The sequence below is a fragment of the Pseudochaenichthys georgianus genome, chromosome 24, assembly GCF_902827115.2.
Source record: "Pseudochaenichthys georgianus chromosome 24, fPseGeo1.2, whole genome shotgun sequence".
Lineage (NCBI taxonomy): Eukaryota > Metazoa > Chordata > Actinopteri > Perciformes > Channichthyidae > Pseudochaenichthys > Pseudochaenichthys georgianus.
This window is the reverse complement of record NC_047526.1, coordinates 12,947,941-13,004,141: the sequence shown is the minus strand read 5'-3', so window position 1 is coordinate 13,004,141 and position 56,201 is coordinate 12,947,941. Positions and strand designations below refer to the sequence as shown.

Genomic DNA, 56,201 nt, shown 5'->3' with positions numbered 1-56,201 from the left:
CCCGTTTGAATTGTGCCACGAATTACACATATGATGTTTGTCAATTTAAAAGATAATTTTGCAAGTCAAAAAAAAAGATGTGTCGTAAAACTGTGAAGTAACACATTTGTTTGTGAAACGCTCAATGAACTACATCTCTGGTCTCGTAGAACAACACACGTCACCAAGATGGCCGTCACTATTGTCTTGTCAACAAAACGATTGACTACCCTCACTATCACCACAAGGAAACACGTCCAGAAGAATGTCATGCAAAGCTGCCTGCCTGCCTTCCTTTGATTCTCTCTGAACTGCCTGGTCTTTTGAGTGTTTAATGTTAACCATTTGTGCAGATAGCCAACCCAGTCTCATGGTATTTCGTGTTCACCAACGCGATTTCCCCCTTTTTTTCGTGTTGCACAGCACAATTTTAAAAGCAATGTATTTCTACTGGTAATGTGTTTCGTGCCTGCAGCACGTCTTTTTCTCCGGTCGGGTCGTGGAAGACCGGAAGCTGTGTGTTTCATAAAAACATGTTCTTACTCAATATCAAGCCACAATGATTGCTTTTATTTTAAATCGTATAATTTCGGACTTTTGTTGCCGTCTGTGAGGAAAATAAATGGGGCTCAGAGCCTCCGGATACTGAAATCTGTATTTTTTTTAATCTTTTTTTCCTTCTTTGTTATTCTTTTCAAAATAACACACTGTTATTTACTCACCAATAACACACAATTATCCTTGCTTTTATTTATTGGTTTAATTCCATAATCTCAAGCTTTTTTGGCGTCCGTCAGGAACTGAATTTCTAAATAAAAATAACCGGAAACAGATGTAGGCATTTCAAGCGATTACCCAAGATCCTCAGCTATGGTTTAAGCTCGCTGATTGGATGTTTTAGCCGCAATGCATGCTGGGATTTGGTATTTATTTATATTATATGAAATCCGGAAAACATTTTAAAAGAATAAAATAATACTTAATTCCGAGTGCTCTTGCTTTTCTCTTTGAAAGTCATCACATAACGGCATTGTAATACACGGTTCGGCTGCATTACATATTACAGATCTGCCGTAGTTCTTTATTTATAGAGCCCTGATGAGAAGACCTTTGGAAAAACTGAAGAAATGCCGCCGAAACTGAATACTTGACGTGTTGGATCATAAATATATCAACAATTAAACAACATCTTCAATTTCTCTTCACACAATACGTCTCCTTGCAGTATCAACACTAATTCGGCTGACTTTTATATTTGATCTAATTCATAGATAGGTTATATTTACACCATAACGGTGCACAGCTGATATAAAAGGACTTGTAGTTTTAAAAGATTTTCTTTGAATATAAGAATGTAAATACTGAGTCTGAAATAGTATAGCAATATGCTGTAAAATTATGTGAAAACATGAATAAAACTACACATCTTCAGATGATGTATACATAAGTGTGCTACACTAATAATTAGGGCTGTCAAAGTTAATGCAAAAAAAAATTAACGCCACTAATTATTTTACCGCGATTAACGCATGTGTATTTTTTTTCCTCGGCCGCCCCGTAGTTTAAAATACCATCGACAAGCTGATGCTGACAGCCCTGCTCCTGCCGCCTGCTTGCAGCAGACCACACTTCCATGCTCACCGGCAGGCACCGACTGGCCATCGGGAGGACCGGGAGGGTGTGTGTATGTGTGGCCCGAGCGAGCAAGAGAGAGACCTTACGTGCATTGTTGTTGTTAGCATCGGGTGCTAGCTAGCTGCGCTAACGGATATAGAGAGACCTTACGTGCATTGTTGTTGTTAGCATCGGGTGCTAGCTAGCTGCGCTAACGGATATAAGGAGCTGTTTAAATGAAAACAGAGGAGCGCTCTATCCACACAACTGCGCCGAGCACTTGACTTTATGCAGGAAGCCAGACAGCGGGACATTGTACGAACAGTCAGCACACTCATGATTGCAGCAACATGATTGCAGCGTCCAGGCAGCTCCCGTTCGAGCCTTGAGTTGCACATAGCTCCAACGATCCAACACACACACACACGCACACGCGCACACACACCATTTCTATTGTATGAGAGAGGTTCCAGGTTGAATTGAGGCGAATATTTGTAATGTTCAGAGGTTGTTGTGTTTAATATTCATGAGAATATTTGTCATTGTTCAAATGATAATAAACATTAGCATAAAGCATATTCATATGTTGATAAGAGTATTAAAAACTTGAAAAATATTCCTCTACGGTACATTTAAAACAGATCAAAAATGTGCGATTAATCGTGATTAACTATGGACAATCATGCGATTAATCGCGATTCAATATTTTAATCGACTGACAGCCCTACTAATAATACAAAGTTATTATGGCTGTGTGTACCTTGTGTGCACCGCCTAGTGGTTAAAGCACGTTATTGAATTATTGTTTTTATGTTATATTTGATTAAAAAAATATTAAGAGTACATACTTTCATAGGGGGAAAGTAGAAGGTTTGTGATAGAAATATAGAATATAAAAAATCAAGAAGATACTGTAAGTGATCTCTACAATAAAACAGTTTAGTGCAGGATGTACACAAATATTAATAGGAGGAGGTGCAAAACAGAAAAACGAATGAACCTTTATTTAAACATTAAATAACAGATTAAGGTCTTCTTTTAAATAAGAAAAAAACGTTGGGGGTATCTATATACAGATAAATATTAAGCCTGACAAAGTACTTAACGTCTAATATATTGCTTTCCTGCAATGTTAACTATGTTGAAGCACTTATTTTAACTGATATTATACATATGAATTATACTCTTATGTATGTAGATATAATAAGAAATGTGCAGAATATGACAGTTTAATGGTGGAGTTACACACATATTGATAGATGTCTTGTAATGCACTGTTGAGGAACCTGTGACCCAAGTTTTTCATTCATTGCATAACTACACCGTAGTTGTGTATACGATATGTCAATAAACCTTTGAAAATCTTGAAAGGGATGTGCAAAATAGCCATAATATACAGTCTTTAATTAACTATTAGTAGAGAATAATGAGTAATGCATATACTTTATTACTCGTTTCCATTCATGTCAATTGCAGATACATGTTTAGTCTTCTCAAGCACCAACTATCAAATATCTCTCCTGATTGTTGGCACTTGACAATCACCTTACCTGAATTTTACTCAGGTGTAACTAAAGTCTGATTTAAGGGTTGTTTATATTTCACATCATTAATCAGAATCTGCAAAGTAACTCAAATAAGTGTAGTGGAGTAAAAATACCAGGTTAACCTCTGAATTGTAGTGGAGTAGAATTACAAAGTAACAATGAGCTGTCATGTGGGTATTAATGCTGCGCATTATGGACACAAGCGATTTTCACCCATTTATTAATTATATGTTTTACATTTGATAACACCAATGTGTTTAATACTGGCAACTTCTAATTGTGGGAAAAACGAAAACGTTCAGTAGAGACGTCCCAAAGAACATTTTGCGAAACACAATAGCCAGCATGTGTAGTTCTGGTGGGGCGTTCGATTCCAGTTTTGGATTGTCTGGCATGGTTTCGTTCCATTTCAAACAGCTGTTTGACGCTCGGCGTAACCTTGGCGCACTGCCACTCCAACATTCAATCCCAAAGTTTGAAGATTAATCACGGGGACTGTAGTCCTAAACGATAGCTGGGGATTATGGGTAGTGTAGTGTCTTCGGCCATCCTAAACTCAGAAATGTTGACAATCGCAATGATGCTCCAAATGTCCCTTATAGGCCTACGTCTGTTTCCGGTTATTTTATTTTGAAATTCAGTTCCTGACGGACGCCAAAAAAGCCCGAGATTATGGAATTAAACCAATAAATAAAAGCAAGGATAATTGTGTGTTATTGGTGAGTAAATAACAGTGTGTTATTTTGAAAAGAATAACAAATTAGAAGGAAAAAAAGATTTAAAAATACAGATTTCAGTATTCTGAGGCTCTGAGCCCCATTTATTTTCCTCACAGACGGCAACAAAAGTCCGAAATTATACGATTTAAAATAAAAGCAATAATTGTGGCTTGATATTGAGTAAGAACATGTTTTTATGAACCACACAGCTTTCGGTCTTCCATGACCCGACCGGAGAAAAAGACATGCTGCAGGCACGAAACACATTACCAGTAGAAATACATTGCTTTTAAAATCGTGCTGTGCAACACGAAAAAAAGGGGGAAATCGTGTTGGTGAACACGAATCAATAGATTAAAAATCGTGAACACGAAATGCCATGAGACTGGGTTGAGATAGCATGCATGAAGTAGAAAAGATCGGCGATCGCCGATGCTAGTGTTAGCATTTCTCCCCCGGGCTTAAATTGTGTATTATAGAATGATCACCCGGTGACAGTACTCTTCAAAGGGTTCACGAAATATGACTACTACTCTTACTGTTTAACATTTTGGGTTACTTAATGTTACTTCATATTAAGCCTAATAAAAATGACAAGGCTGTAATGCTAACTAACGTGCTAGCTACTAGCTAGGTAGCTAACTTGATCCAGCCACTCCTGGTCCTTTCATCAGACGGCAGAACGAGAAAGACCCATTGCTGGTATGATAACAACCTGGTACTAAGCACACAGGCATATTGTTAAAGTTATCTTATCTTAGCCAGCGCCATATAGATAGATTATATCTATATGGCGCTGATCTTAACTATCTCTTAGTGGAGGAAAACAATTGTGACATCACTTACGCGACTCTGGGATTTGTAGTCTTTCTAGTTGCGTATTTTTCATCTTCTTATATTTCAACAGTTTTACGACAAACTGTGATTTTTTTTGACATGGAAATAATTTTTAAGATTGAAAAACATCATGTGTAATTCATGGCACAATTCAAACGGGATCGAAAGATACCTTTTCTCTCTCCATTGACTTCAATAGATTATTTTTCCGAAATAAGGTCCCATGGACCGGAAGTAGATGGGCGTGACTTCGCCACTCTATTAACTGCTTTCATCGCAACGCAATGTTTACAGAGAGAACAGCTGTGAGGTCCGTGCAGAAAGCAGAGCAGTGTGTATAATATAAATCACTTAGTATAAAAGGCCTACATTACTCTCTTTATTTGCTTTAGTTTATATCTACAAAGTTTCGATATATGTCTAAAACCATTTAGTGCTTCACATAATAAAATACACAATGGCTGTATCCTGATAGCCTACATGCTTTAGGAGCTGTATGTGCATGTGGTACAGTGTGTGTGCGTGCGTGCGTAGATGCAGCAGACATGTCTAAGTTGGTTTGGTGTCCTATGCTTACTTTTAATACTTGTAAATAAAACTTTTGGCCCGTAATTTCATATCCTCATTGTAGCAACCAGAGAGGGGGGGGGGGGGGGGGGGGGATATATCCAGTCTCTGATACCTAATTTACACCAACGCAACTCCGGTTCAAGCTGAGAGCTAGAGCTTTTCAGGTTCAGAACTGGTTCTTCGGTTTAGCTCCGGCTCTTTTCACACCGCCCAGAGTCCGACTGGTGCTGTGTCATTGCGTCATCGTTTGCGTCATGACGTGACCGTTTGCTTGCCTGCTTCATAAAGCCAAACTGTGCGGAAACCCCTCACAGCTCACACCGACAACAACAACAATGGCCGATTGTGCTCCAGCTTCCTCTGTACCTCTTCGGAAGACCAGATTCCCAGTAGGTAGCTGGTCTCTTCAGTGGACCACTGCGGCTTGTTAAGTTTCTCCATCGTTGTGTACAAACTGGATAAAACACCGGCTTTTTGTTGTTGTTCAGGAGTTGATCCCGCCCCTGCCCCCGCCTTGACGTTAGCGTGACGTATGTGGTGCTTTTGTTCTAGCCGGACAATTTTTTGGTGCTTGAAACTAACCGGATTCCGGAGCTAAGAGGCTGCTCCGCTGCGGTGTGAACAGGAAAACCCGGTGCTTTTCAAGCTCCAGCTCCGAACCGGCCCTGAAACACCGTTGGTGTGAATGAGGTATGATAGTGTTATGTTATTATGCTGTGAGCAGGGCCGTATCCACCATTGAGGTCACCGAGGTCCGGACCTCGGTAATTATTTCCGAGCTGCGTATAAAAAAACTTGTGAAATAACGGCACTAAACGGGGTTCTTTGTAGTACTTCCATTTACTGACAATGTGGGCGCTGCATAAGTACGTAGCCTCGATTAAAGCAAACAGAAGAAGACGACATGTATCGTATCAACAAACTACCGCAGCCCGGACTTGTATCGTAGCAGCGGAGGAGTGATGTGGTATCTAGAGATCTGAGTCCAGCGGGCTGCTTGTGTTACCTGTTCATCAGGACATCATATGACCAGCAGATCCTGTGTGAACGCTCTACGTTAGTCAGTGGACGTCCGACAACATGCACACTAACTTATGTTGCAGCTATAGGCTATACTTTGGTTTAAATTGCGTGAATAAACTAGTTAGAGAGCTAAAGTTAATTAAATTCATCCAATGTCAGAAGGATTACCTTTTAACAAACATTGTAATGCTTTTATTTCATTTCAATTTGATTACAACATTGAAGATATAACATTGTATTTTATTTTTACCCTGACTCAGATATAATGAAAAGACTACGTCAGTCGAAGCTCAGCTTTGGTAAGGAAGAGACAGGACAGGCAGAGAGAAAGAGAGAGAGAAAGTGATGGAAGTCAGGGAGGAACTCCAGGTACAGTCACACACAACAATGTAGGCTTAATAACCCCATCTATCTATCTATCTATCTATCTTCATTTACAATATAGACAATAGGCATACTTTTAACAACATACATCTATTGCAGTTATCATGTCATAATAACATACAATTGTATAAAACACAATTTGCTTACATCTTTGTTCTCTTTTGTGAATCAAACAAAACAGATTTTTATTTAAAAAATAATGCAAACAAGTGAAATGAACTAAATTGCTGAATTGCTTTTAATTCACTGGCAGGAGCGACAAGTGAAGAGGAGCAAAAAGTGAACAACGAGGGAGAGATTGAACAAAGAGAAAGAGTAGGACAGAGAGAGTAATGAACAGGATGAAGACAGAGAGACTCAAGAAGATGGAAGAGAGGCTGCAGGTTATGGAAAGGAGAGAGACATGGGAAATGAATGTTGACAATGTTTTGTGATCATTTTAGCCTCTTCTGCATGTCCAGATCATTAATAGTAACAATCAACTGATTGTTGTGCATTACACTTTCAAAAATAATGTATGCTGCAGCCCACTGACATGGTTTGAAATCAATATATCATCCAATTTGTGACCCCCCGGAACTTAAAAAGCACCTAACTAGATCATGAAAATCCCAAAAATCACTACCCCCGAACCCCCCTAGCATGTTTGGACCTCGGTATTTAGCAAATCCTGGATACGGCCCTGTGAGTGCTCTCATACTTGTTTGATTCTGAAATTGTATATATTTATAGGCTATAAATATATATATATATGTGTGTGTATGTCCGCATCTGTAGCCTGTTATTGTCTCACTACCGCACTGTGAATGAATTACAAAGTAAATATATAAGTCATCATGAACACAGTTCTGTCCATCAGACAGAGGGCTGTGCCTCCTGTCATGGACGTCTCTTTAAAATCACCGCTCAGAGAGGATTTCTCATTTCTCTAACCGCCTGCTGCTTCCCCTCTTCTATCCTCGGCTCGCATCTCCTGTGAGCGGGACTAAGACACGAGGATAGGAGTCGAGGAGGGGAAATTAGTGAAATGAGAAAGGCCCATGATGGTTTTGAAGCGAAACTACGGGACGAACCAGTTCCCGCCCGCAGCTCACGCCTCTCTGGTTCGGCTCCTCCTGACGTGGCGAGCCGCTAGAGGACCGCCGGTCCCTCCGTGGGCTGCTGCGATTGGACAAACTACTTGTTTGGCAATATTGACGATAAATGTAAATACACGCAGGTGGTAACAACAGCATGGGCGAGAGCTTATGTAAATAAAGGAGAACTGAAAGTCTGTCACTGTTTCAAGGCGCAAACAGCCTCTCTTTGACGCAATGTGTGGCAGATAGGCTTGTTGGAGAAAAGACTGGATTTGTATTCAAGGTAGGCGTGATAACTGCTCTTATCAGCAACTTTTGAAAAGTACTTGCATTTCCTCGAGGTTTCTGCAATGCCATATCTTGTTTATGGAGGTTTCACTGTAGCCTATTCGAAATTGAACCAAATGCCCGCCAATTACAAACACACAGAACATATCTGTTACAGTATAGAAACGTTTTTGGTGTGTTTTCTGTTAAATACATGGCTTACACGTCAACTTTGGACTGATTTGGGGTCCAATAGCCTACGTGCCACATCCACCTGACTCGCGTTTCCGTGTACAGGCGGTGACACCCAGCTGCGCAGCCATGCCTCAGCTCACGCGCCCGGCGGTGCTGCAGCTCGTGCTGCTGCTCTCCGCTGTGCCCGCGCAGTACCTCATCTCGCGCTGGAGCGGCACCACGGTGACGCAGCGCTACCACGCGAGCGCACGGTAGGATCCATCCAAGACTGCGTCAGTGTTCCAGGGTGTTATCAACTTTGTATTGGGCAGAAAAAGTATGTGGTGTTGGGAAATTAAACAAAGCTTGCTTATATGTAAAGTATAGTCACTAGTAATAAATATGGTAAGATTACTGCATCCAAATATTACCTTTTCAGTGTTTGTGTCTATAATAATCATGTTGTTTCAGGTTGTTTAGAATTTGGAAAGATTTGAGAACATCTTACCTCAATGGCACGGCATGGATGGACTGGGCAGACCAGCAGATGTCCAGTGCCAAGTGAGTATGGGATATTTTGGAATCAAAAAGGACTGTGATTGTAATAATCATAGACTTTATTTATAAAACACCTTTCAAACAGACTAAGGCATTGCTTTAATATAAAAACATAACATGTCATACACATAAGAGAATGCAATGTGAACTAAAAGCTTTTGACAAATTGACACATACAACAAAGATAAACACATTCACAAAGCCAATTTCTTTTAAACAATTTGATTGAGACTAAGACATGCTATGACAAGTGATGTTCAATTGCATTATCTAAAGTTACATCTTTGTTGCAATAGAGGAACAAATGAGCAGGATACTCTTGTTAATGTGCTACTGACAATATATTTTGCTTCCTGAAGGTCTTTACTCGGATTGAAAGAGGAAGAGTTGAAAGACTCACGCCCCATAGAGACCATGCTTTTAGACAATGACCTGGAATTCTTTGGAGGTTTGTGTCTACTTTATATTTTGAAGGCTTTAATCAGTGCATATATTCAGATATTTTTTTTAAGGTAAATCATCTGGAGCCTGTTGCAAGCAAATGAGTAGATTGATGTTTGTGCTTCACTGTTCAGGGAAAAGTTACTGTGAAAAAAGTGAAATGTGCTAAAACTGCATCACAGGATTTTCTTCTTGTTCTTTAACTGCAGCCTCCAAGAAAGTTCGCAGCCCTCGTCCTCCGTATGTGTTCCTGCGTGTTGGAGACGTGGTGATGGAGAGTAAGGGCCACATGGTGGGGGTGGTGGTGAGCTGGGACTCTGAGCTGCGAGCCCCTCAAGAATGGGTGGACAAAGTGTATTCAAACTCTGAGGTTAGCAGCTCGTTGAAAATCCTTTCCTTCCTTATAAATTCTGGACTTATTTATATAATTGTTGGAAAGTATAATTGTCACCATTTGTATATATGTGCATGCAGGTCCCCAAAGCAGAGAATACGCCTCATTATAAAGTGCTGTTCAGCGGGCCTGGATCCTCCTCTCTGTTGGTAGCATACTTGCCTCAAACACAGCTGATGCGCTTCACTGGGACAAGGGTATGTACTGGAAAAGCACAGCACATTAACACCCACAATCACACACTTTTACATACGTGTTGTTGACTCACTCTCGGATGTTTCTAGCCGGAGATTCCCACCTTGGAAAACTACTTCTCACATTTTGACGGGCAGCGGTTCGTCATGCAGCCCTGGCTCAGCGAGATGTTTCCAGAGGACGAGAAGGAGGACAAATGACTACTCAACTGCATGTGGGATCAAAGAGGTGACAATGTTAGCAATGCTAAAAAAAACAGAGGATTGGTGGCTATCGCTTCCTAGCCACGGTTTAATGCTAGCTACACTACCGGTTTGTACCAAGGTGTTTGGGAAACCTCTCTATCAGTTCTCAAGTTCTTTTTTCTCTCCAAGAGATCTACTTGAGTCAGTCAATCGTTGCTGACGTAAGTGCAACGTTTGAGCAAAATGAGGATCATTTTAGAATCCCTCCTTGCCTGATCTTGATATGAGGGTGTCTTTTGAAATGTAATTGACCTTTTTATTTCTTTGAGATGTGCAAATACAAAGTGTTTTAATTTGAAGTGTCAAAACAAATGATTACCAACATTTCATTTAATGTTCAACTGATTTTAAATTACAGCAAATGCATAAAAGGATGGTCAACAACAAAAAAAGATGTTTACAAGACCGTGTTGGCTGAGGAAGGAAAAACAACCTTGAAAAATTGTACTTTAGCAATAAAAAATACTTCAAACTGTGACGATCCTCTCTTTGGTTTCATGGTCAGGTGTGTTGTGTTTAGAGTTTTTTCCTGCTCCTGTCTCTGAGGCTGAAGGAGACAGACACCCGTGAGGAGGCTCTGATATTGGGAATGTGAGGAAGGGGTGCAGAATCCTGGCATTTGCCTCCATCTTCCTCATCCTCACTCCTCCACTCCCTTGTCTCCTCCTCCCTGACCTGAAGGGGGGGTCCCAGAGTTTGCCCCAGGAGCTGACTGACCTCGCAGGCCTTCTGCTGAGCATTTTCAACCGCTGACACACACGCTCGCCGCCTATAGAGAACAGACAAACACACCACTTACAAATAGTCTGTAAAGATATTAAACTGCTGATAAAATGTGTGTGTTCTATACCTCATTTGACTCAGGCTTTCAGCACTGTGGAAGAAATGTGGCGTTCCCACACAAACACTCTTATCCAGCTTCTCCAGCAGGACGCTACACACTCGCTCCATCTTATCAAAATCAGAGAAAGTGACCTTGACCTGTGGGAACAAAACACATGTAGAGTCAGTGACAGTTTAAGCAACATTTGGATCATTAGTGTTTATCTGAATACTCCACCTCTGCTTCCATGTGATACTGTTCTGCCTCCCGGTGAAGAAACCTCCTCACTGAGGTGTCTCTTTCACTGACACCATGTTGTCTAAGCAGAAGGAATTAAGGACAACTGATTATATTCACTGCAATATAGGTTATGGTGAAATTAGCTAAAGTACAATCACATCTACATTTTAACAGCATACACGAATTAGAAATACTATATGAACTGCAAGCTTCTTGCCTTACCAACGCTTGTAGTTGTACTGTGGAAAAACTAGTAATAAATAGATAATACTCCCCGACTTAATTCTCTGCCAATTTATACTTATTTTTCGACACATTCTGGAGAGAAATCGATACTTTTAGCCACATTTTGCTACGTCTCCTACTCAACAACTTTGTTTATTAGTCCGCTGAAGTTGTTATTAAAAGAGTTACAGCCATACGTTAGCTACCAGCTAGCGTACGGTTTGCTGTTTAAATTGAATAGTGTATAATGTGTATGTTCTTACCTGACACTTTGTAAAATGTACTCAAGTCTCCGTGTTATGCTGTTGGTCACCTCGTTGACGGACTCTTTGCTGTTTGCCACACTGACCCGCAAAGACACTCGGTCTGCTGGGCAACAGACCTCCGCTATTCCCGTGACCTGAACCTCCCGAGCCTGGTTAACGTTGCCTGTGTTTTGGCTATTAACTACTCGCATTTCGAAGCCATGCTCCTTTTCCTTAACGGCGAATTCCCGAGCAGCAGCCGGAAGAATCTCAGCGAAAACTCGGCTCTGATTCTCCATGACGGACACACAAACCAACTTCCCGCTGCTATGGTAATAGACGCAATGCACCTTGGGATTTGTAGGCCATACACTTGTGTTACACTGTCCTTAGTTAATAAACGTTTGATCTCTCTTGGAGTAGTACGAAACTACGGAGTATGGGGGTTATTCCCTATCTTTATTCAAGAGCGTGGTATTTAAATTTGAGAACATACTTTATTGATTTCTTTCCCTCAAACCCTGTCCTCGCACTCAAATAGTGCCTGCTTGCATTTAGATTTGCTCTGCTTCTGCTCAAACTGTACGCTTGCACTCAGATATATTTCTGTTTACAGATTTGTTCTGCTCTCAGATTTATTCTGTGCGCACTCGAAACTTTTGTGCAACAATCCTGTCAAAATCCCTCAACCAATAGGTTGAATCAGAGAAAATAGGGAATAATCCCTATATCATAATAATAATCCCTAGGGAATAATCCCTATCCTCTGGATAGGGAATAACCCCCATAACGGAGCCCCCTAGAGCAGAGGTTCTCAATTGTTTTTCAGCCAAGGACCCCTTACAAGATAGAGAATACACCAAGGACCCCCTCATTCTGATTTGTGATTTTGAGCTATATAAATAAAAATTGACTTGATTTGACATGTATGTCCCTTGGAATAATCTGACGTAGTCTATTTTTTTAAACTTTTATAGTCTTAGTTATGTGAAACTCTGTGAGTTGGGGGAACATGTCTGTAATGCCATTTTGCACCTGCCTTCTCCAGATCGCTGTTTTGGCACGGAATGCCTGGATTTTGTCGCTTACCTCCAGGATAGAGGCATATCTGCCAATAAATTTCAATAAACACATCTGCGAGGTAGGCGAGCTGTGCGATCCATTCGGGGTCCGAGAAGAGTGCTGCAGTAGTTGGCTTGTCATACTGGATGAACTCACACAGCTCTGAGCGCAGTTCGTACACCCGCTGTAGCACTTTTCCACGGGAGAGCCAAAGCACCTCTGAATGGAACAGCAGGGTGTCCTGTCCTGCGCCCATCTCCCTGCAGAGCTGGCCGAATAAACGGGACTGTGGCTTACACTTGATGTGGTTGACCACAGATACCACCGTGCTGAGAACGGACTGTAGCTCAGGACTCAACGATTTTGACGCCAGAGCCTGCCTGTGCAGCATGCAGTGGGTAACTATTAGGGGTGTAACGGTTCACAAACATTTCGGTTCGGTACGTACCTCGGTTTTTTAGGTCACGGTTCGGTTCGGTACGTTTTCGGTACAGCAGAAAAAAATTATCACAAAACATAACATATTGTTTTTTAATTAGGGCCTGAGCACGTAGTGCAAAGACCTATTGAAATCGTCAGTATTATTATTCTTCTGTTACCGGTTCTGCACTTTCAACCTGTTTTTGAGGGGGTTACGACACTATTCATGTAGCGACATTTGGCAACGCCGCCAGGACCGGTGAAAATGTTAACATTCTGGATTCGATGGGAGAACATTTTTCAACTTGCTCTCTAGCGCCACCTGTGTAAGTTCAGTGTTTCGAAACATTTACAAAGTCGCAGCGTAAGTCTGAGGGACCTGAAATTTTGCACACTTATCCGGGTGGAGCAGCTCTACATATTATCCTCTCATATCCCGAAGCTCCGCCTACTTTGATTTTTTTTAAATTAGCATAATGTGAAAAAACATTGAAATATTAACTTAAATTCCAATTTCTTGATTTTCCAAACCAAACTTAGTGCACAGCATCAATGGAGGGGCAGACACATTAACATACAAAATGAGCACGAGGTGTGGAAAAATGTGGCCGACATCAATCAAAACGTATTAGCAAAAGGGTGTGGCCTACACATAAATGCTCACAATTCATCCAAAATGTATCCAAATATCACAGATTTCGGTGGATAGGTTCAGTGTGTCTTGGGGAATAGGCACAACAAACACTGTTTATTTCGAACAATAGGGGGCGCCAAAAACACAACTAATTTATATCTCAAGAACCGATGGACTAAAAAAATATATATTGTCATAGACATACTGTGTTATGGAAATCTGGCTCCCAAACACGGCTCTGGAGAGTACAAGTCAAATGATAAAACAAATAAATGGTGAATCAAGCAAAGCTGTCTTTTGGTTATTTATTTGAAGCTTCAAATACACGACATAATAATATATTGTCACCGGTCGGGCAGAGTATGGAAAGTCTGCCCGAGAGTGCGCAGAACAATGGAAAAGCAAAGGTTATATAGAAAAAGGAGTGGGAAAGAGAACAATCTGGGTTCACACAGTCAGATTGTTGATGAGACACCGTTTGGCCTTGCAGATAACGGAACTTTGTGTGACTGTGTATGAGTCTCCCAGTCTGCTGAAACAGCTGTGGCCTTGCAGAGACTGGGAAACTCATAAGAGAATATAATAGAATAATAATGGTAAAAGCACAACAAGAGGAAATAAGAAGCATTTGGTTTAAACATATGAAGACATGGGTGAGTATAAACTGAGATTTAAAGGGTCGCAACCAATGAAAAATGTGGGCGTGTCCTATTCAGTTTTTTCTTGAAATCGAAGGGTTAAAAAATGTACCGAGCCATAAGTAGGGGAGAAAATGAGTTACGGCCTTTAAATTCGGAACGCATGTCACAGCCCACAACCCATGATGTGTAACAGTGTTTTTCTGTACGTTTCAGATATATGTGAGGATGCCAAGGCTGAAGAGGCAAAAGATGAGTCACTTCACTCGAAAAGCAGTTCCTCCTCACAACACAGGTCAGTGCCATGAATCCATTCAATGCACAAGCCTAATACCTCCTGGTCAGATCACACGCAGCTCATTTACCACGACTCCAGCACGCCTGCAGGACGCCGGGACGACCGGCGACCATCCCCGACAGGCGCTCGAACGCGAAGGCCCGCCCACAACTGCGTGCACGTCTGTGACCGCAGTTTTAATTATTATTAAACTGTGAATATTCACTCAAATAAATATAAAATATAATAAAATAAACATTAAGGTGCAGCTTTTCGATGAACTGAAATAATCTGTATTTGAACTGTACTGTACTAGTACCTAAGCAGCCAGTTTGACATTATGACTTGCTTGTCATTGTATTTTCATGTTTTTTTAAAGAAAGATGAACTTGTCCACATTGCTTGCCGAAAGGGCAGATCTGCTGGCACTAATGTCTCCTGCTGTGGAGAACACCCTCTCCAGGGACAGAGGTAGTAGCAGATACAGCCAGGTAGCGCTTTGCTAACATGGCAACATAAGGATATTTGCCGTTTGTAATAGCTTTGGCTCGGTCTGAAGTTTTTGCGAGTGGTGGAGGCTTAAATGCTAGCGGGAGTTGGGGTTTGCACTTCAGTCTTTTGGTACCCTGTGATATTCACGTTCGGGTGATGCCTTTTCAAATGAGTGTGCAAGTTTGATGTATTGCCAGCCGCGTAACCAATGTTAGTTGAACAATGCCGACAAACAGCTTTGGTTCGGTCCACCTGTCTTTGTCCGTCATCCTTGTACGTAACTGCGAAACCAAAATGTTCCCAAACCGGAGACTTCAATGATGCTGGAGGATTTCGAGCTCAACTTTATCTGCGTTCGCCATTTCGACAGTTCCTCAAATTACTGACTACATTTGAACGCATCCCTCTGACCAGCTCGTCCAATGAAATGACTTGCTCGCTCTATGACGCGTTGATCACAATGGGTGCAAATTACTCTGAATGCTGCGACGCAGCACCGGAGATTACTTCCAAGAAGTTGTTCACGTTCTCAATTTTTTACGTTTAACGTTATATGCGTTCGGTACACTTCGGTACACACGTGTACCGAACCGAAGGGCCCGTACCGAATAATTTCGGTACGGGTACGTGTACCGTTACACCCCTAGTAACTATCATCATTGGATTGCGCTCCTTGGCACGAGCAACCACCCGACTATTGCGTCCGGTCATGGCAGCTGCCCCATCCGTGCAAATTGCAATGCAATTCTCCCAACTCACAGTGCCAGTCTCCATGAACATATCTATAACATTGAAAATATCCTCACCTGTTGCTCGCCCTGTCAACTTTTGACAAAATAAAAAACCTTCCTGAATCCTTCCTTCCCACGGGTAGCGAACCAGGGCGATGAGCTGCGCAGAGCCGGACACATCAGTGGACTCATCCAATTGAACCGCGAATTTAGACCCTCTCAGTCTTTCCATCAGTTGTGATTTGATATCAGCAGACATGTCGTCGTCTGATGGTGTCATTTGACAGAGGTACACCTTCCTCTCAAAAAAAGCCCGGTCTTTTTTTACATAATCTGGATGCTTGGTCTCGAGGTGCCTCTTCAATTTGGCAGGCTTCATCGCCTCATTGGCAAGACACCGCAGGCATATCAGACATTTCAGTTTCCCTTCCACTTCAATAAATCCATATTGGAGATACTCCTCATCGTATTTCCTTACTTTTGTTTTTTGTTTTTCATTTACTTCATTTGTAGCCGTAACCGGTCGTTTTAAAAAAATCTGTCCATCTTCGTAGTATGCTAGCCGTGTTATATCTCTATGATGCTTGCAGCGGCGCTCTCTGACTGACGTAACAGTTATTGTTGTTTCCACGGTAATGGGTGACGCGCTTGATTTTTAAATGTATCTATTTGTTAGATTAGAACGTAATCTATGAACTATTTTAGATTAAAAAAACTAAAATATTATTTGTTGAAAAAAATAAAAATGAGAAAAAAATGATATCATGATAATTTAAATTAATTTATCTGAAAACTTTTCACGGACCCCCTGGCAGAGTGCCACGGACCCCACTTTGAGAACCACTGCTCTATGTAGCCTATAGGATGTGTTTTATTTGTTTGTTTTTTGTAGGCTACTTTTCTTTTATACAGAATGTTATATGTGAACCGTTCCGTTGTGTGAACTCCAATGATGATAGGCTATAACGTTCTACATAGGGATGTCCCGATCACCTTTTTTTGCTCCCGATCCGATTCCGATCATTTGATTTTGACAATCTGCCGATACCGATTTTTCCCGATCCGATCTTTATGCAATGCATTAAGAGAAGAAAAAAAAGGTAACAGATAACGGCTGGTCATCCAACGCGATGAATTCAGCTATCTTGGCTGTTATTGGTGTTGGCTTTTTCTCTGTTCTGGGGCAGTTTCTCTTTCCTTTTGAAAGTCTCTGAAAGTGTTGGTTGTTTCAGTGCCGTTACCTGAGTGGCCGCTGTGTACTCGCCGTGTTGTTGTTGGTGTTTGTTTCTCAGGTAGCGTATTAGATTGGTCGTGTTGAACGTAGCTCTGTTCTTTCCACCACGCGGAACCTCTGCCTTGCAAACATTGCGTCTGGCTGTTACACTGCCTTCGCTTTCAATTTTATAATACTTCCAAACTCCTGACATTTTCTCTGTCCCGACTCCCGAGTCACCAGCTGAACGTAGCCTCTCGTTAGCTTGCTGCTACTATTAGACACTGCGCCCTGCCCACTCTGTTGCCAGATTTCAGAGAAATAAGCAACCAGGTCTGAAAACAAGCCCAAAGAAAGCAACACATACATGATGTTGTGTAATTTTAAACCAAAACTAAGTCCTCAGGATGACTTTAAGACGTGAACATGGTCATTTTGTTTTGTAACATTAAATAAAAAAATAAAAATTATAAAAAAAAAATAAAATCCCGATCCCCGATTTTTTGAAAATCACGTGATCGGCTACGATCCCCGATCACGTGATCGGATCGGGACATCTCTAGTTCTACAATTTCATTTCATTTCAAACCTTTATTTATACAGATAAAATCCCATTGAGATCATTGATCTCTTTTCCAAGGGAGACCTGTTCAAGTAGTTCCACATGAAACATAAAAGCATAAACAGAACAACAAAAGGACATCATACAGCATCATTTACATAATTATCCACATAAGCAGGTACCAATAGCTTCTGATTGACTAGCATCCAACCGAGCTTTCAAAACATTTAGTGGCACCAGATTGTTCAGTTTCCATTTAATTTGCAGACTATTCCAAGACAGAGGAGCTGCGCATCTAAAAGCTGTCTTCCCCAAGACAGTCCTAGCAGTTGGCACATTTAATAAAACCACAGCATTCGATCTCAGGCAGTAGCCACTTACAATTCTCCGTGAGATCAGGGAGCAGATATAGGATGGAAGTTTCCCTAGCATGGCTTTGTATATAAAAATGTACCAGTGACTGAGCCTCCGTACAGTTAGTGAAAGCAAACCAGCCCTTGCATACAGGGTGCAGTGATGGGTTAATGCTTTACAGTTTGTCACAAATCTCAGTGCACTGTGATACGCAGCATCTAACTTGACCAGGCAATTGGCAGGTGCATTCATATAGACCAGATCCCCATAGTCCAGCACAGGTAAAAAGGTCACAGTGACTAGCCTTTTCCTGGCCTCAAGCGAGAAACAGGACTTGTTTCTGAAAAAGAACCCTAGCCTAACCCTCAGTTTTTTTAGCAGGTTATTGACATGAAGTTTAAAAGAGAGACAATCATCAAGCCAGATACCAAGGTATTTGTAACAGGCAACAACTTCAAGTTTTGTTCCTTGCGTAGTTACAATATCTAATACAGGCTCTGGTGTCGTTTTGGCTTTAGAAAAAGCATTACCTTGGTTTTATCCACAATATACCTTCATGTTACCAAAAATACACAGCCACTTGTTTGTATTTGTCAATGATGTTTAAATCAGATGTATATTATTATACAGTTCCTACTGACCTTACTGTTTAAATCAGATGTATATTATACAGAAAGTTCCTACTGACCTATAGGCCTATACTGTTTACAAAAGATGCCTGAAAAAATAAACATTTAAAAAAGTGGCCACGATGTCTATCCCATGTCACTCTATTATGAATTTAGGGGAGGGGGCGGGGCCCCATGGTCCGACCTGCGGGGGAGCCCCGAAATATTGCGCAACGCCACTGATGAGAGGGCAAAATCCGCCACCATATTGCTGTTGGCAGCCATCCAGCTTCAGCGTTAAAGAGACAGGCACATGCAATGGATATGTGTGGAAATCCTTTCTTATGTTTAGTCTTATACACTGAGCTAAACTGTAATACAAATACATAGTATGCACATTATTTCTGATAATACAATCTTTCTAATAAAGTTAATGTTACTTGCCACACATTAACATAGTACTGTTGCCGTAACCATGAAGTCCCCTCTTTGAAAATATTGCCCATTTTAAGCAGCATTCAGTTATTATGCTCCAAATATCTGGAACAAACTCCCAGAAACCTGCAGGTCCGCTGCAACTCTTACTACTTTTAAATCCAGGCTGAAGACTTTTCTTTTTGTCGCTGCTTTTAATTGAACTATTCATATCTTAGACTGCACTGTAACTTTTATCTATGTATTTTTTCTTTTTATGTTTATTTTATTAGCTTTTATTTTTAATGACTGATTTTAAATGCCATTTTCTTAATGTCTTTCGTTTTTTTTTTTTTTTTTGTAAAGCACTTTGAATTGCCTTGTGTTGAAAAGTGCTATATAAATAGACTTGCCTTGCCTTATGTCTTCAAGTGGTGGATGCAATTTCAGTCGTTCATGATAATTTCAAAAACAAAGCCATAACTACTCAACTGTCTTTTGCATTGTGTCTATCTGTATTAATACTCGTGTTTCACGTCCACAGTGATTTGCTCATTGAAAAGGAAATGAAAAGCGTTATGTGTGTTATGTGTGTAACTTTAATTAGACCCTCCAGAAAACGCGGGCTAAAATCCTTGATTATGCGGGCTAAAATCCTTGATTATGCGATCAAACATGCGGGGTTTTATGTGATTTTATGCGGTGAAATTGCGGGAAGTTGCAAAATATGCGGAAAGTTGCGAAATATGCGGAAAAAAATCAATATTGGGCTGTTGTGGTGACCACCTATTTAACCACTGGTACATAATTCAATCATGGAACTACAGGTTGGGGGTATCGTTCCGCACGGACACTAATGCCTACTGTACCTCCGGGGCATATACTGTGTCCTCCTTCCTTTATCTCTCTCTTGTCTATTCAGACTGCAAGCCAGCAACATGTCCTTTTCTGCTCCTCATTAAAGTTCCCTTTTGCACCTTCGATGCACCGCCTCTGACTCCATATCTCTCGGCACTACACTGTCTTATTTATTCTCTCTCACACACAACCTGCCACTAACGTTAAACCCCTTTACTATTCAATTAAACACATTCAATGTTTATTTATTGTAAAAGCAATTGGGCTATTTTAATCACACACTCTCTCTCTCTCTCTCTCTCTCTCTCTCTCTCTCTCTCTCTCTCTCTCTCTCTCTCTCTCTCTCTCTCTCTCTCTCTCTCTCTCTCTCTCTCTCTCTCTCTCTCTCTCTCTCTCTCTCTCTCTCTCTCTCTCTCTCTCTCTCACACACACACACACACACACACACTTCTCCGCCTCATTCTGTTTTCATTTACTCGTTCGTTATCTGACCAGCTTCAATCTTGTAGGCTACTCACTTCGTTTCTTGTAGCCCTCGAAAGGGTTTTGGAGGCCGATGCCTCGGTGAACGTGAGTTGTTTGGATTTCTTGTCCGCAGCAGCAGAAAGCATTTTCGAATCTTTGAATGAATCAAAGTAGGTCGTCACCGTGGATTTTCTCTTATGCTCCAACACACAGTTTCACGGGGTGCAGAATAGTTTCCCCCCACTGTCATGCAAGACATCGGGGTACTGCTTTGCCCGGTCTTTAGCAGAAATGTTCGTCGGTAAATTAGATGGATTATATGTTTTCATCGTGTGAGCTCCACACGTTCACTCTACGGTGTTGTTTACCTTCTGTGATGCGCGAGCTGATGACGTCGCGCATCATCATCACTTCACGTCAAGCTGAGGTAACTTTTTTTTTCAACTTTGTGTGGAAAAATGCGGGGATTATGCGGCCTTTTGATAAATATGCGGCTTTTTAAAAATCGGCGCCATTTTGCTGATTATGCGGTAATTTCTGCGATCGCAGAATCGCGTTTTTCTGGAGGGTCTATTTAATGGGCTGAACATGAGTCCTGAAGGAAACGTCTCGTGCGTAACTAGCCCCAAATGACTGGGTCAGGTGGGCGTGTTTGAGAGAGGGTTCATAAATCCCGTCCTCTCTTCCATTCCTCCTCCGTTGTACTTGGGCAGCTAGCAGCGGCGTGGCGCAGCTTTGAACCTACAAACCTGGCAATTTAGCAAGCGCTGCATGTTCTCAAGAAACAATCCAGCAACCATGACTAGCTCCCACAAACCCGATGAGAAAACTCTGCAGGGACTGAAAGACATCGCTAACAAGCTCAGGATCAACTCCATCAAGGCGACATGCGCCTCCAACTCTGGGTAAGTCATTCAAAGTTACAGTGGCTTGTTTGTTAATATTACGTTACACATGAGAAAAGTATTCAGTTAGTAGCGTTACTGTAGTTCACTTTACCTGCGGGGTCTACACGTGCAGCGGATTATCTTCACGCGGTGCAGACCGTGCAAAGTGTGGCCAAAGCAGACCGCTAGCAAGTACTTATGCCAACTGTTTCATAAACACCTTGAGCTAAATGTGTCTAGGTCTTTAGTCAATGCTTAGGCTAGCATAAGCTAACAGTTTGTGCCATAAATGAAACCAAATGGCAGGGTCTGTATCAATAATAAGTTTGGATACAGTAGTCTTCAGTGCTATTGAGCTGATAATTCATTCTCTTTTATAACTCTGTAATGTTACTAGCAAGGTTGCTAGATGAAATATGTCGTTATAGCAACAGCCTGCTTCTAGCTAACAAGAAACTACATGATCATGCAGGGGGAATTTCGTGGTCAGTTTCACACTTTAATTTAAAGCAGCTGCGTGTTCAAATGCAAGAGATGCATATGCACACAACAGATTCCCTTCTTTCAAGGGAATCTGTCAAGTATGATAGACACACACGTCAAATGGTCACCTGTAGTTTTGACCTCCTGCAGTCCTCCTCCTCCCATTGTCACTATGGAGTGAACCTGGTAATCCGCATGCGGGAACAGTTTCCAGGGTTTCCTTATTGCAGGAGTGTAACTAACACTGAGATTATGAAGGCTGCCCTTTGCCCCATAGTATTCTGTGTTCGGCCTATTCTACACCCAGAACATTACAACTGCAATCTACTCTTTCACAATGCATCAAAACTGCCTGTAATTGACATAATGCGTTTTGGAAGACTCTCAGTTGACACTCATTAGCTGGCTGTCACATGTACCATACTATCATGTTCATCTGTTAAACCTCTGTGCAGGAAGGTTTTTAACTATAAAATTGTTGTCTTATTTAGCTTTTTACAGAAAATAAGTTTCTTTATGCAACACTTTTATAGTTGATTTCATTCGTTGTCTTGTTTATTAGCATCCAGTACACAAAAGGACAAAATGCGCCACAGTTTTCAATTGTTCTTTAAGCACCAAAGCTTTTCTTTCACCCCGTTATACAAACATACTGTTTTAAAGTCTCGCGATTTGAAGTTTATAGAATTGACAGCGTTTAAGACTGCACAACATAATGTATGTAGCATGAACCATTTGACATCCAGTTAAAACACACGTGTTCTCAAACAGAATACATGTTTGAGAACACGGCGGTTTATCATTAGAAGAAATCTTTCTATTAAATATTTAAATTTGTTAAAAGAATATTCTGTAGTTGTCTAAGTCTTTAGTTGTTTCTAATGTCTATGCCTTTTACGTTTGTTCCTAAACAAAATTGTATATTATTCACTTTACTGTATGATTACTGCTCATTTAATTAGAAAATTGATTACAAAGATTGTAAAGTTTGATAAAATTCAAATGTATCATCTGACAATCACCTGGCCATGTTCATCATATTCAGAGTTCTCCATAGTATCATTAAAAGGATTCATTGTATTTGCTCTGCATTCTCCAAAAACCCCAGAATTGTGTATTATCCCAGTAATTTACTTGTGCAACTTAAACCTTCAGAAAGGAAATGTTTGTTGGTGAACCGGTTTTTGGTACTTCCTTGTATCAACTGACAAAGAAATGGAAGAACTGTTATCTGAACGTCCAGACAATGAGGAAACTGAAGATGTGATTCTGTTTCCCTTAACAAAGATGCTTTTGACTTTTGACATCTACCACTCAACACCTGTTGTCATTATTTTATTGATATGGAACATTAAACACGAGTATCTGATTGCTTTGATAACGGCTTTTATGAATTTACTTAAGTCTATTTCTCGGCAGGTTATCACTCAACAAAAGGATATTGGGTAAACAGAGCACTGGGTTTTTGATTGTGAAATATAACAACGAACATCATTTGTGTTCGATAAAGATAACCGTGTGTTCCAGCATGAACAAAATGGCATTTGTGATTTAACCCACTTTTGAGAAATGTGGGATTTCTAAACATGTCTCTTACAATAATTGAACCACTATGCTGCAACTAACAGTTTCACAAATGTACTTTTTTTAATTGTTTTTATAATTGCACTAGAGTGTGAAAATATATAAGTGATATCATGTTAAGAGATTAACATTATATTTTCATGCGTGGTTCTAATACCAAAATATGTGAGGTTTTGAACATTTGTAAATAATTGCTTGTTAAATGTATCCGTTTGAATGCCTTTTCAGAAATTACCGTTAATGTCAAACTAAAACCAAGTGTGCGGTTTCCTGAATGTAGCAACACATGCATGTATATATGCACGATCTGGATCTAAATAATTGTATTTTTCCTGTGAGTTTTTATTTAAAGTACATATATTCTCCTCTCCCCAGGCACCCCACATCCTGCTGCAGTGCAGCAGAGCTCATGTCTGTGCTCTTCTTCAACACCATGCGTTATAAAGCCGAAGACCCTCGTAACCAGTGCAACGACCGCTTTGTGCTCTCAAAGGTTGGTTATTTTTTCTTCTTATGAGAGACTGATATTCTTAACTTGGTCAGAACAAATTATCTTTGGTATTGCTATTGTCTTCAAAGACTATCCTCTCCGTTTCTAGGGCCATGCTGCACCCATCCTGTACGCTGCCTGGGCCGAGGCCGGCTACGTGAAGGAGTCTGATCTGCTCAACCTGCGCAAGATCGACTCTGACCTGGAGGGCCACCCCACCCCAGTAAGTCACAATCTTGTTATTTTATGGTATTCATGTTCAATTGGGAAACAGAATATAGTCTAGAAGTTAATTTGATATATAAAGTATAACTTTCTCCCCCTTTACTATTTACCAGAAACTGACCTTTGTGGACGTGGCTACAGGATCTCTGGGACAAGGTCTCGGGGCTTCCTGCGGGATGGCCTACACTGGCAAATACTTTGACAAATCAAGGTATATATTTATTACCATCAAAGGATTCAACGACTTGCAATAATTCTTATCCTGCTTTTTAAACTGGTTTACAGTGATCTGAAACGGTCAGTCTTCAGCATTAGTCAAACTGCATCCTTTTTATTACCGTAAAGGTAGGGTAGGTAATTTGAGAAACCAATTCGAGTGCGCAACCGAAAAAAATCTGCCCCTTCCTTCAGACTTCTTTACAGAGCCCCTCCTCCAACACACATGAACGCGCACATGACCAATGAGGGCGTGAGATAAGAAATATTTGTATATATTTATTGTCAAAGCATTTCATTTATTCATTGCTGTCGGGATGTTAAGAGAATTCCATGGAATATAACAAAGTGTTTCTGAAGAGAATTACCTACCCTACCTTTAAGTTCGAGGTGGATGTGCAGGGGTTCTCTAGTACTTTATACTGCAACTAGACTCTTTCTGGAATTCTTTGAATGTCATACATGTGCCTAGACTTGCAGGCAGGTATCCGTTTCCTTTTTAAGTTGTGCCTGTGCTGCTCTGAAATCAGGTTAACAGAGCAAACCTGCAGTAGTGACAGGAGCCTGCAGTTAAGCCATCAGTATAATACTCTAAATTAGCAAGCATTTTACTGAGTGATTTATGTCCCTGAGATTAACGCCTTATTTATCTTATTTGCTCCAAATGTAAGGGCTCCAGTTCAATAGTTTCTTATTTGAATTCATTGGTGAAAATCAAGATTCAAGATTGTCTGGGTTTTGGTAGATAATAGGATGCAACTGTTACTTTTCAACTTTAGTGTAAAGATGGTATGAATTGCTTCTTCCATTTAAGTTTGTCTGACTTGTATCTTATGTAATATCACTCACTCAAGGCTACTTTTATTCTGAACTGGGTTAGAACTTCTGCAGCCCTGTGTTCTGGCCTTTAACTTCCCTTTGGTAATCTAACTCGACAGACCTTTTCAGTAGCTTCCGTGTTATGGTTAACTGTTACATTTGTTAAATCACACTAATATTCCGGTTTATACATTGTGTTGCAGTTACCGCGTATACTGCATGATGGGAGATGGAGAGTGCTCAGAGGGCTCAGTGTGGGAGGCCATGGCCTTCGCCTCGTACTACAAGCTGGACAACCTGGTGGCCATCATAGATGTCAACCGGCTCGGTCAGAGCGAGGCCGCTCCCCTGAAGCACGACATGGAGGTCTACCGCAAGCGCTGCGAAGCCTTCGGGTCAGTGCCAAAACTCCACTTTATCTAAGTTCAGAGGAAACATTATGATATGAAAGCCTTTATTTAAAAATGCCTCTTAATATACTATCAAATGTAACCGTTGTCATAATTGTATAGTGTATCCATCTGTGTGGAAGTTGTTTTTTTATATTGATTTGTGAAACTTCTATATCTCTGAAATTGCGTTTTCACATGCTTGCTGGATTTTCTACACCCTCCTTTGTCCTCAACGCCTCTTTTTTTTGGTCCAGTTTAAATCTCTGCTTACCAGTTAATAAGCACTCAACATGCATGTTCCAAAGTTCATACATCCCTGTTTTTTGGGTTAATAATGGCTGGGGTGATTTTAAAGCTGTGCCCTGTTTTTGCAGATGGAACACGTATGTTGTGGATGGAGCTGTGCAAAGCTTTCTGGCAGGCTAAGCAGGTCAAAGACAAACCCACCTGCATTGTTGCCAAAACATTCAAGGGCAAAGGACTCAAAAGTAAGTGTGGCTTTCATATGAGAATTATTTTAGTCTCCGACATACATTTGAGGCTTGTTCATTCCTTGGCTGTAGATATTGAGGATCTTGACAACTGGCATGGAAAGCCCATCCCCAAGGACAAGGTGGACGGCCTCCTGAAGGAGCTGAAGGCTCAGATCCAGGTCCCCAACAAGACCCTGTGCCCTGAGCTTCCCAAAGAAGACACTGAACCCGCAGACCTCAGCCCGATCGCCCTGCTTTCACCCCCGGCATACAAGAAGGGAGAAAAGGTACCTAAACACTGGTCAATTGTGTTCCCTTTTTTTATGCTGGCTAGTGTGAGCAGACTAGATTGTTTTTGAAACACCTGAAGTGCATATGGTAATGGTTTTTGTCTATCTGTCTTTCCACTAATTTCCTTCCTTCTCCGTCAGATGGCAACAAGGCGTGCATATGGCGTGGCACTTGCCAAACTGGGCGAGGCAAGCAAGAGAGTGGTGGCCCTGGATGGAGACACTTAAAAACTCCACCTTCTCAGAAACCTTCAAGAAGGCCTTCCCTGACCGCTACATTGAGTGCTTCATCGCTGAGCAGAACATGGTACTCAATGTTTACGTCTTCACGGGGGATTTTTAAAGGGGTTTTTGCATTTGCTAAGGGACCAAACGATTAACTCCAATTTATGAAAAGGGATAAATATAGTTCAGATTTAACGCTTCACTTCCATAATCTGCTAAACTAATAATCTGTTTCTATTCGTTCTCTAGCATGATAATCCCATCCTCTCACTTCCGTTATCAAGGGTAATGCTAACTGATGTCTTAACTTGCTGCTGCAGGTGGGAGTGGCCATTGGCTGCGCCACCCGGGACCGCACGGTTGCATTTGCCAGCGCGTTTGCCGCCTTCTTCTCCAGAGGCTATGACCAGATCCGTATGGGAGCCATCTCCCAGTCCAATGTGAACCTGGTCGGCTCCCACTGTGGAGTCTCCATCGGTAAGCTGAAGAGTCATTTGATTTGTCACAGGGCAAAGTGAGTGTTCCCTGTACCTGACTGATCTTCTCTGCCTTCAGGGGAGGACGGTCCTTCCCAGATGGCTCTGGAGGACTTGGCCATTTTCCGTGCTATCCCAACATGCACTGTGTTTTACCCCAGTGATGCAGTTTCCACAGAGAGAGCTGTTGAGCTCTCAGCCAACACAAAGGTGGGTAGGCCTCCTTGTGGTAGAACATGGTGTCCAATATGTTGTCTTAACATTGCTGGAGTATCATTCTTATCATCTCTCTACATTTCCAGGGTATCTGTTTCATCCGTACCAGCAGACCAGACAATGCAGTCATCTACTCTCCAGATGAGAAGTTTGAAGTGGGCATAGCCAAGGTGATGATCAATACAATTATTTTACACTCCATTATTATTATATGTAGCTTTTAGCAACAAAAAAGCAATTGGAATGGACAACAGAGCATTAATGTATGTTTAAATGTCTGCCTAACAGGTGGTGCGCCAGTCTGACAGTGATTGCGTTACTGTGATTGGAGCTGGTGTGACTCTGCATGAGGCCCTTGCTGCTGCAGACATGCTGGCCAGTGAAGGTGAACACACACTGCCCTCTGATGGATAGATGTAGACATTAAGCCTGACATTTATAAGCACCACACCTAACTGTCATGTTTATTATACTATACCAGCTAACCACACAGCTGATGACCTGCATCCCCTTAATAACAAAGTATCGATTTGCTCATGAACTTTTTAGGGAAGAACATCCGTGTGATCGACCCGTTCACCATTAAGCCTCTGGATGCCGCTACTATTGTGGCAAGTGCCAGAGCCACAAAGGGACAGATCATCACTGTGGAGGACCACTACAAGGAGGGTGGGTTGATTTCTGTTTCTATATGCCCTTTTTACATTGAAATAATTCAATATAATATGTATCAGTGGTGGTGTTTTGTGCAAAGTTATTCCTCAATCTACCAGGGTCCATTAGTAGTTGTCCCTTGTGGTGATGGTATGTCTCCTCTGTCCAGGTGGTCTTGGTGAAGCCGTTCTGTCAGCTGTGGGCGGGGAGCCCGGCATTGTTGTGACCCGGCTTGCAGTTTCCGGTGTTCCCCGCAGCGGGAAGTCCACAGAGCTGCTAGACATGTTCGGCATCAGCGCCAAGCACATTGCTAACGCTGTGCGTCAGACCTTTGCTAACTAAGGACTGCACCTCGTCTCCTGCACTGTAACCTCACAACAAAACGTATGCCTCATCTTAGTTGTATTATGTTTTCAAAACGGTGTCTTCACTGTAGCTCTGACATCACTTAATACTGTAAACTCGGTATCTTTACAGATTTAAAAACCTGATCCATTGTGAACCGTCATGGCTTCTGTTCTGTGTTACCATTTACATTCCTTACAACCCTGCATCATGTCTTTTCTTTTTTGTTTCTTAAGAAGCACTGTTACTGTTTGTCTTAAATCTAATGTTCCAGACCAGTTTTGCGGTTGTTTTCGTTGACAGCTTTTGAAGCTTAGCTGTGTTGGAGCTACACTACTTTCAGATCCAGTGTGAAATTGTTAAACATTTTTTAGTTTTGAACCGTTTGAGCATTCCTCTAAAGATTCCTGGCTTCATGGGCCCACACAAAGTTGCTGGAGTTACAGGTCACGGGTAATGTGTTGTGCTGAATAAAAAATAATTAACCCAATGCCATTGTGTTAGTATTTTTTACCGCCCTCTAGCGAAGTGGTTCAATGGGTGGCGAAGTGAAAGTCCACCACATTGGGCCAGACTCGAGTATCTATCAATCTACTATTGCAGTGCAATTTTGCACAGATATTCCATTAGTTTGGAGAATATCACTTAAATAGATCAAACAAGCGAGTACCTGTTTTTCCTGGCCAAGGACAGGTTACTTGAACACAACACGAGCGTACCGTGTCTTCACGTGGTATGTCTCGTCTGAAAGGAGTGCTGACAGAGAGCACCGGAACGCCGCTCCAGCCCTTCAAATATTGCAGTACCCATAAGGAGCCGCAGTGTTTGCGTGGCTGTGTCTTTAGTTGTAAGCACAGTGGCGATCGGTTGTTATTAGCATCTGGTTAGCTAGCTATGCTAACGAATTTAAAGAGCTTTTCTACAACCAGGTGGAAGAGAGCTCTCCTGAGAGGCTCAAATAACCTCAGTGAGGTTAAGGCACACCTTGATATGATTAGTTATTAATTAGACTAAATTAAAAAACAGGTATACAATACTATGACAGTAACCAAGAAGTTGTTAAAAACAACAAGAATAGGCCAGACGGCCAGCCAGTTGATGATTTTCAGAAGAGAGGAATTCACCGATCTCCCTTCGCAGTTCAAAAACACGATTCAGCACCGCCCCACGGGAAAGCCAGCGCACGTTGGAATGGAGCAGTAACCCTTCAAACTTTGCGACCATCTCGTTACAGAAGATGGCGAACAGTCTGTGTTTTAAGGGCCGAGCTTTTATGAAATTCACTACTTGTATAACTTCCTGTAGTATCTGATGTAGTTCATCATCCATTCGTTTAGCAAAAAGTGCCTCCCGATGGAGCATGCAGTGCGTTGCCACTACATTTGGGGACTTCTGCTTTATCAAAGCTGTCACTCCGCTTTTTTTGCCTGTCATAGCCGCTGCCCCATCTGAGCACACACCCACACAACGAGACCAGTCAAGTCCGTTTGAGATGATGTACTCATCTAACACTTGGAAAATGTCTCTTCATGTGGTCCTACCTTCCAGTGCTTTGCAAAATAATATTTCCTCAACAAAGTTGTCTTCTGAAATAAATCTGATGTATGCAAGCCAGTGGCGTAGCCAGGAATTATTGTGTGGGTGGGCCTGGAGAAATGTAGGTGGGCCAGGGGGAGACATATTAAGCGTGGGGTCTGAGCTGAAACTTCATTAATGATTTTTTTTTTAATGCACTAATAGAACATAAGCATAAATTAGCAGTGAAAACAAAAATATAGGCACGCCGGCCTCAGAATGTGTGTAAAACTGACATCCACATAGGGATGGGTATCGTTAAGGCTTTAACGGTACTACTACTTTTATAGATAGCGCTTATGCTTATGCTCCAGGTTCAGTACCAACCACATCATAAAGTACGCGGACGATACAACAGTGGTGGGACTCATCAGGGACAACAACGAACAGGCCTACATGGGAGGAGGTGAAACATCTGACAGACTGGTGTAACACCAACAACCTGATCCTGAATGTCGATAACACAAAAGAGATTATTGTCGACTTCAGGAACAAAAAGCACTGTCACCCACCACTCCACATCAACGGCACAGCAGTGAAGACTACAGCCAGCACCAAGTTCCTGGGGCTGCATATCACAAGCAGTCTGACCTGGTCCACTCACACTACATCACTATTTAAGAAGGCACAGCAGCGCCTACACTTCCTGCGCAGGTTGAGAAGAGTACAGCTCCCCCCTCCCATCCTCACCACGTTCTACAGAGGAACCATAGAGAGCGTGCTGATCAGTGGCATCTCCATCTGGTCGAGAGACTGCAACGCCAAAGACTGGAAGTCTCTGCAGAGAGTGGTCAGGACAGCAGAGAAGATCATCGGAGTTTCTCTCCCTCCCATCAGAGACACCGCTCAGAAACGCTGCCTGACAAAAGCCCAGAACATTTTTAAAGACCCCACTCATCTTCACCATGCTCTGTTCTCCCTGCTGCCCTCCAGCAAGAGGTTCCTGTTATGGAAATCTAGGACCCAAACACGGCTGGAGAGTACAAGTCAAAAGTGATCAAAACAAATAAATGGTGAATCAAGCAAAGCTGTCTTTTGGTTATTTATTTGAAGCGGGAATATTATAACTCTTGGGTTCACACGGTCAGATAGCATAACGGTTCTTGTGTGACTCCCAGTCTGCTAAAACAGCTGTGGCCTTGCAGAGCCACAAGAGAATATAATAATAGTAAGAATATATCAGGAAATAAGAAGCATTTGGTTTAAGCATATGAAAGATATAATAAGGATGATAATAACTAAAAATGTCCACTACATTCTCCCCTTTTGATCATACTTGATCAATAGAAAAAACAAATGATAGGATAGACTGATATAACACATCAATGAATACACTCCATCGCTGGTTTAAGTAAACACATCACAAATATATCATAGAAAACTGGCTGTTTTTGTGGAGGACAGACTCCAATATAATGTAAGCATAAGAGAGGAGATACACACATGATTATATTGATAAATCGGAATCAGACTCTTCTGATTCTAGCTGATCTATCTCACTGTGGCGCAAAGGATTGTCTTGTAATGGAATAGTAGTATACTGAACGAAAGCTGAGGATACCATACTGGAAACGCATTTCTTCAGTATTGGGATAATCAAACAGGTACAACTGATTAATAGGCCAAAAATGATCGCCAGGGGTGTAACTATACTAGCCAGCCATGCTTTCCACCCGCCTGATGTAAGCCAGGCCCACCAGTCCCAGCCCCCTGCGTTGGATATGTCATCAGCTTTCATGTCAGCTAACAGGTTGTTAAGATGCAGCACGGTGTCAGTGATGTTCTTGGTGGGTCGGGAATGTAAGTGCAACAGGAGTCACCGATCACATGACACAGGCCACCCTTTGAGGCGAACAAAAGGTCAAGAGCGAATTGGTGCTGCATGAGCATGTTCCTAGAGGCTATTATGAATTGGGTCAATGCCTGGAAGCCTTGCGTTGTCTCGTAAGTGAGGTTCTCTAGCCGGACGTGTAAGGTATCTATTTTATGGGCATTGTTTACTGTACCCCACCATGGGAACAGGCCACCCATGAATTTAGCTCCAGCGGACGTCATATCTCTTTTTACCTTGTGGTGGTCGGGGTGTTGGAACTCTGGGTAATGATGTGTCGTGTGCATTAAGGACGTGAGTACAGTGACTGCTGGATTCAAATCCACTAGAGTGCATGTACCTATCCAAAGGGGAGCCAGAACTTGATAGAGCTTGTTGCCGCACAACCAAACGTAATCTTCTGGCGCGCTAAACCCAGCATCACTGGGCCACGCCAGTTGGAGGGAAATATGTTTAACATCAGGGAATGCTACGTTAGAAAGGATTCTCCCAGGGGCACCAGATATGTGACAATACGAGATTTTGTAAGCACCGTCACCGCATGTGTTCCGTAGGATGCGGGTACAACCAGTAGTAGTGCCTAGGAAAAAATAAGGTGGTGTAAGAGACGTTTTGTGGTAAACTCTCTGGATGCATAGGCTGTGTTTCATCCCTCTCAAATGACTGGGGTGCACATGGCTGACGGGTTGGTACTTTGCGTATGTGGTGTCAAGCGTGGATGCACGCAAAGAGGAGTTAGACCGATTGCTGCATGGTGGGGGAAGCTGCCTAGCATAACGCCACTCGGTTACGCTGTCTTCACCCTTGATGGGCCTTGTCAGAGCCATAAACGCGCAGAGGTGTTCAACCTGGGTCAGAGAGCGCGGACGAACTGGCACGGACATTGATGAGTCCTGGGGGAAAAGGGTGCATGCATAACATGACCCATTTTGTCCTGCGGCCTGCAAGAATGATCTCAGAGTGTGCCACCAGACGTTACCGGTGATCCCATTACTGGTCTGACCCACATCAATGTTGCTATGTTCGCCTATGTATAGATTAAATGTAGATGTACCTATGGATGTCAACAGTGTTGCAACAAAGGTTGCTTACGCTTTTCCGGGGTCTGAGTTTTGGGCGCGATGTCTATGTAAAATGTGCCACACGGGTCGGCGCCGGATACATACATACAGACAACATAATAACCCCTGTCTGATATCTGGGCCACCTGTAGTTGCAACAGGATAACGGGGCTCGATGAATTGACCTTGGAGATAGACAATCTCCCTTTGATGTTTGTTTTGTCGTCCCATAAGGTATAACCCCAATCGGTGTGCGCAGTGGTCCATAAAACAAAAGTCCAGCCCCCCGAGCAGTGAGTGGGGGTGTGACTGTCACTCTCTACATAGCAAATGTAGGTGTCTGCCCCCCCCAGTTTCTTAGGGTCGGGGCAATGCATGTAGTTGCACGGGTCTAACTGCACTGCGCTATCTTCCCCATCCCTTAGAGTAATGTTACCAATCCCTGTCTTGACCAGCCCCTCGACCCATGTGGTTCGCCCTGCTTTCCCCCGCCCCTCGACCCATATGGTTCGCCCTCCTTTCCCCATGAACCTCTTAGATACCTCGATTTTGGCTGACATGCTGTATGCTGACCCTGGATACATAAAATATAGGACTAGTCCTAACACAACTATCATGGCAAGTATGCAGAGGAACCATTCTATGATTGTCCAGGCTCTCCAGTAGCATTCACATTGCTCACGGTTGCGTTGTCGTCTCTCCAGGCGAGCCCTCATCACGAGGGGGAAATGTTCCATGGGTTGTGTGAGTGTATTCTCTCGGTCGATTTCGTGACACGGACCGTCAGACTTCGCACACTGATAACACAAACGAGGAACCAGAGAGCATATGGAACCGCTCAGCTGGCACTCGCTCGTGACACCTTGTGTGTAGTGTTTTTTGGTGTATGTAGTGCAAGTGTGGTGCTGGTGGTGACTAGGACACGTCACTTGCTGTCATCTCTGTTGGTGACTCGGACACGTCACTTGTTGTCATCTGTTGTTTCTGTTGGTGACTTGGACATGTCACTTGTTGTCGTCTGTTTCTATCGTTTCTCCTTTCCTGTGACTACGACCTTGCAGTGGCTGGCGTGGACCCACGTAGCTCTCTCGGCGACCTTGACCGCTGTCTGGGTGACGAGAAGTACCTGGTAGGGACCTTGCCAACGATTGGATTTCCAGCTCTTTCTCCGGAAATCCTTGATCAGCACGAAGTCGCCGGGTTGGAGATGGTGAAGTGGACCAGTGGCAGTCGCTAAAGTGGATGATAGGTTAACACAATATGACAACATAGCATCCTCACACAAAGTTGTGGAGGGAAGAGGACATCCTGGAGCCTTGAGTCCAATCTGTGGAGGAGCCCCAAAAAGGATTTCAAATGGCCTGAGTTGACTCCGTGTTCTTTTCCGCATCCTCATGTACATCAGCACAATGGGCAGAGCTTGTGTCCATGACAGACCTGTGTCTGCACAGCATTTTGCTAGTTTGTAGAACTGGTCTACCAGAATTTTGCATAATGCAGATTAGGCATGCTTCACAGTGCTTTTGAGCTGTTACTGTGAACCCCCTTGTGAACCACTCCTGATTTATAGACTCTAACATCCCTCCTTTTGACACATGATCCCACCCATGTGTCAACTTAGCGAAATGAGGGAAAAAATGTCTGGGAAGACATGGATTGGAATTTGGGCCAACCCAGATGCTGGATTTTGGGTCAAAAACAGCCCCAGCAGCCTTCCATTGAGCCTTCTCAACTGGCGTAGCTAGCTGCTGCATGGAAGTCAGTTATGACATTTTGTCAGTGAAGGAGGAGACAGGGATTTTAACAAATGAGTGTGCGTGAGGTGCGAGAGGAGTCAGAGCAGCTGCCTTTGCGGCTGAGTCAGCAGACGCATTTCCTAGGGAAACTGGGTCTGTACTGCTTGCGTGTGCGGCACATTTACAGACTGCAACCTCAGATGGGAGCAGAATGGCGTCTAGTAAGCCTGCAACCAGTATATGGTTAAGTACTGGTTTGCAATCAGATTTCAGAAATTGTCTACACTTCCAAATAGCCCCAAAATCGTGTACTACCCCGAAAGCATAGCGTGAGTCAGTGTAAATAGTCACGGTTTTGCCTTCTGCAAACGTGCAGGCTTCAGTTAGTGCGATGAGCTCTGCTGCCTGTGCTGAGAGGTGACATGGAAGCGGTCCAGAACGGAGTACAGCAGAATCTGAAACAACAACAACAAAACCCACCCGATTAGTGCCCCCTTGGTCGCGAGAGGCAGACCCATCAACATACAAAATGAGGTCAGTGTTGGTCAGAGAAACGTCTTTTAAGTCCAAACAATAAAAACCTGTCTGTCTTTTAAGTCCGGTCTAGGTGTGCACACAATGGAAAGTACATCAACCGTCTTCAGGCAATGTTCAAACTAAATGAAGTCTCTCCTTTTGAAACATCATGTGTTGAAATAAACACCTGCAGTTCAAAAATAAAAAAAATGAATTGCCTAATATTTTTTGTTGTGGAATCAATTAATTTCTTTCTTTAAAGGCAAAAACATGAAAAAGCTAAGAGAAAAACCCTATTGAATACAATATTATTTGGAGCAACTTAATTTATAAATGGTTGTCAACTTAAAAACATGTGTTCATGTTCAACATGTGGTAATTAAGTACATACAATTTAAGATTATATTTAAATAATACGGTAAAACAAGTTGGAACTTTGGAGTAATCGACTTAAAAACTTGTGTTTATGCTACCAATTATTAAGTAAGTGGTAATTGAAAACACCTCTGATTGTAGAGGAAAAGCCTTCTCCCCTAACCCAAATAACTTTGTTGTTTTAACAACATTTCAATAGAAGTTGTCTTAACTCAATAACCATCGATGCAACCTATTGCCTTGATTTTCTTTGTTAAGCCAAGGCATTTGTTGTTAGAGTGTACGTAGACTGGGCCTCCCATATAACCTGTCTGAGCCGATATAAAAACCAATCAGCAAATAACTTTTCAATACATTATTGATTACTATTTTTTTAGGTCCTTTTAGGTTGGAAGTGAACATAAGTCATAGGTACATGGTGTACTTTTCCTTCACTACATGTATGTAATACCTTCAGTTACTTCACAGATCTGGATGAATGATGTGAAATATAATCAAGTGTTAAATCAGACTTTAGTTCCACCTGGAGCAAATCCACAAGCTACCCTGCAGTCTACAAAGCCATTCAAACTAGCTGCACCTTCACCAGCTTTGAGAACACTTTCATGATCAATCATTATAAAACATATCAGATATATTATTCTGAAATGGACCAATCTGCACAACGACTACTTTTACTGTCTTTACTTTCACTATATTTTTATAATACTTTTACTTGAAGAACATTTTGAATGCAGGACTGTTACTGTAACACTCTGGTACTTCTACTTTTACTCAAGTACAAGATCTGAGTACTTATAATTTCACTACAAGATCTGAGTACTTATTCCTTTACTCAAGTACAATATCTGAGTACTTCTAATTTCACTACAATATCTGAGTACTTATTCCACTTCTGGTAGTGTATTAGTCTGAATTGTAGCTACAAAATCACACAGAGCTGCATAAAAATAGAATAATATGTACACGTGTGTACAATGATTTGTAGGTAATTTTGACTACTCAAGACACCTCACTTATACATCTTCAAAGTATTGGCTTTCAGAATATTAAACTTGTTTCGGCAAATTCAGATGATAAAATACAACTTTGAAGCTTGTAACGGCATAATTACAAGCAGAGAACGGACTAATGTAACATCACAGCAAGCATAACAACAGCCGTGTGTTATGAACACATACGCAAGAATGACATCATCTATCGCTTAGTGACTTTTTTAACATTTAGTCTTAACACAAACGTGTGAATGTGTAAGGTTTACCATTATATTCAAATGTGAACAAAAATTGACTGTCTTTGTGTACCGGAACACTGAAAAAAATGCATTTGAGACATCTATGGCAGTAAATATGTTGCAGAGGCTGGAACTTTTGGAGTAATCAGATAAGAATTCCGGACGAGCGTGCATGCACAGCTGCATTTACATCGTAAATCCTGGACAAATCTCCACTCGTCAGGAGGTTTGTCTCTGATCTTTTTGACAGGAAACACTGGAATCGTTACATGGAATAATGACCCCTTGTTTAAGCAGAGAGGTAAACACTGGCCGAATGCCATCAACAGCTTCACGTTTCAATGAGTACGGTACGGAACGTGGACATTAACCCTACGTCATATCTGTGAGCTGCCCAGAGTGAGTATGGCACATCTGAAAGCGCGGCAGGAAGCTCAGAGATATGAGAATTACCTTATCCTCAACCAACAGCAATGTGCGCAGAACGGCTACGTTCGTGCACATTTTCATTTGATACACGTCACGTGACATAGAGTACATGACATATTCTGTGTGTGTAGGTGCCCAATCAGTGACTGACTCCCAATCTTTAACGATTGGACCCAAATCCCTCCATCTATCAGTGGGGCCCCCTGGCTAGTGAAATGTGTGGACCGCCCCTGGGATTTGACACTGCTGGTTGTGTCTTGTGTGTGTGTGAGTCTAACAGAGATAGCGCTACCCAGCGAATTCCAATACATTTTTAAATATGAGCTCATCATTCACACATTCTAACAGAAAAACTCTCATCATAGCATCTACATGCATCATTATCAACAACGTTAGCAGTACAATGCAAAATGAGAAGCCTCCACACAGCAGGTGGAAAAACACGTTGACCAGTCAAACGCAACAACTCCTGAGAATCAGGATATGTCAGCAGCCCATTGATACACATTCACCAGTTCTTTATCATCAAATGACACTTTTTTTTTAACCATCGTAGGAGATGGCTGTCGGACTTTAAGACCCTCATTTGTGTAAAAATGAGGTCCAAGCCGAACCGGAGAATCAGATCTCTGCCCAGTAAATGTATTGGGCAGGCAGATGATAAAATAACTGTTTTTTTCCGATGTGGGAAATGGATTACTGTCAACACCGTTATCTCCACTCTGAAGTGGTACAGAAACTTCTCCTTTTCATAAACCCAGCACATGAATAAATCTATCACTAAATTTGCATTCAGGCAAATCTGCCCTTTTTTTTTACCACAGAATGTGTAGCCCCAGAATCAACCAAAAATGTGTGGGACATTTCTTAACGCAAACATTCACTGTCATATTTCAAATATGTACCCTTTTTAACCACAGACATGTCCTCTAATTCTTCTAATTTCTCAATAGCATGTATGGTGTGTGTGTGTGTGTGTGTGTGTGTGTGTGTGTGTGTGTGTGTGTGTGTGTGTGTGGTGTGTGTGGTGTGTGTGTGTGTGTGTGTGTGTGTGTGTGTGTGTGTGTGTGTGTGTGTGTGTGTGTGTGTGTGTGTGTGTGTGTGTGTGTGTGTGTGTGTGTGTGTGTGTGGTGTGTGTGTGTGTGTGTGTGTGTGTGTGTGTGTGTGTGTGTGTGTGTGTGTGTCACTTCCCTGGTTAGATGCTGCTGGCTGAATTTCCGTCTCGCTCGATTGGGCCCCTTCCTTGCTGTCCCCCTCTGCCTCCACTCACTAGAGGCTTCTCAATACTCAAATTTCCCCTCCTCGATACTTAGACCCGCCCACAGGAGATGCGAGCGGAGGACCGAGGAGGGGAACCGAGGAGAGAGGAGGGGAAGCAGCAGACGTTTAAAGAAATGAGAACTCCTCTCCTCTGAGCGGTCGTATTAAAGCGATGTCCCTTCATTATTACGTGGCAACAGCTGCATCATCTGTCGAGTGTTTTGTCATATTTTATAATCTCTGCTGGATCAGCTGAACATTGTTCCCCCACATATTTACTTTGAATTCATTGAGAGTGCGGGATAATGAGACAATACCAGGCTACAGATGCGGACACACAGACACAAATATATTTATATAAATATATGCAATTTAAAGTATGAGAGCACTCTCATAATAACGTAACACAATCAGAGACTGGATATATCCCCCCCTCCCTCTCTTTAGTCGCTGAAATGGGGAATTGAAATTACGGGCCAAAAGTTGTATTTGCAAGTATTAAAAGTAAGGACATCAAACCAACTGAGACCCGTCTGTCCGCCGCATCTACGCACTGTACAACACACACCTACACACTGTACCACACACACACACCTACAGCTCCTAAAGCATAATCAGGCTACAGCCGTTGTGTATTTTATTATGTGAAGCACTAAATGGTTTTAGAAAAATATCGACTCTTTGTTTGTAGATATCTACTAAACTAAAGCAAATAAAGAGAGTAGGCATGTTATACTGAGTGATATATATTATACACACTGCTCTGCTTTCTGCAGGACCTCACAGCTGTTATCACTGTAAACATCGCGTTGCGATGAGAGCAGGTTCTAAAATAATATCCAGGGGTTGCATGCAGAGCTGTCATTGGCTGAGATAAGTCCGGCCGTGCGTCACGCCTCCACCGTTCCCGGAAATGCATCCGCTGAGGAGCCGTGGAGGAACCATCAGTGTATCCTCGGTTATAGCTCCTCCAGAGAGCCTCCTCGACGCTCGATCCTCGGTCCTCGGTGTGCATTTAGAGAAATGAGATGTCCTTCAAAATGGCGCGCTGAAATTCATTTCCGGGTCACTACCGGAGGACCGAGGAGTCGAGGAGTCGAGGAGGGGAAATTTGAGTATTGAGAAGCCTCTACTGTTCTGTGAGCAGTCCCATAATCCAATGTTCAACACTTGAAACATCTTTCGTCAAATGAAGGTCTTGCTTCTCGTCCTCTGTCTCGGAAAAACCTCCTCTGCCTCTCCCTCGGTATTGTGAGCGGCCAGCATTTTGTTTAGCTTGCGCTGTGTCTGTGAGTCCGTTGAGAAAGGCATTACTGAGGTTTGTCTCCCAAACACCTGCTTGGTCTCCTAGGGCATCGGGTTTGTTTATCCCGCTGTTGTCGAGCTTGGAGTTGAAGCTGACTGCATGGCTGGGGCTTGTAGTGGAGGTGGTTGAGGTGTTCCAACCAGATTGCCAGGGTTGTACGCCGGAGGAGGGAAGGGATACCCAGTCGAGGAGAGGTCATTCAGGCCTGCAATGGAAGGACACGGAGATGTCTGGGGTTTACATGTCTTTTGGAAATCATGTATTTCTTTTCTTCACATTCATTTTCAACCTTAATATTTTATTTAATGCCCAAGGCATTTTTTTTTACTCCCCAGTATTATAAACACTTTCTGTGAGTGTCCAGTTTTCTATAAGTCTTTTACTTTAATTGTACTCTTCTTTTTCATCCCATCTCCATACTCTTGTAATTTATCTCCCAGGTTTTTGATTTTTAATTTACTCAAAGAACCTCCCTTAGGAAATCCGAACATTTCCGTCCATATATTTAATTTAGACTTTCTTCACCATATTTTGCTCGCATGACATCAACAATCGGACCCTCAGGAGGCTGTACACAACCCCTCCCCTGCTTTGCTTCCATAACAAAGTATTTAAAGTGTTACCAAAACACTCCGTGTTACCAGGACACAGGGTTGGTAGGACCCCCGGCAGGGGAGTAGACGGCGGGACCTCCAACGGCACAGGACACAGGGTTGGCAGGACCCCCGGCAGGGGAGTAGACGGCGGGACCTCCAACGGCACAGGACACAGGGTTGGCAGGACCCCCAGCAGGGGAGTAGACGGCGGGACCTCCAACGACACTTGCGTAGGGGCTTGAATAGGGAATGGAGAGGGAACTCGAGTGGAGACTTGAGAGGGGACTCGAGAGGAGACTGGAGAGGGGACTCCAGAGGGGACTAGAGAAGGGAACACGAGAGGGGATTTGAGAGGGGAACTAGAGAGGGGACTCGAGGAGGGACCAGAGGAGGGACCAGAGGAGGGAACTCGAGAGGGAACTCGAGGGGGAACTGGAGAGGGGACTCGAGATGGAAACAGAGAGGGAACTCGAGAAGGGACTACAGAGGGGACTAGAGGAGTAACTAGGGAAGGGAACTCGAGAGGGGAACTAGAGAGGGGACTCGAGGAGGGACTAGAGGGCCTAAAGGAGGGACTAAAGGAGGGAACTCGAGAGGGGACTCGAGGGGGAACTGGAGAGGGAACTTGAGATGGAAACAGAGAGGGGACTCGACCAGAGACTAAAGAGGGGACTAGAGGAGAGACTAGAGGAGGGACTAGATGAGTAACTAGAGAAGGGAACTCGAGAGGGAAACTAGAGAGGGGACTCGAGGAGGGACTAAAGGAGGGAACTGGAGAGGGAACTGGAGATGGAAACAGAGAGGGGACTCGAGAAGGGACTACAGAGGGGACTAGAGGAGAACTAGAGGAGGGCCTAAAGGAGGGACTAAAGGAGGGAACTCGAGAGGGGACTCGAGGGGGAACTGGAGAGGGAACTTGAGATGGAAACAGAGAGGGGACTCGAACAGAGACTAAAGAGGGGACTAGAGGAGAGACTAGAGGAGGGACTAGAAGAGTAACTAGAGAAGGGAACTCGAGAGGGGAACTAGAGAGGGGACTCGAGGAGGGACTAGAGGAGGGCCTAAATGAGGGAACTCGAGAGGGGACTCGAGGGGGAACTGGAGAGGGAACTTGAGATGGAAACAGAGAGGGGACTCGAACAGAGACTAAAGAGGGGACTAGAGGAGGGACTAGAGAAGGGAACTCGAGAGGGAACTCGAGAGGGAAACCAAAGAGGGGACTCGAGGAGGAACCAGAGGAGGGAACCCGAGATGGGACTGTGGCAGCTGGGACCAGCTCTGGGTCCGGAACCAAGGCAGCTGGGGTCGGAACCATGGCTGCTGGGGCCAGAACTGGGGCTGAAACCATGGCTGCAGGGACCGGAATTGAAGCCAGAATCATGGCTGTTGAAGCCAGAATCCTGTCTATAAGCTCCAGCTTCGACGCCAGAAACACGGCCGTATAGGGCGCTCCCGGAGCCGGGACCATAGCCGCTGGGGCCGGCCTCGGAGCCGGAAACATGGCTGCGGGAGCCTGCACTGGGGCAGGAACCATGGCTGCTGGGACCGGGACTGGAACCATGGCTGCTGGGGCCCGTACTGGGACTGGGACCATGGCTGCTGGGGCCCGTACTGGGACTGGGACCATGGCTGCTGGGGCCCGTACTGGGACTGGAACCATGGCTGCTGGGGCCCGTACTGGGACTGGAACCATGGCTGCTGGGGCCCGTACTGGGACTGGAACCATGGCTGCTGGGGCCCGTGCTCCTTGTCTGGCCTTGCGACGACTCTTCTTAGCAGCCGCCTGAATACTCCGTGGGCCTCCATAAGCCTGACGACTTCCAGCACATGACTCCAGAACAGGAGCAGGAACTGGGGAAGAAGCAGAGGTTGACTCCAGACGGAACACGCCGAGACGTATGGTGTCAGGTTGGGAATTGGGAGGTAGGGGACTAGCATGCCTGGAGCTAGCAGACCGGGAAAAAGGTTTGACCTCAACGCTGCCCAAAAAGTCCTCCACCCACTCGGGGAGCAACTCCCTCAACCAGGGCCTTGAGGTTACCTCCTGGCGTGCCGCAGAAATAACTGACTGCCTCTCTTTAGTACTGGAGGCATATCGAAAGTCATTCCTCAAGCATGTTAGCTTGTACTTCACCTCGTACAAACTGTCTGCTGGGTCCATTCCTGGTTGGGTCATTCTGTCAAGGATGAGTGAAGGAAGCAGGACCCAAATGCAGATAACTCTTGAGAAACCCTTTATTCCAAGGATACAGACAAACACAGAACAGAACACTCTCCGGTGAACTCCGTCACCAACAAACAATGACCCAACACTGAACACAGACAGAGACAAGACTAAATACAAGAAGGGGTAATCATGACAACGAGAAACAGCCGGGCAGGGGAGGAGAAACACAAGGACAACAGGTGAACACAATCGGGTAATCAGGGAGGGAAACAGACAGAAAGCAGACAGGCAGGAAACGGGGGTGAACACTTAACACAATAAGACAGGAAACCCAAAGACAAGAAAAACACCAACACAGACAAAACTACAAGCGTGACATAACATGTGAATTGTGACACTCCTATTGTGTGCGGTTTCTTTGCACGGGCGATGTGGTATGATGCTAAAAAAGATGCCTTCAAGGCCAGCTCAGGGACGGCGGCTTGCTGCTTAAAAGTAGCCGATTGCATAGGTGCTCTTCTTTTCTTTTAAAAAAAAGTCTATTTTATTAGCTTCAGCTGGGTGCTTTTGTTTGAGATGTCGATCAAGTTTATATGGCTTTAGAACAGTGCTTCTCAAAGTGTGGTCCGCGAGCGCGGCAGAGCGCCCCCTAGTGGTCCCTGAGTATATTGGTAACATTTCACATTTGAAATTAATTAATCAATTTAAGTTTTCCGCATTCTCGCGGGGATATCTCCGCAATGGAGCAAGGTTAAGTTTAACTTTCGATTGCATGATATAGCCCAGCACCTTCATCACACATGTTGCCACTTGTTTGTACCATTTTCAGGCGATTTGTAATCTGTTCTAGAGAAACTGTGTTTTTTTATATTTGTGGAGTTAGGTGGTCCGCGAGTGTTTATTTATTGGTTAAGTGGTCCTTGGTATGAAAAAGTTTGAGAAACACTGCTTTAGACACTCGTTGGCAAGGATCTCGAGGCAGAGAACACATTTAGGTACATCACGGCCGTTCTTACTTGCCGCGGTAAAACCAAACTTTATGTATGATGGCTCATACCTCCGAGTTTTAGACGGCCAGGTATTCCGTGGCTGTGAATTGCAGCCGGGACATCTTCATTCTGATCGTCAGATGGTGTTTTTCTTTTAAGATATTTGTCCATTTGATCCTTTAGCAGGAGATAGCTAGCTAGTGTTCACACAGCAACTCAGCACTCTCAGTAGCGACAGCTCGATTCTGATTAGAGCTTTTCCCTCTTCGAGCTACCTAACTGCACTCCTTCCACCTTTGAATTCCATGCCGTCACAGTAACCCATCCTATACAATTAACCATTGTTGTTCTCTACTGTCCACCAGGCGCCTTGGGGGACTTCTTGGAGGACATGGTTAAACTGTACACCCCAGTGCGTGCACTACGCTCTGCATCAGCCAAACGACTCGCTGCACCCTCGCTGCGAGGGGGACCCAAGTTCCCATCAGCAAAAACACGTGGGTTTGCTATCCTGGCTCCAAAATGATGGAATGAGCTCCCCATTGACATCAGGAAGCTTACACACCTTCCGGCGCAGACTGAAAACTCATCTCTTTCGACTCCACCTCGAGCGATAGAATTACTAACAAAGAACTGCTAACAGAGCACTTATATACTAATAAAGGACTGGCTTATCTATAGCCACTTGAGTAGCACTTGAAATGCTTGGCTCTATGAAACCTGATGTACTTATATGATTCTGTTTTCTTCAAGGTTGTGTCTTCCTGGTCGAATGTACTTATTGTAAGTCGCTTTGGATAAAAGCGTCAGCTAAATGCAATGTAATGTAATGTAATGTAATGATTGGCTTGAAGGGCGGTCGTGTTGTTTAATTTTTTTTTTATATATTAAACAATTGGGCATCAAAGGACACATAGATTGATAGATATGCAATTATTAATAACATCTAAAAAAACATATATAATTTTTTTTTTTTACATTTTACCCCCTTTTTTCCCTTTCCCTCAACAATGTCGCGACCCCCCTGGCACCCCCTGGCGGCCCCGCGGCCCCCACTTTGAAAAACCCTGCCCTAGGGGACATGGAGAAGAAAAAAATAAATGTTTTGCGAGATCTCGCAAAACCCCTTTGCGAGAGCACGCAATACTTTTCATTGAGTACTTCCTGGTCAGTTCGGCTGCTACGGCAACACAGAAACCACAACAATGGAGTGGTTCATCGATTTTACTTTGAGCTTGGCCTTAAATATAAAGATATAACATCAGTGCTTGGCAATAGGCACAGGTTTCACACAGACTATATATATAGGGTTTCACATAAGTGAAGACACCTCAAGAGAACACTCAGAGCGAGGGGACATGCACTGCTACAACTACATGCTCTGAGCTGAGTTATTGACAGATTCGAATTTCACGGATCAATAACTCATGAACATAACGTTGTAAAAATACAAACATGACTTTACAATCATAGCAAGGTAGACAACGAGCTACAGAGTCGTTTTTATCAGAACAGTTCGATACGCGCCGTCATCCGAGCTAAACATCAAGAATTGGTCACAATCTGCAGCTGGAGGAGGGAGAGGAGTGCTTAGGGACCGTCTACAAACTTTTATTTTTATTTAAAAAAAAGTTTTGCGATTTGCGAGATCTCGCAAAACTCCGTTGCAGTTTGTAGATGGAACAAAAAGCAAAAAGAAGGTGGACCTAAGTCCTCAAACTCAAAACGAAATAATTTCATTGCTATCGAAAAAATTGCAGGACACAATCATTACAGACATACAGAATTCTATTCGATTATAATGGATACTACCCAGGACATTTCAAAAGTAGACCAACTGAGTCAAGTGTTCAGATATGTTACTATAGCAAATGATGAAAATGGAAACCCTACGGAGGTGAAAATAAACGAAAGTTTTTTGGGCTTCCATGCAGTCACAGACCAAACTGCTGCAGGTCTAGAGAGAGAAATTCTCGAATCGATGGAGAGAAAGGGGATACTACTTGGGAAGTGCCGCGGACAAGGATATGACGGGGCTAGCAATATGAGTGGAGTCTACTCTGGTGTACAAAAACGCATAAGGGATAAAGAGCCCAACGCAGTGTACATTCATTGTGCTGCGCACAATTTAAACCTTGTACTCTATTACGTTACCATTGACTGTTAGCAGGCTCAATGTCGAGTCAAGGCAACATAATCAAGGATACGGTAGCCGAAGTAATCAAAAGAAGAATTTAATTAATAATTACCACCCTGGTTGAATGAAGGAAATATAAAGTAATGACAGACAAGAACACATACTGCACAGACAGGATCAGCCACAGACAAAGGGGAACACAGAATCCTTATACATGAGGTAATGACGAGACAAGACACACCTGGGTTAATTACAAATGGGTACACCTGGAGGGGAAACGATAAGGACTACAAAACCATAACAGGAAACTACAGCTAGACATGACACATCACACTAGGAGCGCCTGATCAGGGCACAAACACATAACACCCCCACACCCAACTTTATGTCCATAACCCCAAGGCGAAATGGGGGAATGAACATAAACAGAAGAAGGAAACAAGAAACAATAATACTGTCAGCACAATAAAAAATACAAATTGTACTAACAGCACCGGTATGGACGGCCATAACCCCCACACCACCTCATGGATAAATAGCACCCCCCCCCCCACCCTGTCGACACAGTCCTCCATTCTGGGCAATGGAAAACTATCAGGCCTAATCACGGACTCAGTGTTTTTCAACCGTCCCTCCACGACCGCCTTGGACGGAATAATGACGTCATCTTCCAGTTCTCCAACCCCCTCTGAAAAACAAAGACTGTCATTACTCTCATCAACGCTAGATGGGGCCAACATACAAACTGACACCGGCACAGTGGACACACTCGCAGAGGGAACAACAATACTGTCAATAGGATTCACCAGAGGCTCCCTCACATAATATGGCTTAATCATATTAACATGACACAAGCGAGTCTTCCGCCCACGATCCGGTGTCTCGATCAGGTAGTCCAAATCCCCTACTTTCTCTCTAACCAGGTACGGCCCACTAAACCGTGCTTGTAAGCTGGAGCCTGGGACAGGCAACAGCACTAAAACCCTCTCCCCTGGCACAAACGTTCTAACCCGAGCCTTCCTGTCATACCAGCCCTTCATCCTCCCCTGTGTGTCACTCAGATTTGTCCTCGCTAGTTCACATGCCCTCTTCAGCTTCTCCCTAAAGCCACAGACATAGTCTAACAGGTTCTTCGGCTTGCTCTCCCACAACCACTTCTCCCTCAGCAGCTTAAGCGGCCCCCTAACCGAATGCGCAAATACCAGCTCTGCAGGACTGAATCCCAAAGATTCCTGCACCACCTCCCTTGCGGCAAACAACATTAAATTAACCCCTTCATCCCAGTCGTCCTTCGTGTCACGACAGAACGCCCGAAGCATTGTTTTTAGCGTGGAGTGGAACCTTTCCAAAGCCCCCTGGGATTGTGGGTGGGATTGTGGGTGATATGGGCTAGAGAAACTATGCGATATATCCAGCTGCTTTAAAACCTGCGAGTTGATGAGGGATAACAAATGTGTACCTTGGTCGGACTGTACCACGCGAGGCAAACCAAAAACGGAGAAAAACCTCACCAAGGCCTGTGACACTGTTTTGGCCGTTATCCGTTTCAGTGGAATCGCTTCCGGAAACCGTGTGTTGGCACACATAATGGTCAAAAGAAAGCTATTACCTGCCTTGGTTCTAGGGAGTGGACCCACACAATCAATGATAACCCTCTCAAAAGGTTCCCCCACGGCCGGGATAGGGTAGAGTGGCGCCGGTGGAATGACCCCGTTAGGTTTACCCACCACCTGACACGTTGAACACCCCCTGCAGTGCTGCACCACATCCCGTTTCAACCCTGGCCAAACATTTTTACGCAGCACTCTATCATATGTCTTATTGACCCCCAGATGTCCTGCGAGCCTGTGAGCCAAACACAGAATATCGTGACGGTATCTAAACGGAACCACAACCTGCGTCACCACATTCCAATCATTCTCCGCTGACGCGTCGAGGCTAGGAGACGATTTACGCAGCAATATCCCATCCCTCTGGATATAGCAACTTTTAGAAACCTCACTCTCTCCCACTCCCACAGTGTTCGCAAAAAGGCCTGACAGGCTTGGATCTATACCCTGTTCCGCGATAAGCTCCTCGCGAGCAAAAGAAAACCCAGCCGCGCTACTGGCAGACTCACACGAGGAAGTAGAGGGCAGTAAAGGGCTGAGACCGGCTGGAATAGATGGAAGAACAGCATCACCTTCAAGAGGGGCAATATCAGGAACAAGCTGAGACGATGACCACAAGTCGGGTTGCCCCGGGAGCGCCCCCTCCACCTCAGGCTCCCGTGGTACTGCACCCTGGGGATTATCCATAAGTGGGTCATGACACTCAGGCACCCCGTTAACAGTCGCTATGATGGTATCAAACAAGTCCACGTCGTCCTTTTCCTCGGCCAGAGCCTTAATAACCATGGCCCGCGTGACTGTACATGAGGAGAACACCCTCGGATAAGCATCCGCCAGGACGTCCACCGCCCCAGACTCTGCTGGCACACAAGTCACATCTGCCTTCACGAGGACCCTACCCCCTGCCAGATCATTCCCGAGGATTAATGATACGCCCTCGACAGGAAAACAATTTTCCACCCCAATTACCACTGGCCCCGACACCAACTCAGATGTAAGATGGATAGTGTGAAGCGGAACTTCCATGACATGTATCCCAAAAGACCTGACAGCTATCCCAGCATCCACCTCTGAACCACTGTCAAAAGGCAGCACATCTCTCCGAATAAATGACTGGGACGCAGCCGTATCCCTTAATATGGTCACAGGAACCTTCACCCCTTCGCCGGACAAGGATACAAACCCCTCACTGATGAACGGTAAGTAAGCTTTCATAACCTCACCCCTTTGGGCATCCCTACTCAGAGATGTGGGTGTGGGTGTCATTACCAACGATATTTGTTTACCGGGACGGGTAAGGGCAAAACAGTTCTCCTTTATGTGGCCTTTTTTACCACAGTGGAAACACTCACGCATTTCTCCCCTCATTCCCCGCTCAGCAACCTCGCCCACACTGCCACCGCCAGAGGCCACAGGCCTGTCACCCAAGCCCCACCTCGGTCTACTCTCCACCCTGCGCACGGGATAATTAGGTCTGTCAAAGAGCACTTTGTGCGTCAACACAAACTCATCCGCAAGGCTCGCAGCCACCGAGCACTCAGTCACCTTATGTTCATTAATGTACATCGCCACATTATCGGGCAAACAATACTTAAACTCCTCAAGAAGCACGAGTTCCCGCATCTTAACCAAAGTGTCCACCTTCTCCGACGCGCACCAACGATCAAACAACAGCTCCTTCTCGTAAGCAAACTCCACGTAGGTCTGCACATTGTTCTTTCTAAGAGCGCGAAACCTCTGCCTATACGCCTCCGGCACAAGCTCGTAAGCCCTAAGGATAGCAGCCTTCACCACGGCGTAATCCTGGGTGTTTGGGCAAAGTGACGCGTAAACGTGTTGTGCTTTTCCGGTGAGTGCGCTCTGGAGAAGTAATGTCCACTGGTCATTAGGCCATTTCAGAGTTGTGGCTATATTTTCGAACATAGAAAAATATTTGTCAACATCCTTCTCTGAAAATTGCGGGACCAGACGTAGGTGCCTAGTAGCATCGAACCTAGCTTCAAGATGCACTGCCCGCGGCTCTACCCCAAGCCTTCTAAGCTCAAGCTCATGCACGCGCCCACGTTCTGCCTCCTCCGCTTCCAGAGCGCATAACCGCTCTGCATGTCTCAGCTGCTCGAATTTAAACTCTAGTTCCATCTTCCTCAGCAAAACCTGGTTGTCCGAAACCGGGTCACATGTGACTACCTCCTCCTCCTCGGGTTTGCCCACAGACTCCATAACCTCCTTGGCGGTCAAAGCCTCCACCAGCGCTAACCGCTGCTGCTGCTTTTTCATGCTCGGGGCAAGCCTGACACCGTAATGCTCTGCTATCCCCGATAATTCCTCCTTAGTGCACAAGCCCAACACGTTGACCGTTGGCCTAGCCACAAAATCACATACCTTCACAGGCATACCTGCCCTAGTACCGTCGCACCAGGGGAGGAAGAAACTAAAGATCCCGGACGAGCCCCCATATTACGTTACCATTAACTGTTAGCAGGCTCAATGTCGAGTCAAGGCAACATAATCAAGGATACGGTAGCCGAAGTAATCAAAAGAAGAATTTAATTAATAATTACCACCCTGGTTGAATGAAGGAAATATAAAGTAATGACAGACAAGAACACATACTGCACAGACAGGATCAGCCACAGACAAAGGGGAACACAGAATCCTTATACATGAGGTAATGACGAGACAAGACACACCTGGGTTAATTACAAATGGGTACACCTGGAGGGGAAACGATAAGGACTACAAAACCATAACAGGAAACTACAGCTAGACATGACACATCACACTAGGAGCGCCTGATCAGGGCACAAACACATAACATACTCAATGACGCATGCCAAAATATACCTGAGATAAAAGACTTCTACGACACTGTTGAAAGGCTATATGTATTCTTTAGTGGAAGCATCAAACGATGGGAGCTTTTGGAAACACACCTCTCAGTGCCCAAGGCTGGCCAGCCTACACTGAAGAGACTATGCCCGGCATCAAGACAAGACGCCGTCCAATCATTGCGGTTCCGTTATGCTGACATTATGCAAGCTCTAACTAAGATAGACTTGCTCTCCAAAAAAAGCGAGGAACGTGCCGAGGCGACTGGCTTAAAAAAGGCTATGGAGAGCTTTGAGTTTGTTGTAATGACTGTAATACAGGGCAAGGTCCTTGAAACAGTCAACATTGTGTCCCAAGCTCTCCAGCGCAAAGATGTGGACCTCTTACAGGCGACAGCAATGCTTGGTAACGCAACCGATACACTTGCCCAACTCCGAGGAGAGTTTGATGGCTTAAAAGCGCACGCGCAAGACCTGGCATCCTCATGGGGTGTCCACAGTCAAAGACAGACGTGCAAGGCGCACAAAGAGGCACTTTTCAGAGCTTTGCGAGGACCAGCGGCTCCAAGACCCAGGGGAGCATTTTAGAGTGGCGGTATTTTACGCAAATATCGATATTGTCGTTGCCCAACTCAAAAATCGATTTGTTGGAATGAGCGAAGTTACACAGCGATTTTCTTTTCTGCTTCCCCGCGAACTTTTGCGCGCAACAGACAAGGATCTGTCTGAGTCTGCAAGTGCTTTATCAGGCCAGTATAAAGACGACCTGTCAGCCGAGTTTCCTTTCCAGATCCTGTCCCTCCGTAATGCTCTTAGGCCTACTATAAAGAAAATTGAGCGTGGAACAATCAAAGACCTTGCACAAACCCTGCTCATTGAAAATCAGTCCATTTTGCCAAGTATCCCCGATGTTGCCACAGCACTGAAATTATTTTTAACTATACCCGTGACTGTTGCCAGTGCTGAGAGATCTTTCTCAAAACTTAAATTAATAAAGACATATTTGAGGAGCACAATGTCGCAAGAGAGACTGTCTGGGTTAGCAGTCCTTAGTATTGAGAGCCGACGCGCGCGCAGGATAGATTTAAAGACTGTTATACAGGACTTTGCGCAGAAGAATGCCAGGAGACGCGCTCGTATAAAATAATAGGCCTACAAAACAGCTCCTGATTGCATCCTCTAGGGCAGTGGTTCTCAAAGTGGGGTCCGCGACCGCCCGGGGGTCCGTGGCACTCTGCCAGGGGGTCCGTGAAAAGTTTTCAGATTCATTCATTTAAATTATCATATCATTTTTTTTTTTTTCAACAAATAATATTTAATTTTTTTTAATCTAAAATAGTTCATAGATTACGTTCTAATATAACAAATAGATACATTTAAAAATCAAGCGCGTCACCCATTACCGTGGAAACAACAATAACTGTTACGTCAGTCAGAGAGCGCCGCTGCAAGCATCATAGAGATATAACACGGCTAGCATACTACGAAGATGGACAGATTTTTTTAAAACGACCGGTTACGGCTACAAATGAAGTAAATGAAAAACAAAAAACAAAAGTAAGGAAATACGATGAGGAGTATCTCCAATATGGATTTATTGAAGTGGAAGGGAAACCGAAATGTCTGATATGCCTGCGGTGTCTTGCCAATGAGGCGATGAAGCCTGCCAAATTGAAGAGGCACCTCGAGACCAAGCATCCAGATTATGTAAAAAAAGACCGGGCTTTTTTTGAGAGGAAGGTGTACCTCTGTCAAATGACACCATCAGACGACGAATTGAGGACATGTCTGCTGATATCAAATCACAACTGATGGAAAGACTGAGAGGGTCTAAATTCGCGGTTCAATTGGATGAGTCCACTGATGTGTCCGGCTCTGCGCAGCTCATCGCGCTGGTTCGCCGTCTACTACACCGGAAGTTGGCTTGAGGGGACGCTGGCGTGTTTTTCGCCGCTCTTCTTGCCAACGCTTATTCCTCGTGTCTATCACTCCCTGCTGTCAAATCTTTTTCACATATACAGCGAAAAGATTGTTCTGCTCTGGTTTTGTGTTTCTGCCGTCTCCGTTGTAGTCTCCGTTGCTCAGTTGATTATGTTTGGCTGCTGTTTAGCTCCTAGCCTCTGCCATCCTGCCATTAGCAAAACGAGCTCACCGTCATGCTCTGCTATCCGTGGAATCCCCGCTCCGGAATACCCTGACTGGGCTCCTCTCTGCCCCGCTCCCAGGACTATCCACGAACCCTCCCTCAGTCCTGCCATCTCAACTGGGGTGTTTTCCATCACCGCTGCTGAGGTTCGAGGTCCGGTTTCTACCAGGCTAATGGTGCTAGCTGCTAGCTGGCTCGCTGTTCTTCCCACATGCCCTACCCCGGAACCTGCGGTCTTCAGACTCTGGCCCCCCGCACCAACCTGTGAACCTTCGGGGATAGAGCCTTCAGTATGGCAGCCCCCACTCTCTGGAACACTCTCCCTGCGGAGATCCACAACATCCCCACACTTGACTTCAAAAAGGCCCTCAAGTCCCATCTGTCTGCCAAGGACTTTGGCCCCAAATCTATTTGATGTTTTGTCTGTCTAAACTGTTCGTCGGACTGCCTTTTGTTTTGTTATGTTTGTTTATACTCCTGTTCTTCCTTGTAAAGCGACCTTGTGTATCATGAAAGGCGCTATAGAAATCCAAGTTATTATTATTATTACCCGTGGGAAGGAAGGATTCAGGAAGATTTTTTATTTTGTCAAAAGTTGACAGGGCGAGCAACAGGTGAGGATATTTTCAATGTTATAGATATGTTCATGGAGACTGGCACTGTGAGTTGGGAGAATTGCATTGCAATTTGCACGGATGGGGCAGCTGCCATGACCGGACGCAATAGTGGGGTGGTTGCTCGTGCCAAGGAGCGCAATCCAATGATGATAGTTACCCACTGCATGCTGCACAGGCAGGGGTTTTGCGAGATCTCGCAAAACCCCTTTGCGAGATCTCGCAATACCCCTTTGCGAGATCTCGCAAAACCCCTTTGCGAGATCTCGCAATACCCCTTTGCGAGATCTCGCAAAACCCCATTGCGAGATCTCGCAAAACCCCTTTGCGAGATCTCGCAATACCCCTTTGCGAGATCTCGCAAAACCCCATTGCGAGATCTCGCAAAACCCCTTTGCGAGATCTCGCAATACTTTTCATTGAGTACTTCCTGGTCATTTCGGCTGCTACGGCAACACAGAAACCACAACAATGGAGTGGTTCATCGATTTTACTTTGAGCTTGGCCTTAAATATAAAGACATAACATCAGTGCTTGGAAATAGGCATGGGTTTCACACATAGACTGTATATATAAAAGAGTTTCACATAAGTGAAGACACCTCAAGAAAACACTCAGAGCGAGGGGACATGCACGTTCCTCTGAGCTGAGTTATTGACAGATTCGAATTTCGCGGATCAATAACTCATGAACATAACGTTGTAAAAATACAAACAACATGCCTTTACAATCATAGCAAGGTAGACAACGAGCTACCGAGGCGTTTTTATCAGAACAGTTCGATACGCGCCGTCATCCGAGCTAAACATCAAGAATTGGTCACAATCTGCAGCTGGAGGAAGGAGAGGAGTGCTTAGGGACCATCTACAAACTGCAACGGGGTTTTGCGAGATCTCGCAAATCGCAAAACTTTTTTTTTTTTTTTTTTAAATAAAAATAAAAGACCTGCCTTGAAGTGTTGATGAAATGGGTGAGAAACGGTAGAATATCAGGAGCGATAGTCTGAAGGAGGTTTGAAGGGATAGGGTCCAGAGGACAGGTGGTAGGGCGGGCAGAGGTAATGAGGGTAAGAACCTCACTTGGCGAGAGAGGGGAAAAGGAGGTTAGTGTGCGGGTGGAAGGAGGGTCTGGTGACCCAGCGGTGAGTAGAGGTGAGTCAGAAAAAGAAGAGCGAATATCATCAACCTTTTTTGGTTAAGTGGTTAACAAAGTCGCTTGACAGAAGTGAGGAGGGGCTTTTGGAGGGTCCAAGAGGGTGGAGAAGATGGAAAATAGTTTTTTAGGATTGGAATATGAAGATTGGATCTTATCTTGAAAGAAAGTGCTTTTTGCCTGAGAGATCGAAGCAGAGAAAGAGGAGAGGAGAGCCTGATAGGTTAGGAGGTCGTCGCGTTGTTTGGATTTCCACCGTTTCCGCTCTGCTGCCCTAAGGACGGTTCTATTAGCACGCAGTGCGTCATTTAGCCAGCTAGCAGGAGGGGACTGACGAGCCTGCCGAGATGTGAGAGGACAGAGAGAGTCCAGAGAGGATGAGAGAGTAGAGAGGAGAGTTTCTGCAGCAGAGTTTGGAGGCAGGAGTTGGAACGAGTCAGAGGAAGGGAGGGCTGAGAGCACCGATGAGGCAAAGGTAGAGGGGGAGAGGGAACGGAGGTAACTGCGGACAGGTGCAGGATGAGAAGAGATTAGTTTGTTATGTTTGGAAAGGGGTAGAGAGAATGAAATGAAGAAGTGATCAGATGTGTGGAGCGGGTTTACAGAGAGGTTAGAAGTAGTGCAGTTCCTTGAGAATATGAGATCAAGGACATTGCCAGCTTTATTAGTTGGTGGGGACGGAGACAGTGAGAAAGCAAAGGCGGTTAACAGAGATGTTAGTTCGTCTATCTTCCCCGTCTGGAGGTTGAAGTCTCCGAGAAGTACAGAGGGAGGGCCAGTTTCAGGGATGTGTGAGAGGAGATTATCAAATTCCTCCAAGAAGTCCCCCAAGGCGCCTGGTGGACAGTAGAGAACAACAATGGTTAATTGTATAGGATGGGTTACTGTGACGGCATGGAATTCAAAGGTGGAAGGAGTGCAGTTAGGTAGCTCGAAGAGGGAAAAGCTCTAATCAGAATCGAGCTGTCGCTACTGAGAGTGCTGAGTTGCTGTGTGAACACTAGCTAGCTATCTCCTGCTAAAGGATCAAATGGACAAATATCTTAAAAGAAAAACACCATCTGACGATCAGAATGAAGATGTCCCGGCTGCAATTCACAGCCACAGAATACCTGGCCGTCTAAAACTCGGAGGTATGAGCCATCATACATAAAGTTTGGTTTTACCGCGGCAAGTAAGAACGGCCGTGATGTACCTAAATGTGTTCTCTGCCTCGAGATCCTTGCCAACGAGTGTCTAAAGCAGTGTTTCTCAAACTTTTTCATACCAAGGACCACTTAACCAATAAATAAACACTCGCGGACCACCTAACTCCACAAATATAAAAAAACACAGTTTTTCTAGAACAGATTACAAATCGCCTGAAAATGGTACAAACAAGTGGCAACATGTGTGATGAAGGTGCTGGGCTATATCATGCAATCGAAAGTTAAACTTAACCTTGCTCCATTGCGGAGATATCCCCGCGAGAATGCGGAAAACTTAAATTGATTAATTAATTTCAAATGTGAAATGTTACCAATATACTCAGGGACCACTAGGGGGCGCTCTGCCGCGCTCGCGGACCACACTTTGAGAAGCACTGTTCTAAAGCCATCTAAACTTGATCGACATCTCAAACAAAAGCACCCAGCTGAAGCTAATAAAATAGCCTTTTTTTAAAAGAAAAGAAGAGCACCTATGCAATCGGCTACTTTTAAGCAGCAAGCCGCCGTCCCTGAGCTGGCCTTGAACGCATCATTTTTAGCATCATACCACATCGCCCGTGCAAAGAAACCGCACACAATAGGAGAGGATTTAATTCTACCAGCTACCATCGATATTGTTCGGGAAATGCTAGGTGAGGATGCTGCCAGCAAAATCAACGCAGTACCACTCTCAGATAATTCTGTGAGCCGACGGATTGGTGACATGGCTCAAGATGTATCTGCTCAGCTTTTGGAGCAAGTGAGAGCTGGATGAGAGCATGGATGTAGCAAATGTCGCAGAATTGCTTGCATCAGCGGCGTAGCTGTGGGTGGGCCCGGGTGGGCCTGGGCCCACCCACATGCATGTCTGGCCCACCCACAGCCAATCAGCGCTTCATAGCGCAGAGCCGGGAAGCCCAGAAGGAAGTGCCACAAACTGCAGTTCATCTAGTGGCCGACAGGGGATGGATGCAAAAAGGAGCAATTCCCATAGACCCCCATGTTAAAATGCCCAACTTTACAGCAGAAATAAACATGTTTCTAGCCTGGATCCAATATAACTTATTCTGGATATAGTTAGATTCCACCTTCATGACAATGGAATAGGGAGTGCATTTTTTTACCGTGAGTTTTTATAGTAAGTAAAGTAACTTTTGCCGTGAGTGAATGAACGTATTATTTCTTCTTGAGGTCTGCAGTTTAGCATGTACACATTTGCTGAATATGAAAACACTCAGTGTGTGCCCACTGTGCGACTGTCAAGGATAAACAACCTGTGCCCCCGATATATGTTGTATGTATTATTGCTACACAAACATTACATTGCAGTTTAAGTGTTGCCAACTCCGTTTAAGAGATCTATCCCCCGTCTGTGTGCGAGGGGGCGGGG

General features: G+C 43.9%; 3 protein-coding genes across 3 annotated transcripts; 2 read left to right on the top strand and 1 right to left on the bottom strand.

Annotated features, from left to right (window-relative positions):
• Positions 1 to 7,778: 7,778 nt before the first annotated feature.
• On the top strand, positions 7,779 to 10,504 carry LOC117440291 (uncharacterized). Its single transcript, XM_034076595.2, has 7 exons — positions 7,779 to 8,035; positions 8,317 to 8,465; positions 8,665 to 8,754; positions 9,111 to 9,199; positions 9,402 to 9,562; positions 9,667 to 9,783; positions 9,871 to 10,504. Exons 2-7 carry the CDS (start codon positions 8,341 to 8,343, stop codon positions 9,979 to 9,981), a joined length of 693 nt encoding a protein of 230 aa, XP_033932486.1. The 5' UTR covers positions 7,779 to 8,035; positions 8,317 to 8,340; the 3' UTR covers positions 9,982 to 10,504.
• Positions 10,339 to 11,888, bottom strand: irak1bp1 (interleukin-1 receptor-associated kinase 1 binding protein 1). Its single transcript, XM_034076594.2, has 4 exons — positions 11,578 to 11,888; positions 11,087 to 11,168; positions 10,877 to 11,007; positions 10,339 to 10,795 (listed from the first exon to the last, which is right to left on the bottom strand). Exons 1-4 carry the CDS (start codon positions 11,856 to 11,858, stop codon positions 10,543 to 10,545), a joined length of 747 nt encoding a protein of 248 aa, XP_033932485.1. The 5' UTR covers positions 11,859 to 11,888; the 3' UTR covers positions 10,339 to 10,542.
• Positions 11,889 to 21,070: 9,182 nt separating this feature from the next.
• On the top strand, positions 21,071 to 28,520 carry LOC117440330 (transketolase-like). Its single transcript, XM_034076648.2, is given in 16 exon segments — positions 21,071 to 21,192; positions 23,617 to 23,734; positions 23,841 to 23,954; positions 24,070 to 24,167; positions 25,195 to 25,386; positions 25,758 to 25,781; positions 25,783 to 25,871; positions 25,947 to 26,143; positions 26,288 to 26,371; positions 26,373 to 26,453; positions 26,692 to 26,848; positions 26,927 to 27,057; positions 27,150 to 27,233; positions 27,352 to 27,448; positions 27,613 to 27,732; positions 27,887 to 28,520. Coding segments are annotated over 16 exon segments (1,866 nt in total). The 5' UTR covers positions 21,071 to 21,085; the 3' UTR covers positions 28,060 to 28,520.
• Positions 28,521 to 56,201: the final 27,681 nt, after the last annotated feature.

Bases quoted from the DNA above. Each gene is read 5' to 3' on its own strand.
- LOC117440291 (XM_034076595.2), top strand. From the start codon at position 8,341: ATGCCTCAGCTCACGCGCCCGGCGGTGCTGCAGCTCGTGCTGCTGCTC. The intron at 9,563-9,666 runs GTTAGCAGCTCG...ATGTGCATGCAG, and splicing joins AAGTGTATTCAAACTCTGAG to GTCCCCAAAGCAGAGAATAC. The intron at 9,784-9,870 runs GTATGTACTGGA...GGATGTTTCTAG, and splicing joins TGCGCTTCACTGGGACAAGG to CCGGAGATTCCCACCTTGGA.
- irak1bp1 (XM_034076594.2), bottom strand. From the start codon at position 11,858: ATGGAGAATCAGAGCCGAGTTTTCGCTGAGATTCTTCCGGCTGCTGCT. The intron at 11,169-11,577 runs GTAAGAACATAC...CCTTCTGCTTAG, and splicing joins TACATTTTACAAAGTGTCAG to ACAACATGGTGTCAGTGAAA. The intron at 11,008-11,086 runs GTGGAGTATTCA...TTGTTCCCACAG, and splicing joins AGTATCACATGGAAGCAGAG to GTCAAGGTCACTTTCTCTGA.